Genomic DNA, 72089 nt, shown 5'->3' with positions numbered 1-72089 from the left:
CGAAGAAAACCCTTCTCTGTCTCTATAACTCTATATGGACCTCCGGCGAGATCCCCTCTGCCTGGAAAGAGGCCATAGTGATCCCTATCCTGAAGCAGGGCAAGGATCCATCGTCCGTATCGAGTTACCGGCCCATAGCTCTAACAAGCTGCCTCTGCAAAGCTTTCGAGAAAATGATAAACCGTCGTCTGATACATTTCCTAGAATCAATAAGCTGCTTGACCCATACCAGTGTGGTTTTCGCGAGGGTCGATCCACCATTGACCATTTGATACGTATTGAGGCACAGATACGTGAAGCTTTTGTTCACAAACAATTCTTTTTATCTGTATTCCTAGACATGGAAAAGGCCTACGACACCACATGGCGGTTTGGAATACTGAGAGACCTCTCCCACTTTGGTCTACGTGGTAATATGTTAAATGTCATTGAAAGTTATCTGCTGAATCGCACATTCCGTGTTCGAGTTGGCAATGCATTATCACGACCTTTTGTGCAGGAAACCGGAGTGCCACAGGGTGGGGTGCTCAGTTGCACTCTCTTCATTATAAAAATGAATTCCTTGCGTCTATACATTCCACGGAACATGTTTTATTCAACGTATGTCGATGATGTACAGATTGGATTTAAATCATGCAACCTTGCAATCTGTGAGCGGCAGGTTCAGCTTGGTCTGAACAGGGTGGCTAAATGGGCAGACGAGAATGGGTTCTGCCTAAATCCACAAAAGAGCACCTGCGTCCTTTTTTCTCGAAAGAGAGGACTGTACCCTGACCCCGACATTGACCTGCAAGGACAGAGTCTACCTGTAAAAACGGAACACAAATTCTTAGGCATAATTCTTGACACAAAGCTAACATTCATACCACACCTAAAACATCTAAAAAACAAATGCATGAAAACAATGAATATTTTAAAAGTGTTGTCACGCACTACATGGGGTAGTGACAAAAAGTGTCTGTTAAACTTGTATAAAAGCCTCATACGAACACGCCTAGACTACGGGGCCATAATTTATCAGTCAGCCACCCCAACCGCGTTGAAGATGCTGGACCCCGTCCACCATCTAGGTATTCGCTTGTCTACAGGTGCCTTTAGGACAAGCCCTGTAGAAAGCCTTTACGTGGAATCCAATGAGTGGTCACTCCACTTGCAGAGGACCTACACAGCTTTTATGTATTTCCTTAGAGTGAATGCAAACAGTGAACATCCCTCATATTCTACCGTAAATGATTTGTCCAGCTCCCACCTCTTTCATAACCGACCTGCAGTAAGAGAACCCTTCTCGTTGCGTGTGAGAAGTCTGGCTGAGGAAATGGATGTCCCACTCTTTGAACATCGTCTAATGCCACCCACTATAGAGGTCTCACCGTGGCAGTGGCAGATTGTAGACTGTGATTTGTCTTTTTTACATGTTACGAAGCACGCCCCGGTTACACACATTCGAATGCACTTCCTTGAACTGCAGCATAAATACGCCTGTCCGGAATTCTACACCGATGCATCAAAGTCTCATGCTGGCGTCTCTTATGCAGCGGTTGGTCCATCATTTTCAGATGCCGACGCCCTGCACCCCCTAACGAGCATTTTCACAGCAGAGGCTTATGCAATACTGTCGGCTCTTAAATACATCAAAGAATCGAAAATACCAAAAGCAATCATCTACACAGACTCACTGAGCGTAGTAAAAGCCTTAAAATCTCTTAAGAGGCACAAAAATCCTGTAATAGTATCGCTTTATTCATTCATATGTAGTATTTATGCGTCTGGCCAGCATGTTGTGGTGTGCTGGGTGCCAGGACACCGAGACATCGAGGGAAATGTACTGGCAGACCAGCTTGCCACATCCATCAAGGCAAAAGCTGGCAACACATCTATGCTCGTCCCTGTTCTCGATATGAAGCCATATCTACGCAAGAGACTTCAAGCCCACTGGCAACGTTTGTGGGACGCCCAGAGTCTAAACAAACTTCATTTAATTAAGCCTCGCTTAGGGAACTGGCCATCCACCACGAAATCTAGAAGAAATGATGTCCTATTCTGTAGGCTCAGAATAGGACACACTTACGGCACGCACAATTACTTGTTGTCTGGAGGCGAACCCCCGACCTGTACTAGATGTGGGGAGGTACTTACTGTACTTCACATCCTAGTGCAGTGTCCTCTAATAGAACCTGAAAGAAAGAAACACTTTGTTCAAGCCTATAGAGAGAACATACCCCTTCACCCAGCGATGTTTTTAGCTAATGACCCGGTATTTCAGCACGACTCAGTTTTAGCCTTTTTAAACGACATCGACATTTTGCAAGTTCTTCGCCCGAGAGATTCGTAGCAGGGTCCTCTTTCAGAGGACGCTGCTGCGACAGCATTTTGAAATGCACTCTCCTCCAGGCTCTTGCTTCTAAGGGTCTCTGTGAGGCAGTAGTGCCTTGTATCCCTCACAGCTTTTTTTATACCATATTCATTGCGCCCTATCACATCATTGTCATGATCTTATTAATTTTGTATTTTACGCACCTTTAGTGCGCAGAATTTTAGGCCCCTTTACAGCCACCCTACACCTACCACTGTCATTGATCATACCATTGCTCACTCAGTACACCACGTCTTGGCGCTCTTTGGCCATAGCTGGCCCTTGCGCCAGAAAACAACATATATCATCATCATCATTTATTTCTTTCTTAGAAAGAATTCTCAGTTTTGTGTCTAAACGACGTGAATCTTTCCGTTGGTGGTGATTTCAACGTTTATCTTTTACAAAGCACTTCGCAATCCCAATAACTGCAAATCAACTGCAACTGCAACTCTTTTTACTGTTGGAATGTTATTACAGAACCTACGCGTGTAAGACATACATATGAAACGCTACTTGATCTATTCATCGCAAACTGTTCTGAAGATACCACCAAATCGGGAGTGATTGTGGCTGACATGAGCGATCATTTGCCGGTATACATGTTCTGAAGGTTTCATCAGGCTTAAAAACCAGTGCGTCAGTGTCAGTCATTTGTTTTCCAGGAAATTAATTACAAAACACTAAACACTGTGCTGCAAAAATAATATTGATTGCAGTTCGGTGCTTCTATGTCAGGACGCTGATGTGGCATATGATAAACTCATGCGCTCCCTTAAGGAAGCATATGACAACTCCTTTAAATATACAAGAGTAAAGAAGTCAACTAGAATACGGAAACCCCCGCAGGGGCGTCTGCGTTAGCAGGCGTTTGGTGAGTTGCGCCACCACGTAGCCGAGCACACGAGGGTTGGAGCCTCCCACGTTTAACCGTGCGTGGCTTACCCGTGTCCGGGAAAAAGAGGGTCCTGGGGGTTGAGCCGATGCCGAAGGTTTGGACCTTTATGGCCCCTCAGCAGAGGCAACACACCTCTTTGGCCTCTGCTAAAGTAGATGGCACCCCGGACTGACCCACCCGGGGGAAACCGGTATTCGTCTTTTCCTATCCTCTCTACCCTCATCTTGGTCTTTCTCTTCCACTTTTTATCTTCCCTGTCCTCTCATATTTTTCATTCAATTCGACTTTTCTTGGCGGTAAGGGTCAACCTGGTGTTGCTGTCCTACCTTGGGTATACCATATTGGGTTATAGTAACGGCATACTGCTGGCGCTGTGCAGACTTGTTATGTTCAGCCACGTCCCCTTGTTGGGCTCCGTCGTGGGTGGCAGACGCCGTTGCCGAACAAATCACTTCTTTCCATGGCTTCCTCGAACCCTTTTTCAACCTATCGTGCCTCGAAAAGGGTACGCACCGACATAACTTCGCTATTCTGGCCCAAAAGTAAGGAAACTTTCCCGAAATTCTATGTTCTTCAATGTGAGCAGTCATCTACAAAAGCTAGAGCAATTTCACCATTTCTTGTGGCCAAGTGCCTAAAAGAGAGCATTGGAACGGGTTATAAGGAAACAAAGATGGCAAGTGGGGATTTGTTCCTTAACTAAAAGACACGGAACAATACGACAGACTCGCACACCTCGTAGCCTTTGGTAACATCCCTGTTTCGGTAAGCGCACATCGAACTATGAACACAGTCAAAGGCGTAGTATCAGATGAAGACTTAATGATATTGAATGAAGAACTCCTGGATGGATGGAAGAACCAAGGCGTAATTCATGTGCAGCGCATCACAATCAGACTGAATGACAACGAAATCCCAACAAAGCATTTAATACTCACTTTGAGTTCAACTACTTTACCCGAGACTCTTGAAACCGGCTACGTAAAACTTAATGTTCGACATTATATTCCGAATCCGCGACGTTGTTTTAAATGTCAGAGATTTGGTCACGCATCCCAGAGCTGCCGAGGACAGCTTATGTGCGCAAAGTGTGGCACAATCGGTCACTCTTCTGACGATTGCAATAATGACGAGGTACATTGTGCGAACGGCGACGGCAGTCACCCTGCATACTCCCGAGCTTACCCGCCGTGGTTGCTCAGTTAGCTAAGGCGTTGCGCTGCTGAGCACGAGGTTGCGGGATCGAATCCCGGCCGCGGCGGCCGCATTTCGATGGAGGCGGAATACAAAAACGCTCGTGTGCTTGCGTTGTAGTGCACGTTAAAGAACCCCAGGCGGTCAAAATTAATCCGGAGCCCTCCACTACGGCGTGCCTCATAATCAGAACTGGTTTTGGCACGTAAAACCCCAGAAAGAAGAAGATACTCCAGAGCTTGTCTATCCTGGAAGAAAGAAAAGGAAATAATTACTGTAAAAGTTAAGGAGAATATAACATTTCGTGAAGCAAGACAACGGATCCCCTCGTTATTTTTACTGAAAACATCTTTCGCCGAAGTGGTGCAACGGGCGGCGGCACCACAACGGCCTCTGGCGGCAGCCCGGACCGCGTCTAGCGTGCTGAGGCTAACGCCACCCGCCCCTACGGTGAGAGCAGCCACCGCTGCCCTGCCATCTCTCAAAGTGTCCACACCAGTGGCCTCTACAAGCTCCGGCAGCAGCCAGGGCACTGCAGAGACCACAGGGGTCCTGTCGACCTCCAGCCCGGTGGGGCCGAAGACTTCGTCGCGCGAGATGAAGTCTGCGAGACGCACACATCGCTCTCTGGAGCGAGTGTCCAGTGCCTGGCAAGAGGCTATGGACACCAGTCCAGGCCAAGCGGCGCAGGTAGCGTCGAAGGAGCGGCGAGGTTCTCTTGACCGCTTCCAAAAAGACAAAACACCAATTACAGGGCCTAACAAAGGCTCTGTAAAATAAGTTGCTCTCCTCCCTTTTGAGACACACAGCACAAGTTTTTATTGCAATAGCAATTATATGGACACTCAAAAGCAAATTTCTGCCGTCGTCGTCGCCGTCGCCGTGAGGTTCCGTATGACGTCAATGGAGATGAAATTGTCGCCGCGCGCCGAATGCTGTATGTGCGAGTGAAAGGGCGCGATGGGCGCGCGCTTTCACGGGGAGTGAACGCGCGGCGCAGAACAAACGCGCGTTCTGCGCCGTGCTCCCTTAAGGGCTGCAGAAGTAGGCGTCTCTTTCATCCTTTACAATCACCATATATGTAGAGTACAGTGTACTAGAATAGGAACTCTTCTAGTACACTGTAATGTAGAGAAAACGTGTCTTCTTCCGACGCACGAAAGGCCGTGGGGGGGGGGGAGGGCGAGGGAAGGGAGGTGACGTTTAGCTGCGGCACCAAGTGCCTATTTATATCAGAGGCTCCGACAACAGTCACCAACGCCGCACGCATTTTGAGCGAACGCGGGCAAAACGCCGACGGCGTCGACAACAGTTCTGCGTGTTGCCGGTGCTGCTGCATGTCCAAGTTTATACAGCTGATAAAGCTAATATCATTACTCCGTATAGCTCTCTACCAATTTGCTATCGCAATTGATGCTTTGCCTTTGAGGTGAAACTGCGACAACTTTTTTTCTTTTCAACATGGACAACATCATACAGTGGAATACTAGAGGACTATTAAAAAACCTAGATGACGACCAAGCAATTCTCTGAAAGTTTAATCCTAAAGTGTTGTGTGTGCAAGAAGCACATCTAACTTCCAAGCACACCAACTTCCTCCGGCAATACATGACTTTCCGGAAAGACCGCGAGGATGCTGCCGTATCATCTGGTGGTATAGCTAGCCATCATTGCTCATAGAAGTGTAGCGTGTCAGCATTTGAAGGTCGAAACGGCCCTTGAGGCAGTAGCCGTTCGAGCCGTACTTTTAAATAAACTCATTACCATGTGCTCCTTGTATATACCACCATATTATCAGCTTCACAGACGCGACTTAGAGTCATTAATAGATGAGCTACCAGAGCCCTATCTGATTCTTGGTGATTTTAATGCACACAGTAGTTTGTGGGGCGATTCACGCTGTGATTCGTGAGGCCGCGTTATTGAAAAGCTGCTTTTTTTCCCTCTGGAGCATGTCTCTGAATACGAAGGAGCCCACCTATTTTAACCTGGCTTACAAGTCATACTCTGCTATAGATCTTAGCGTTTTATCGCCGACGCTTTTACCCTATTTTAAATGGAATGTGCTTAATAGCCCGTATGGGAGTGACCACTTCCCAATAATCCTAAGTACGCCGAAACAAGATCAACTTCCCCCGCAGGTCCCTCGGTGGAAGGTTGACTCAGCCGATTGGGAACGGTGCCGAACTCTTACTCACATGACGTGGACTAAGATGTCCGCTAAAACCATAGATGATGCTGTTGCATATTTTACAGCTTTTATACTTGATGCCTCCTGTAAACGTATTACTCAAGCGAGCGGCATGGGTCCCAAGCGGCGTGTTCCCTGGTGAAACGATGCATGTAGACAAGCACGGAGAAACCAGAACAAAGCGTTGGCGCTGCTTCGCGATTCTTCAACAGCAGAAAACCTGGAAAATTTTAAGCATGTCAAATCCCAGGCAAGGAGAACGCGCCGACAAGCAAGACAAGAGAGTTGGGCAAAGTTTATATGAAGCATCAACTCGCGCACAGATGAGAAAGAACGTCTGGAATAGAGTGAAGAAGGTTAACGGGAAACAAACGTATTCCCTGCCTCTAGTAAATAGCCACGGAGAAAGCCTGGAAGGTCAAGCAAACTTTCTTGGTGCACATTTGGAACACATATCGAGCTCCTCACACTATTCCGAAACCTTCTTAAAGTACAAAACGCGAATAGAACAGCAAAAGTTAGAAAGAAAATGTGCGAAAAGTGAGGCGTACAACGCACCATTCTGCATAGCAGAACTGCAGACAGCACTGAACTGTTGTAATGCATGCGCCCCAGGTTCAGACCGCGTAATATATATGCTGAAACAACTGCCCGCCGAAACACAAAAAACCCCTCCCTTCCCTTTACAACCTTATATGGTCTTCCGGCGAGATCTCCTCTGTTTGGAAGGAAGCTATTGTAATTCCAATTCTGAAGCACGGAAAGAATCCTTCCTCTGTATCTAGTTACAGACCCATCGCATTAACAAGTTTCCTCTGCAAAGTAATATAAAAATTATTAAGTGTCGTTTACTATACTTTTTCGAATCAAACAAATTGCTCGGCCTATACCAGTGCCGGTTTCGGGAGGATCGATCAACCACTGACCCTCTCATACGTATCGAGGCACGTATCAGTGAAGCTTTTGTTCATAAGCAGTTTTTCTTACATGTATTCCTTGATATGGAGAAAGCCTATGATACTACGTGACGGTTTGGGATATTGAGAAACCTCTCACACTTAGGTATACGCGGTAATGTGTTCAATGTTATCTAAAGTTATCTGTGTAATAGCGCATTCCGTGTTCGAGTGGGCAATGTTTTGTCACGGAAATTTGTACAGTAAACTGGAGTACCGCAGGGCGGGGTGCTCAGCTGCACGCTCTTTATAGTGAAAATGAATTCTCTTCGTCTACACATACCACGTTACATCTTCTATTCAACATTTGTCGACGATGTGCAGATAGGTTTTCAATCAAGTTCTCTCGCAATGTGTAAGCGACCGTTCCTGCTTGGGCTTAACAAGGTCTCCAAATGGGCTGATGAGAACGGGTTCAGACTGAACCCACAAAAAAGTACCTGTGTCGTTTTCTCTAGAAAAAGAGGCCAGCACTCTGATCCTGAAATTGTGTTACACAGGGAGCGTCTGCCTGTAAACAGGGAACATAAATTTGTATGCATAATTTTAGAAGCGAAATTAACCTTTGTACAGCACATAAAGTATCTTAAAAACAAATGTACGAAAGTAATCAATATCTTAAAGGTGCTGTCACGCATAACCTGGGGTAGTGATAGCAAATGTCTTATGAATTTATATCAAAGCCTCATACGCACACGACTAGACTATGGACTAGACTCCAACTGCTCTGAAGATGCTGGACCCTGTCCACCACTTAGGCATTCGCCTCTCCACAGGCGCCTTTAGAACAAACCCAGTGGAGAGCCTTTACGTTGATTCGGATGAGTGGTCACTTCATCTGCAGACAAAATACTCGTCTTTCATGCATTTTCTGAACGCAAACAGTGAGCAGCCCGCGAATTCCTATCCAAAGGAATTAAAAGTTGATTGATTGATTGATTCCACCACAAACGATTTGTCCAGTTCTCAACTTTATCGCAACCGGCCCACAGTGGCACAGCCTTTTCGCAGCGTGTTAGAGACATAGCTGAAGAAACAAGGGTTCAACTGCTTGAATACCACCTTATGCCTCCTGCTGTACGGCCCCCGCCATGGCAGTGGCAACTTATACACTGTGACACATCTTTCCTAGCTGTTACAAAGCGCGTGCCTGTCGCGCATATCCGAATGTACTTCCTCGAACTACAACACAAATACTCCTCTCCTGAATTTTTCACAGGTGCATCGAAGTGTAATTCCGGCGTGTCTTACGCAGTGGTCGGTCCATCCTTTTCGGATGCCGGCGTTCTGCACCCTAACACAAGTATTTTCACAGCAGAGGCCCACGCGATATCGGCCGCCGTTAAACACATTAAAGAATCCAATATCCCAAAGGCAGTTATATACGCAGACTCTTTGAGCGTCGTAAACGCTTTAAAAACTGTCAAAAAATATAAAAACCCTGTAATTCTATCCCTTTACTCAGTACTATGCACCACCTATGCGTCCAAGCAACATATCGTGGTAATCTGGGTGCCGGGGCACCGAGAGATAGAAGGTAACGTGTTGGTTGACCAGCTAGCCACATCCGTCCACGCGAACGTTTCCAACTGTTCCACGACTGTCCCTGTAATGGACCTCAAGCCCTACCTAAGGAAAAAGCTCAGGACTTACTGGTGGCAGTTGTTGTGGGATAAAGAAACAGAAAATAAACTACATGTTATCAACCCGTATCTTGGCAACTAGCCGCCGGTATCAAAGAACCGCCGTACAGAAGTAACACTTTGCAGACTTAGGATAGGACACACACACAGTACACACGCATAACTTTTGTCCAGTGGTGACCCACCCACGTGTGATAAATGTGGTGAGCCACTTACCATGCTTCACATCCTGCTGCAATGCACTGAATTAGACGCTAATAGGAAAAACATTTTCCATTACCACTCCGGCAGCAAATTTCACTTCATCCTCTAATGATCATAGGTATAGAACCTCTCTTTAAATATCAATCCTTGTTCAAAATTTTAAAAGATGTACACAGTTTTCATGTTATAGCCACAGGAAATCTGTAGTACGGCCTTTTAACAGAGGTTTCTGCTGCGGTAGCTACATTAAAAGCACGCACATGCCTCCGAGCCTTTGGGCTCAAAGGCCTTAAGGAGGCATACATGCTGTTTCCATATTCTTACATTTTAGCCCCATGATCACTTGTCATTCGTACTATACCCATAGATCACTCCACGTATCACTGTCATAATTTTATACTATATATCGTTTTTACGCTTCTTCGATAGCGATTCATTTTAGGCCACTTTACAGGCATGTTACATCCCATCATCGCAACTCACCAATCAGCGCTGAACACAACATTATCACTCATGGCGCTCTTTGGCCATACCTGGCCCTTGTGCCACAAAAAAAACACATATCATCATCATCACCAAAGAAACCAACTTGTTGCAATTTCATCAGGAGACTCACGTCTCCAGGAAATTACACAGGGCGTTCTCCAGGGAAGTATACCAGGGCCAGTATTGTTAAATATATATGTTAACGACATTGTCAACATTTCTAATGACGCGAACTTCATCATTTATGCGGACGACACCAGCCTCTTCTTTCAGTCTCGTAATATCGGCGATCTCTCGGTGCTGGCAAATGGCACACTGAAACAGTTGGCCTAATGGAGGAAGTTCAACGCTCTCAAATTAAATACAACAAAAACAAAAGCTGTTATTTTTGCACCTACACAAAAGCATCTGAGTGAAGACATACTGTTGCAGGTTGGCTCTGAAGTAATTGAACTTTTTCCAATGTCAAAACGTTGGGTGCTATATTAATTCAAAAATTAATGTGGAATGAATATGTGGAACTTATTGCATCTCGTTTAGCCAAAGCTTGCGGCGTGCTTTGTAGACTCCGTGAGACGATGCCGTCTAAAGTTAACCTGATCCTTTATAATGCATTATTCTCATCTTATTTAATGTATTACCACCTTGTGTGGGGTACCACGTCTAAGCAAAATATCACTAAATTATTACTGCTACAAAAAACTGTTAGTCATACCACAAACGCCCCACTCGACGCACATACATCTGAACTATTTTCGAAGTTTAAATCATTTGTCTACCAAATTTATATGAAGTTAACCTTGCCCTTAAATACCAGAGGCATTTCAAGTACAACAATGAAGCGTTCTTGTGGTTGTGTAACCTAACAGAATCAAGAGATATATCCTACAATATTAGGGAGAGAAAGAGATGGCTGTTAGCACTCTCCCATACAAATTATAGATCAAATCGTTTAACCAATCGCGTCCCATCCTTATTAAATAAATTACATGGAAACGGTGTCGAGATAACTGACATTACTAGGAAAACAATACGAGACTTCCTAATTCAAATTGAGTAATTATTTTTCTAACGTTCCTTTGGCTATGGAATGTCACTACATACCGCCTTTATTAAGTGGTTTTACGTTTTAATAACATACAAGAATACTAGTGCTTGTACACAGTTATACATCTGTACCTCAACACGAATTTTCCCCCTTTTTTACCATGTGTAACATTTTCTCATATAGGACGTAACCTGCAAGACCTTTATAAACACCTTTATATTGCTGTCTGTATTCTCGTATGTTAATGGAATGTAATATGATAAGTTTTATTCCTTCAGCAATTGAAAATAATTATGTATATCTGTTATATACTGTATAGTCATATATGTCATTTGTACTGACTAAACACACTTCTTTGTAACACTGTACATTTCATCTTACACATTTTCCCTTGTGCTCTGTCATTGATTGTACATTGCACACCACCGCAGGGGCGTCTGCGCAAGCAGGCGTTTGGTGTGTTGCGACACCACGGACCCGAGCACACGAGGGTTGGACCCTCCCACGTTTAACCGTGCGTGGCTTAGCCGTGTCCGGGGAAAAGGGAATCCTGGGGGTTGAGCCGATGCTGAGTGCTTGGACCTTTATGGCCCCTCGGCGGAGGCAACACACCCCTTTGGCCTCGGCTTCACGTAGACGGCACCCCCGGGCTGACCCACTCGGGGGAAATCGGTAGTTGCCTTTTCCTATCCTCCTCTCTGATCTTCGTCTTTCTCTCTCACTTGTAATCTTTCCTGTATCCTCCTCTCTTCCTCTTATTTCCTACTTCGCAGGCAGCAAGGGTTAACGTGGTGTATTTTATCCAATCTAGGATACTTATATTAGGTTATAGTAGCTATGTACAGCGGGCGTCTGCGTCTCCTTCTGGTCTCGTAGAGTCCCCTTGTTGGGCTCGGTGGTGGGCGGCTGGCGTAGCTGCCGAAATCAAAATAATTTTATGGCTAAAACGTCATCCCCCCCCCCTTCTTGATCGTCCTCTTTTTAAAAGAGGGCGCACCGATGAAAGATTGAAATTATTTGTCCAGCAGAAAGAAACTTTCCCTCGTTTTCATGTCGTGCACTGTCCAAATCCCGAAAAAACTGTGAGAACACTATCTCCTTTCATTGTTGCTAAATGTCTTACTGACACAATAGGGCCTCGATACAGAGTAACTAAGATGGTTAGTGGCGACCTCCTACTCGAGGTTCGTGACATCCAACAACATGGCAAATTGTCGAACCTTGTGGCATTCGGTGATGTCCCAGTCACGGTGACTCCACATTGCTCCATGAATACAGTCCAAGGAGTCGTATCAGATGATGATCTCCTAAATTTGACCGAAGAACTTCTCGAGGGATGGAAGGACCAGAACGTTATCAAAGTCCAAAGAATAAAGATCAAGCGTGAAAACAAAGAAATCCCTACCAAGCACCTCATTCTAACCTTTGCATCGAGTACATTGCCAGATTCCCTCGAAACAGGGTACACCAAGACACGGATCCAAGCTTACATACCTAACCCGCGCAGATGTTTCAAGTGCCAAAGATTCGGCCATGGCTCGCAAAGCTATCGAGGCCGACTGACCTGTGCAAAATGCGGTGAATACGAACATAACTCTGACAACTGTAGTGCCACGCTCCACTGTTCAAACTGCGATGGTGGACACGCAGCCTACTCTCGTTCGTGCCCCATGTGGAAAAAAAGGATATCCTCACACTTAAAGTAAAAGAAAACATCTCTTTTCAAGAAGCGCGGAAACGTGTTTCCTTCCTGCATAACGCAGGGTATGCTGGTGAAGCGCGAAAGGGGGCAACGCTGCAACAGACTTCGGCATCGGCCCGGCCCACAAAAACTGTGGCCACGGCTGTGCCCTCAGCCCCCAGGCGACAGCAGCCAGCGCTGCTGCGCCATCTCTGAAGGAGGGCCCATCAACCTCTGGGTTGGTGGCGTCCAAGGCCCTGCTTTTCGAGGCAAGGCCTACCCTGAAACTACCCCGCTCGAGTGAGCGGAAGTCCAGCGGCTCCCAGGAGTCGATGGACACAACTCCAAGCCAGACGGCGCAGCCAGCGCCTCGGGAGCGGCGCGATTCTCGCGAACGCTCCAAGACAAACAAACCACGGATTACGGGGCCTGGAAAGGCTTCGTAAGCGAACGTGAATCCTCTTGACACACAGTATATTAACATAAACAATATGGATACACAAATATTACACTGGAATGTGAGAGGTCTTTTGCACAACCTTGATGACATCAAAGAACTTCTACACAAATACAATCCAAAGGTACTGTGTGTTCAAGAGACACACCTAAAATCAACACAAAGTAACTTCCTCAGGAAATACGCCATTTTACGAAAAGATCGAGATGACGCACTCGCCTCATCGGGTGGCGTCGCCATTATAGTGAACAAAGATGTTGCTTGTCAGCAGTTACCTCTCTGAACTCCTCTTGAGGCAGTCGCAGTTCGAGTGGTACTCTTTCAGAAGTTGGTCACTATAAGTTCCCTTTACATCCCTCCGAATTATCAACATTCCAGATCAGAGTTTTTAAGCTTCATCGCTGAACTTCCCCAACCATATATCGTTGTTGGAGATCTAAATGTCCATAGCAACCTGTGGCGTGACTCTCGTTGTGACGCGAGAGGGCGCTTAATTGAAAAAAGAGCCCACATTTTACAGCGTGGCGCACAATACATACTCATCTATAGATTTAAGCATAGCATCAAGTACACTCATCCCATATCTGGAGTGGAACGTCATCAAAAACCCCTATGGGAGTGACCACTTCCCGATCTTTTTAACATCAACAAAAAGGGAGCAAAACTATCCTCATGTTCCCCAGTGGAAGATTGACTCTGCCGACTGGAAGCAATACAAAGAGCTCACCTGCCTAGCACGGGATGACGTCCGTACATTTTAACATTGACGACGCCGTGGAATATTTGACAGCATTTATTGTAAATATAGCGTCCATGTGCATCCCAGAAACACAAGGAAAGCATTCCAAACGATGTGTTCCCTGGTGGAACCATGACTGTAGGGAAGCACGAAGAAAAAATAAGGCTTGGGGCCGCCTTCGTGACTCTCCAACTGCAGAAAATCTTATAAACTTCAAGAAAACAAAGAGTGAGGGTAGAAGAACGCGCCGCCGTGCCAAAAGGGAAAGCTGGCAAAAATACATATCAGGCATAAACTCTTACACAGACGGAAAAAAAGCCTGGAACCGAGTCAACAAATTAAACGGCCGGCAAACTCATCCTCTGCCATTATTAAACAGCCAGGGAAACACTCTCGAAGACCAGGCTGATTTTCTAGGTGCCCACTTCGAGTACATTTCTAGCTCGGCCCATTACACAGATACATTTCTACGATACAAGCGGCAAGCAGAGCGATTGCACCTGGATCGGAAAATAACAAATAATGAACCTTACAACCGCCCATTTACCATGGCGGAATTTCAGGCGTCACTGAGTTGCTGTAATAAGACAGCGCCAGGAAGAGACAAAATAGCTTATGACATGATCAAACACTTACATCCTGAAACTCACAAAACACTTCTGTCGCTTTTTAACTCCATATTCTGTGGTGGGTATATCCCGGCTGCCTGGAAAGAGGCAATAATTATCCCTATTCTCAAAGACGGCAAGGACCCGACTTCGGCTAGCAGTTACAGGCCTATAGCCCTAACAAGTTGCCTGTGCAAACTCTTTGAGAAAATGACTAACCGCCGCCTGATCCATTTTCTTGAAAGTAACAAAATACTAGTCCCTTACAGTGCGGTTTCAGCGAAGGTAGATCCACAACAGACCACCTTGTCCGCATCGAGACAAATATCCGGGCTGCCTTCGTGCATAAACAGTTTTTCTTGTCGGTTTTCTTAGACATGCAGAAAGCATATGACACCACATGGCGTTTTGGTATTCTTCGTGATTTTGCAGGAATGGGCGTCCGAGGCAACTTGCTGAACGTGATTCAAAGTTATCTCTCGAACCGCACATTCCGTGTTCGAGTTGGTAACGTCTTATCTCGTCAATTTACCCAAGAGACTGGTGTACCACAAGGAGGTGTGCTGAGTTGCACTGTATTTGTTGTAAAAATGAATTCTCTCCACAGTGTCATACCACGCACAATGTTTTATTCTGTGTACGTGGATGATGTGCAAATCGGTTACAAATCTTGTAATCTTGCTATCTGCGAGCGACAGGTGCAGCTTGGCCTCAACAAGATTTTCAAGTGGGCGGACGAGAATGAATTTAGACTAAACCCACAAAAAAGCACGTGCGTTCTCTTCTCGAACAAAAGAGGTATGCAACCAGACCGCGTTATTGACCTTAATGGAGAACGGCTATCTGTGAGTCATGAATATAAATTCTTAGGCCTCATCTTAGATTCTAAGTTAACTTTTGTCCCGCACCTGAAGTACCTGAAAACAAAGTGCCTGAAGGCTATGAATCTGCTGTAGCTCTTGTCATGCACATCATGGGGAAGTGACAGGAGATGCCTCCTTAGCCTATACAAAAGCCTTGTACGCTCACGCCTTGACTACGGAGCCATAGTTTATAACTCTGCAACACCTAGTGCTTTAAGGATGTTAGACCCCGTTCACCATCTGGATATTCGGCTTGCTACAGGCGCCTTCAGGACTAGCCCTGTGGAAAGTCTGTATGCGGAGTCGGATGAATGGTCCCTGCATCTCCGAAGAGCGTATTTAAGTCTAACTTACTACCTGAAGGTAAAGGCAGATGTAGAACACCCATGTCATTGCACTATAAGCGACATATCGGCTGCCAGGCTGTATCAAAACCGCCGTCTCTGAGGACTCCTTTGTCCCTGCGCCTAGAAGCGTCGGCTGAGGAAACAGGCATATTACTTCAAGAGAATGTCCTAACGGCTCCCAGTCGGCTTCCGCCCCCTTGGGAGTGGCAGACTATTGAGTGCGGTGTCTCCTTCATAGAGATCTCCAAGCACGCACCTGAGACTCATATTCGTTCACACTTCCTCGAGCTTCAGGCGAAGTATTCATGGGTAGAATTTTACACAGACGCTTCCAAATCTCCTGCTGGTGTTGCTTACGCAGCTCTGGGACCATCTTTCTCAACATCTGGTGCACTAAATCCACATACAAGTATTTTTACAGCGGAAGCATGCGCAATCCTCTTGGCAGTGAAATGCATAAAGCTAATGAATGTTACCAAAGCAATTGTGTTCACGGACTCATTGAGCGTCGTTAGAGCTCTAATGAGTGTACGAAAACACAAGAATTCAGTTTTTAACGAACTCTACAGCTGGTTATGCTTAGCTTACATGGACAACCAAGTGGTCGTAGTGAGCTGGGTACCTGGCCATAGAGGCATAAAAGGCAATGTAGCTGCAGACGAAAGTGCCACGTCAGTAGTTTTTAAACATACAGATACAAACATAGATATCCCTCCCACAGACCTAAAGCCTTTCTTGTGCCATCAGTTGCGGAGATTTTGGCAAAGGCAGTGGGACAGCGAAGTGTCAAACAAGCTACATATGATCAAACCAAGAATAGAGAAATGGATGTCCGAGAAAACGGCAAGACACAAGGAAGTGCTTCTCTGCAGGTTAAGAATAGGGCACACACTCTTACCTCCTTTCTTGAAGTGATCCTCCAAACTGTGATAGGTGTGGCGGCATTCTTACAGTCCTCCATGTTCTTGTCCAGTGCCCTGAAATAGAAGCCCAGCGTAAAAAGTACTTTTATCCCGCATATCGTCAGCACATCCCTCTTCATCCAGCATTCTTTCTTAGCCATGAACCGCTTTTTGATTTTAATACAGTCTTAAAGTTTTTAGCAGACGTAAACACTTTACAAATCATCTGGCCAGGGTATCTGTAGCGCAGCCTCGTCTTGCAGGTTGCAGCTGCAGTAGAAAAAGTGTTTACAGCACGTGCCTCTCAGCCCTTGATTTCAAGGAACCTCTTGAGGCACTAGTGCTATTGTATACGTTTTAGTACATCATTAATTCCTAACGGAATTTTTTATACTCATAACTCTAATCATTAGTCATTGTCATTATTTTAATATCAATATAGTTTACGCAATTTACAGCGTCTTTCTTTTAGGCCCTTTTACAGCCACGCTACATCAACCATTTAACTCATAGACCACTCTATTCATAGTACACAGATAAACCATGACCATTTGTCATGGCGCTCTTTGGCCATACCTGGCCCTTGCGCCAATAAAAACCACATATTATTATGTACATTGCACACACTAAAGTGTACAAACTTTATTTTATTATGTCCCCGTTGTCATGAATAGGGGCAAGAACCTTGTCAAGCTGCAAACAAGCCGCTTTTAGTTCTCGTCCCAGTGTTCATTTTTTTGTAAATGAATGAATGCGAAATAATGATTCATTGATTGATTGGTTATTCTTTTCAACTCCTGCCTATTTTCTTCCTGTTCCTGCCTAATTGCTTCATGTTCTTGTATTCTGCTTAGAATTCTGTTACCAAGATGTTTGGTGAGTTTCACATCATTGTCATTTTGGAGAATGGTTTTGTAAATTTCGGCTTCCGTTAAGTCCTCCTGTACGTCTACCACGAGCTCTTCACACAACCACAACAAGCTAGCTCTCGTCAAACTCCATAGGACCATGGCCGCTACTTCAACTTTTGGCTCTGCTGTCATACAATACTTATTGCGATACGCACGCCAATCAGACTACAAGTAAAAGATCCCCAGCGTTTCAAATCTGTTAACCCAGCGAAACTGAAGCCTGGTAAATCTTATAGCCAATACCAAACGCTTACCCACACAGCAGCAGAAGCATGTCACCAGTCCTTCTCTGCCGTATCCAGTCAGCTGCAAGAGGTGGTCATTCCCAACTCGCCTCCAACTTGATTGGAATACTGGTCGGTCACCACGTACCAAAATCCATGAGGTCAATCTCCCCGCTGCCCACCACCAGTTGGAGGATTCGGGAGGTCGTGGTCTCGGAGTCCGGCGTCAAACTGAGGGGCGCTCTCTAGCCTACTCTACCGTTGCGTCTAGAAACGGGTAGCTGGCCTACGCTACCGGGGCGTCGCATGGAGGCTAAGCGGGCCCACGCCGTCGTCCGAGCAGAGTTGACGAGGGTTACTTCGTTCGTGAGGAGTACGAGGGCGAGAGGTAGGAGAAACTGGACAGGGGATTTATGTACATGGAAGAGGCAAATTTATTTAGAGGACAAGGGGATACTCGTACTGGCCGGGGAGTGCGCCCTCCGTAGGCACGCCTAAACCATCTTCTCTGTCTGCATAGCGCTGGCGTTGCACATGGCGGTTTATTTATTGCATTCACACGAAGTGTTGAAAGTGGTCGAACAAACCAGCGCTTTGACATTGGGACTTATCTTCGTCGAGACAACTGCCACAGCAGCTGGTGCTACGAACAGCCAGCGGGTACAGCGACCTTCAACCCTGCCCTGCTTTCCTGCGACGAATCGCCTCGTGGCGTTGAAAATACGTCCCACGGTAACGACCAGTGCCGACACCATGGCGAGACACGTTTCGACGAATACGTGGTTGCTGGATGCCACTTCGCCGCCGACTTTGACGCTGGGACCGATAAACTCTTGGAAAGTGCGTTCTACGCCGTTTCGTTATGGCCGCTGCTAGCCGCCAGGGGCGGATCCAGGTTTTTTCTGAGGGGGGGGGGGGGGGGGGGGGTCAGCTTCTGTCACTGATGATGATAATGATGATGATAGTAGCCTTTCTTATTTACCGAAATTCACCGTTTCCGCTCACGACAAACCCGCGTTTTATACGGCTAGAGCAACACCTGTAGCCCGCCGTGGTGGCTCAGTCAGTTCAGGCGTGGCGCTGCTGAGCACGAGATCGCGGGATCGAATCCCGGCCGCGGCGGCCGCATTTCGATGGAGGCGAAATGCAAAAACGCCCGTGTGCTTGCGTTGTAGTGCACGTTAAAGAAACCCAGGTGGTCAAAATTAATCCGGAGCCTTCCACTATGGCGTGCCTCGTAATCAGAACTGGTTTTGGCACGTGAAACCCCATAAAGAGGAAGAAGGCCTGTAGAGAAGCCAGGTATCGGTTTCTGCGAGCTTATAGGAAAAGGACGTTACCCAATACAGCCATGTGCATGGCGGCTGTGCCTGATAATACAGGGTGTTCAAAACTAAGCTTTATGGTTTCTTAAAATTAGGCACTGGGAGGCACGCGAAGACCACCGGTACAAATAAGTTATGTAGCCAGGGGGCAACAAAGTGAGACGATAATTATCGCTGTCAGCAGCCGAATTAACTAAAATTGAATAATTATTTTTGTCGACTGCAGTACGTGGGTATGTTTGTATTGAAAACTTCGAGGCAGTGGTGTCACACAGTATCAGTCGGAAGAATTATTCTAGCGTGTCCGTGCTCCGAGATATCCGACTCCAAATTTCAATTGTCGTACTGCGCAGAGTTATCGAGTCGACGCGAGAGCGGTTTATGCTTTGTGTTGCTGTGGAAGGGAGGCATTTTGAACATTTTTAGGGCATTCACATCTTGATGGGTGAAGTGTTGTCATGAGATTTGTGCATGACAACACCAAACTTAAAGCACCAGTATGAAATATTCGTTAGCATAGCTAAAAAAGGTTTCTGCTGTTGATGGTGCCGTTGTTGCTCTTGATTTCAATAAAACTTACCATACTTGGAAATCAGCAGTCACTTTATTTGCGTAGCCCAGGCAAGGACCATGCCCGGTCGTCTAGTCACCATTACGCGCACGCACTGCCCTCCGGCTTCTCCGCTCGCGCCATTATCTCGGCATGGCAGCTGCCGCCATCTTTACAGGCTGCGCGGTCGCGTGTTACGAAGGCGGTCAGGGGTTCTTCAATTTTTTTTCATTTCGCCAGCCGTGAGGGGAAGGGGGACATTTGTTATTGTGGGGTTTAGAAAAAGAAAATAAAATATTTACCCCCGCCTGCACCACAAATATAACAGGCTTGGGGAATGGGGACAGTTATTATCTTTGCCAATGCCTCCACCCCGTTGTCAGACTAAACGCCTCACGCAACAGCCGCGCCACATCAGGGAGGAGCTTTGCGCCGATCCTCACTCTCTTGCATGCGTAATCGTGCGAACGACAATTAAAATGTGGAGTTGGATATCTCGGAGCCCAGACATGCTAGAAGAATTCTTCCAAGTGAAACTGTGTAGAGACACGACTGCCTCTAACTTTTGAATACAAACATACACACTTACTGCAGTCAATAAAAAGTTAATTATTCAATTTTAGTTAATTCGGCTGCTAACAGCAATAATTATCATCTCACTTTGTGCCCCCTGGCCACATAACTTATTTGCGCAGATGGTCTCCACGTGCCTCCCAGTGCCTAATTTTAAGAAAACCATAAAGCTTAATTTTGAACACCCGGTATATCTACAGCCTGTATTGTTTCTTAAAATTGGGATGATCTGTTGCAGGTTCGTTATAAATGCGTAAGCACGCGTCCTTTTTTGGAGTTCTCTTGGGACACCTTGATTTCCTTAAGAAGATTCTTGTGTCTGGCTGAGACACCTTCGTTTGCTTTGGAGGACTAACTCCCCTATTCTCAAACAGCCCTCGACTCGAAGCTCTTCCTCCACTCCACATTGTTGAGCACAGCGCCGCCTCTCGACTGATAAAGACGCGACAATTCTAAAGAATTCCCGTGAATGATCATGAAGCTCAATGACCACTTCTTTGAAGGGATGGCGGTGCTATCTTTCCTCTTAAGTCGAGGTGTTGTGTTGACTAGAGGAACGTTCTTGAATACGGGCGTAAAGCCCCGCTCCAACGCGGCAACCACTACGCTGGGTGTTTACGATATGCGAATCACCGCGTATGAAGACTCACGACGCTACCTACAAGAAGAACGATGTGGCGTATTAGCCGAAAGCGCGAGCCAGCGTCTTCATGTTTTGTTTCCCGCTCGACGTCATCCTTTTACACAAGGCGCGCATCTGCTCCCGTTTCTCTAACCGCACGACGCCATCCCAGGCCCGCGTGCTGGCGTTGGCCGCTGACGTCACGCTCCCGCGAGAACGCTTCGCCCCGCTCCGCGAGAACGCCCACTCAGATAAAAGGATCCGGCGGGTTTGAGCCTCCTATGCTTAATGTACGACAATAAAACTGCGGAGTTACAATGAAAAACTTGTAGCATACCAACGGTACTGTGCTCCTGCTGGATATTGTCAACGTGTAACTGTGATCACAGTTAAAGAAAGTTGCCTATGCGCAGTTCTTAGTTTAATTGTTAGTGGTTATTATTTATATATAAACACTTCAGCGAGAGATCTCTTTCATTAAGCAGGTTGGTCGCGGAACCGATGACATCCAATGAGGCAACCGATGACACCCCGAGGGGGAACTAAGTTAATCAGGCGCGAAGGCGCTCGCGCGCACATCGGCGTGCTTGGCAAAAGGGACGTCCCCTCGTTCATTCGACGCCACCGACGGGGCGAGTAAAGCACGGCCGGCGCCAGGAGGTCCAAGGTGTTCATGAGAAAAAATAACTATGGCAACTTCGCGACACCACACCCCTACGAAATATAACTAAGCTCGTGAGCGAGCTAGCTTTATTTCTACATGGCTGCTACCACTGGTACTCGCGAAAAAATACTTTTGAAGAATGCTGGTGGCCATATTTTTTTGCGACAGGGCCATCCCCCTGTGAGCGAGGGGGCGATGCACAAATCTGAGGGGGGGGGGGGGGGTCAGGACATCCGGACATCCCCCCTGGATCCGCGCCTGCTAGCCGCCATAGCTGTTCGACAGACGAAGCATCCCAGGAGCCAAGACGCGCCAGATTGGGTCAAGGGTGACACCTCCCGTCTACGAGCGTCCCCTCCGTTCTCTGTGGCAGCGAGCCGTGCGCACCCGGGACTACTTTTCCCAGTGTGTTCGGGGAACAAAGGCACCGGAATGTTCATGCGCACCCTCATCCTCAAGGCGGAGCCTTCGGCGACTTTGAACGCTCCGGTTGGAGGAAGGTGTGCCCGCAGGTTTCCCTTGCCTAGGGATCTAGGCAGGACAGGAGGCATTTAAGCGGACGTTTGCAGCTCATCTGGTGTGCTCTCCCTTCTGCTCTAAGATGTAGCTTGGTGTTCTCCCAGAGAGATATAGCTAGTGCTCGCCCAGAACGATGTACTAGTCTGTTGAGATTCAGTAGTGCTGACATGCTACGATGTACTGCGCTCACAAGAACTCCCGTCTTGTAGTTGGCCTTGCTTCACTAGGAAATAAGTTACAAAGTAACGCCATTCTTTCATCTAGCCGCCATCCACACCCTCGCTCTCTTTCTCCATTGTCTGTGCCTGATTGGCTTAACGTGGCCACGTGGCATTGCGGCTGGTCAGCGGTAGTGCTTATGGTAAAATAGTAATGTATAACGACGAAGCGAACAGAAAGAAAGGGTGTTGAGTCTCTGAAATAAGCAAAGAAGTAAAGGTTAAGGCAGAACTATCAAAGCGCAATGGCGTAATTTCAATACAGAAATTACCTGAGCAAAGAACGTCGGAAATTCTTTCGGTTCACAATTTCGCTCACGCTTTTTTGTAGTTTTCAATGTTGTTTTGATTCAAAAGCAAAACCTACTTGACACGTGTCTGAACGTTTAATCACGCGCCTTCTTTAATTTTGTTCTCATTTCCAATTATTTCTCTTTTTCAACGCTCAAACTGATTATGCATTTCGCCAGCGACACCATGCATTCTTGCCCAATCTCCTTTGGTGGGTATGCGCCACCACATTAGCGGTCATCATCATCATCATCTTCATTGTCTTCGTCCCGCAACGCCTGTGAGCCATGTCGACGGAACTGCTGCACCCGAGTCTTCCCCAGCGTGGCGCAGGCGGAGATCGCGGGGACAGCGACCGTAACACGGGATGCCCACGAGTGATCGCATTCGGTCCACCCGCGCAGCGGCAACGTGGAGAAAGCGACACGCCGGGTTTCGCAGGGGTGAGCTTCTTTTGCCTGGCGACATCACTTCTTATTCCAAGTTAAAATATCCATTATGTTCTGCCTTTTCGTCGCAAAATAACGCCAATATACTGCGTTTTTCTTTTTCACTTTTTGGGAGAGGAGGCCGGTGTCGCATCGTTCAGTAGACCGCAGCAGTCGGTCGGTGTCGTATCAGGTGTAGCGATAAGTTGACCGCAGTATGGGCACCCTGTTCAGAGGGCGCTACCACGTTTTCATTTTCCACCCCGGCGTCACCGACACCGGCCGCTAGAGAGGTGATGAAAATGATACGCCATTCCAAACGATAGCGGTCGTTTCGTCGCTGTCGTCGGTCGTTTCGTGCCCTGCGCATGCGCTATTTCGACGTTTTCACAACTCGCACACTCTTGCCCCGTGATAAGCGATCGGAAGTGTCACGGGAACGTATGCAGCGTCCCTCCAGTTTTGCTTCCACCAATCGTTCGGCTGCGTGTTCTGGCGCTGCTGTCTACTCCGCAAAGCTTTCGCGCAGGGTGCCTATAGGCCTCACGGCCTGGAGTCCCAGCAGTGACGCTACACGGCGAGAAGATGTAGAGGTTGCCGACGAGGGTATACCCATGCATGCGTGCGTGATCCGGTGCCTTTCGTAGTGTGCGCATGACGTCTTTGCCAGAGGCGGCGAGAGACAAAAGCCCTTTCGGAGAATAAAGATGCTTGCTACTTTACCCATTTGAATAACGACAGGACGATGTTTGGAGCAATCATCATTCGATGCTTATCACAGTTTTACATGCAGAACATGCACCTGCAAAGCATGAATAACGTAAAGCGCTCGATAAATTGCATGCGACATGATTTATTTAGCTATGACATCTCGTGATATATGTAACCAGTCCATAGCATGCGCAACTAGCTTACATAATGTGAACGGTTAACGTCATGAATCCCACTAAGGGGAAGCTTAGGGTAAATGCCAAACTACACGTACGCGTGCGGGCGCGCGAAAGCTCGTGCCCACGCACCTCACGCATGCCCAGATGGTGCAGGACAGATCGTACGCGACGAAGCGCGGCGCGAGCGCCGACAGCTCATGTTTACACGCGCTAAGAAATAGCGTTGTCCAACATCGCAGCAGCCATGACTCCCGCTTCAGCGTGAATTCTCGTGATGGCTGTGTTCTCACTCGCGTTGATCGCCAGCAACTATTGAAATGAGCTTTCGCTTTCTCTAAACTCGCCTGAAACGTTCGTTATGAGCACGTAGCGCGTCCAATTTCTGAAATCGTTCGGCGATTACGGCGCCGTAGGCCTAACCAGACGCGTTAGCATAACAACAGTATTATGGTGGCTAGAGGAGTGGGTGTGCCGGCCGACCCATCGAGAGCGTATAGTTCGCCACTTCTCCTCATCATGACGCAAAAGTAGCGATTATCTTCAAGATCAACTTACATTTTACGTAAGATGACGTGTTCAATAATTTTAAATAATTACCTGGACTTTACATGGCAAAACTACAATCTGATTGATGGAGGCATGCCGTTGTTTGGGGAAAGCATTCATGGCGTAATGGTTACAGAATCGGGATTGTGCGCTAGAGGTATTTTGTTCGAATCCGGCCGTTGGACAGTTTTATTTATTACAGCGAAGCTGTATATGCCTAGGCGAATCGTCCGTCCGTGCCCGGCCAGGAGGGCCCTCCGCAGAAACCAGTGCGCATGCGCGAAAAAAAATCGAGTTGGAGAGGAGTTAGGAGCAAGAGGAGAGGGAATGTCTGGGTCTTTCACCTCGGAGGGGCACGTGTTGGTGACGTACATACACCCTCGCATCGTCGGCGTGAAGTGCACACGCGCCAAGTGTGAGGGCGCAAGGGGAGAGGGAACGTCTGCCACGCAATTGGCTGCGCGGTTGGTGACGTCGTCCCTCCCTCGCAGCGGTCTCTCCGACATCGCAATGGTACAGTCAAGTGTCGTGCGTTCTCTCGAGGAGCAGCTGCCGTACGAAGAACGGCGCCGCGAACAGCGCCCGGAGTCCGCCCGCCGCCGCCGCCGTGCCGCCAACGCGAAACGTGTCCGTGTCTTCACTGCTCGGCTTAACGGGGCGTGTAAAGTGACACATAATTGCAAAACATTGTTCAGAAACACCTTAATATACCCGCGTGATAAACCTTAAGATAAACACCATAGCCGCCCCTTTTCAGCTTCGCTTATGGCGCGTCGATGCCAGCGCCGCTTTTCAGGGTGGGGACAGCCTTTGAACCGCCCGGCGCCACCGCTCTGGCTTTTCGGCGCCATGTTGGTTTTTTGGCGTCGAGCTGAACGGACGCGCGCTCCATTTGCTTTCTTTGGGGCGTTGTGGTGGGAGAGAGCTCGTATTTTGTGTAGTCCCTTGTGATGTTCGTGCTTGTTAACAAAACATCACGGGCTGCTTTGTCGCTCTGTGCACTGGATCGACCGCAAAAAAGCCGCGCGTATTTTGTTACCCCCGCGACGTTGAACGAAGGAAGAAATGAGCATCGCAAGCAAAACGTGACAACTGGGTACCGACGGACACAACGAAGATATGCGAGTAAGGATCATAATTTTGTGAAGAGTAATGTCCCTTTCTAATCCTTTTCATATTCACAGGGAAGTTGCTTCTATATGTTGGCGTGCCTTTTGTGGTGATTATAAGGCTCCAGTATGGTGTGATCGCCGTGTTTGACTTGTTGCAACGGCGTATGTTTATTCTAGACGTTTGTGAATTGACTCTTTTTTTTTTGTAGCTAGAAGTATTGGGGCACTTGTAAACTCGCTTCCTGGATACGCTATCGATGACAGTACCTACCTGGTCGATCACGCAGTCGGAAGAGAGTGATGAGAGGAGTGACTTCATTCTCGACTTCGAGGAAGTTTCTTCTCTTGAGGAAGATGTGCTCGCCCACTTGGCAGGCTTTTTGTTACAGCCGATTATCTGCACTGTGGAACACTGCCCTGTGTGCATGTGCATGCTAGCGGCTGAAGAGCCTGGACAGGAACATCGCCTTACTTAACTAAATGTTCAAGACGGAAAATTTTAATTTCTGCGAACAGCCAAATTCTGAACTTCGTTTTTTAATGTGAGAGTGCTCTCAAGTATTTTGCTGATCTGAGCTGTCTGACAACACCATTGAAAGCACTGAAGGAAATTATTGAAAAGAAATTAACCTTACCAGAAAACCCATGTTATCAGCACAAAGATGTGATTGGAAAACTTCTCGAGTGATGTGTGTCTATCTGCGATGGTTTAACACTCCTGAAAAGGCAGCTGAGTGTTATGCTAGCAAGACTGTAGTAGGTACGAGCGTGCAGTAGGGCAACCACATTTTAACCAGATAACCTCGCTGAGAGCTTATAAAGTGAATTAATTAGTGCTTACTTTTGTAAAGAAATTGTGTTTGCGTGTTGAAAACTGTTCTCAGTGCATTTTTCTTCTTCAGTAGGCACCTGAACTGCTGCAGGCCTACTCACGCGACGTCTCCTAGTTTTTCTCCTAGTTTCCTTAATATGGCGGGAAAACAATAAGAAGCAAGATTACTATTAAGAGAGCTTTACACATAAAATTTCATCCAAGTGTACAATTCCAGTAATATTTGTGGGACGTTTACAAGTGAAATGAGTAAATAAAATGGGTAACCTCGCAAACAAATCGTGCCACCTTCAGGTTGCGATACACGCGAAAAGTGTCGGACAACCTCTTTTGAAACGAGCCCTCTGTGCAAGTAAACTGTTTATCAGATGGTAAAGCAGAAACTCTGTATTTAAATCGTATCGGTATCGCCCTTAGCACGCCCGCCGCCATTTCTGCCCGATGGTTAATCTGCAGCCGCCACACGCCCAGCGCCTCCGCATTGGAAAGAACCAAGATGGCGGAAGAGCGCGGGTGTCCCCACCCTGAAAGCGGCGCTGGGCATCGAGGCACCCTAGCTTCGCTGGTCGACCATCTCTACAGGGCGTAAGGGCCGAACATTTCATTTATTTGTTATGAAAATTAGTTTCACCAAAAGGGGGAAGCAATGAATGCGATAGCAACACGCTAGAGTATTACACGATGTAAGGCTCATGCGTAGCTTCAGTGGCAGTATGAATTGCACTAAACATAAGCTAAGTAAACACGCGTGGTTAGGCGTGCGCAGACACACATGAACAGAGCGAACTCGACGTCTGCGAGCAGCATCGGTTAGGACTGCAGGGTCTTGTCGACATTGTCGCCTTGCGTCGACCTCGCGTTTCCGTACTGCGGCATGCTCACAGTGGGCACGACGTGCGTTTGCTGCGCGCTTTTTGAACTGCGAGGTTTTGTCGACGTTGTCGCTTAGCCTCGGCCGGATAGATGGATGGATGCTATGAGCGACCCCTCTGAAACGGGGTAGTGGGTTGCGCCACCAAGCTCTTGTTCATATTTTGCCTAATGTCCTGCCTAATAATAATAATAATAATAATAATAATAATAATACTTTATTAACTAAGAGTTTCATCAGCACCAATACATGAGGCCTGCCAAAGCCGCATAAGGTTTGAATGGCAGAGCCTACAGGCAGCGTTTACAAAACTGCTATATCGCGGACACCGCAGAATGTGCAGGAGTGTTTTTTAGCAGAAACACGCAAGAAGACCAAAACCCTAATGGCAATGAGGAGAGAAATAAAAGAAAGAGCAAACCACGTAACTTACGCGGAAATGTAGTGTAAGGTAGCACTCACAATACAACGCAACTAAATAGTGATCATGCAGTTATCTAATATTTAAAAAACCGTAGATTTTTGTGCTCAGAAGCAGCGATAACATCTGAAGATAAAGAAAATGAACACGGGATAGGAAAGTACATATATCAGCAGGGTACAGGATATGAAAATAAAACCAAAACAAAAAATTACTTTCTTCGCGGTCTATTCTTACATGTCAGCACCTGTATAACGAAGGGACAATAACAAACAAAGAATTGGGAGCACGCTTAAGCTTCGCTTTTAAGAGTGGAACGCGATAGCATTAAAAGATCCCTCTGCTACTCATGGTTCCCGATGACTGCAGCTTATACAACCATAATGGTTAATGGCAAACACTGGCGGCCATAGAGTTCAACTTTATGCTGGCGGCGAACGCTATGCACGTAGGCGAACTTTCTGGTGGAAACGCGGCCTCTTGCGTGGGCCGATCCCGGAGATAGTGCACAACCGCGCCAAAGAAATTACATCATTTTCAGGTTTCCGTATTTGTTTCGCACTTTTATTATTTCAGTCTGAGAAGATTTAACATAAAAGGCATGCGCTGTGGGTGTTTTGTTTCATGGCGTTTCTTTGTGGATTGTCATTCTCAAAATTCCGAGGAATAGCTTTGCCAAGAATGCAAGATAAGGTATGAGCAACATTAATGCTAGAATGATGTGGCATACCTAAACGTGGCTGGGAATGATTTTCTCGGACGCCAATGCCAACGCCGGATTTTCTGCGACACGGGGCCCTAAACGCTATCGCGTTAAAAAGTCGTCCTCTTGAGGCCCTCATACCAGACAGTTATCAATAATTGAAATGGACCTGGAAGGAAGGCCGAGGGCTAGAATATTAAAGAATAATGCGACGCGAAAGGCGCTTGCTGGTAATTGGTTGCGACAGGAGGGTATGAAGTAATTAACGAGTGCGCTGACTGTAACTGGTAGAGCAGCGAATCACCCGAAAATATTTCCCCCTGCTAACTTTTTGAATGAAAAAAAAAAATTCCCAGCATCAAACATTCTGAACTACTACTGGGAAATTTGTTTTTGTATGCCTCCGTTTTTTTTTTTTTTTTTGCGGTCTCCCTACTTTTCTGCCACCAAAGGTCCAATCGCCTCTTACTAATCTCTGTTGAAGACATGTTTACTTTCCCCCTGCCATCCGTGAACACAAGGAGGCCAGAGGAGCCTAAACCGACGACTGGGTGTGATATCGTCACATTCTAATATAACATGTTCCATCGTTTCTCTAGTTTTACCGCAGCAAGCACATGCTTCTTCTTCCTTGGTGTACGGGGTACCTCGCTTTCTAACTACGCGTTCTAAGGCATCTTGATCTCGCTTCGAAAATTAAGGAGCAGGAACTTCCCCTTGAGTTATTATAAATTGTTCTTTTTTTCCTGATTTCGTTTTTTTTTTCTCTTTGGTATTAACTCATAGCAGGTTTCTTTTTCATTGCGCCATTCATGTTATTGTCTCAGCCTGACTTTGCACTTGACGTTCTTTGTTGCCATGTTGCTCACCATATCGGTCACGTGCACAACCGCACAAAGGGGATTTGCGGCCAATTCGTGTTCTTAAACAACGTCTGCGTTTTTGTGGGGCTCTTGGACGAGTCGTGACGTACCGGCGCACACGCGCATCTGGTCCTTCACAAGACGGATCACTCGTGGCTGTCGTCGATTGCGATAGCCAGCAGCAGTGTAGCGCGTCATCACGTCCGACATCGGCCACAAGAGGGAGCACCAGCTCCCGGCGTCAGCCCAGCTACAAAAAGGCCCTGCTGATTGTACTCAACGGGATTTGCGGCCAATTCGTGTTCTTAAACAACGTCTGCGTTTTTGTAGGGCTCTTGGACGAGTCATGACGTACCGGCGCACACGCGCATCTGGTCCTTCACAAGACGGATCACTCGTGGCTGTCGTCGATTGCGATAGCCAGCGGCAGTGTAGTGCGTCATCACGTCCGACATCGGCCACAAGAGGGAGCACCAGCTCCCGGCGTCAGCCCAGCTACAAAAAGGCCCTGCTGATTGTACTCAACGGGATTTGCGGCCAATTCGTGTTCTTAAACAACGTCTGCGTTTTTGTAGGGCTCTTGGACGAGTCGTGACGTACCGGCGCACACGCGCATCTGGTCCTTCACAAGACGGATCACTTGTGGCTGTCGTCGATTGCGATAGCCAGCAGCAGTGTAGCGCGTCATCACGTCCGACATCGGCCACAAGAGGGAGCACCAGCTCCCGGCTTTAGCCCAGCTACAAAATGGCCCTGCTGATTGTACTCAACGGGATTTGCGGCCAATTCGTGTTCTTGAACAACGTCTGCGTTTTTTTAGGGCTCTTGGACGAGTCATGACGTACCGGCGCACACGCGCATCTGGTCCTTCACAAGACGGATCACTCGTGGCTGTCGTCGATTTCGATAGCCAGCAGCAGTGTAGCGCGTCATCACGTCCGACATCGGCCACAAGAGGGAGCACCAGTTCCCGGCGTCAGCCCAGCTACAAAAAGGCCCTGCTGATTGTACTCAACGGGATTTGCGGCCAATTCGTGTTCTTAAACAACGTCTGCGTTTTTGTAGGGCTCTTGGACGAGTCGTGACGTACCGGCGCACACGCGCATCTGGTCCTTCACAAGACGGATCACTTGTGGCTGTCGTCGATTTCGATAGCCAGCAGCAGTGTAGCGCGTCATCACGTCCGACATCGGCCACAAGAGGGAGCACCAGCTCCCGGCGTCAGCCCAGCTACAAAAAGGCCCTGCTGATTGTACTGAACGGGATTTGCGGCCAATTCGTGTTCTTAAACAACGTCTGCGTTTTTGTAGGGCTCTTGGACGAGTCATGACGTACCGGCGCACACGCGCATCTGGTCCTTCACAAGACGGATCACTCGTGGCTGTCGTCGATTGCGATAGCCAGCAGCAGTGTAGCGCGTCATCACGTCCGACATCGGCCACAAGAGGGAGCACCAGCTCCCGGCGTCAGCCCAGCTACAAAAAGGCCCTGCTGATTGTACTGAACGGGATTTGCGGCCAATTCGTGTTCTTAAACAACGTCTGCGTTTTTGTAGGGCTCTTGGACGAGTCATGACGTACCGGCGCACACGCGCATCTGGTCCTTCACAAGACGGATCACTCGTGGCTGTCGTCGATTGCGATAGCCAGCAGCAGTGTAGCGCGTCATCACGTCCGACATCGGCCACAAGAGGGAGCACCAGCTCCCGGCGTCAGCCCAGCTACAAAAAGGCCCTGCTGATTGTACTCAACGGGATTTGCGGCCAATTCGTGTTCTTAAACAACGTCTGCGTTTTTTTAGGTGAGTGGGAAAGCAGTAGCTTTTCACACTATAGTTCTGGGTGTCATTTTTGCCGCAAATCCCACTGATGTGTTTTTTTTTCTTCTTAGTGTGAAATTCTGATAGAATGGGTGTCGATATTGCCGTGTACCGATGCCGCATAGGCTCTTTCAGCCAAAAGGTGCTCCATCGGGGAAAAGCGCACTCACGATTTCGCAGTGCTGCGACTTTACTCTTGAAGTGCTGTACTCGCGGTAGAATTGTTGTTGCGCTGTTTTGTCTCGCTAAACTTGTAGTGTGTGCTGGTGACGTGGAAACGAACCCAGGACCCGATAAGGTGGACCAGGTCCTTGACGCCTTGAAGGAGGCTAACTTATCTCGAGATAAATTCCAGAAAGAAATGTCTGCCAAGATTAAAGACATCCACACGGGTATCACTGACATCAAGAAAAGGCTTACGAAGGTGGAAACAGCGCTTGGGGAATTTGGAAGTAACACGACTGCTATACCTGATGTCACAGAATCTGTCAGAATCATTAAAAATGAACTTTCGACTTTTTGAAGTAAAAATGGTACTCAAGCAAATTTGGTCCAACTTGTTGATGACATGAATAGGATGCGTCGCAAGAACTTGATATTCAAAGGCCTGCCTGAGAAAGAAAAGGAAAGTTACGAGGTATCGGAGTCATTAATTGTTGATTTTTGTAAGAACCATCTGGGCGTCGAAATCAGTGACATAGAGCGGGCTCATCGTGTTGGCCACCGTCGAGAAGGGTACAACCGTCCTCTCATTGTTAAATTCCTTAGTTATAAAACAAAAAGTCAAGTCCTTGACAATGCATTCAGACTAAAAAAACTTAAATTCAAGCTTAGTCTGGATTGAAGAAGACTTTTCGCCGCGCGTTCAGTTAGCCCGAAAGAAGCTTCATGTCACGTGGCCCTTCACGTGGCCCAAACGAGAAAAAGAAGATGAATTTCGATACGCTTGTTCTAGGCAACAGGCGTTACCGATATGATGATGTCACTGACAGTGTCTTCACGATACCTCCAGAAAAGCGAAAACCCTGACAACTTAATCGTTCGGAAATAGCTACGCAGGCGCCCAATTGCTCGATAATCTATGCCAATTTCTGCAGTATCATACACAAACAAGACCATCTGGATGATTTTGTTCATACGTGTTCTGCTGATATCATTATCGGCACAGAAACGTGGCTAACTCCAGACATTGATACCGGTGAACTTATATCTAACAGGTTTTCCGTGTTTCGCAAAGATAGACTCTACGGGAAGGGAGGTGGCGTACTGATCGCTGTAAAAAAACACATTCGATCTAAGCCTGTTTTTATTAATAGCCCTCTTGAAACTTCATGGGTCGTGTGCTATCTACAGCATGTAACGCTTGTAATAGGTGCTTGTTACAGGCCCCCTAATTATCATGAAAACTTTGTTGAAGAGCTCACCGATGTCATTGCTTATGCTCAAAGCAAATTTAATGCGCAGGTTATATTGGCTGGAGATTTTAACTACCCTGGTATCAATTGGTTATCTCTACCGCCAAGTAATACTGGTAAAACTCGGGAGTGCACCGATTTCATTGACATGTTATCATTCTTTGAAATGACGCAATTGATCTATACGCCAACACGTGGTGACGTGATCCTTGATTTATTGATCACTACGCATCCCGATCAAGCTACTGCAAACGTCCTGGAACAGATAAGTGACCACAAAGTTATTCACTGTCTGATTAAAACAAAAATCAATAAACAACAGTCCCATACTAAGGAAATACACGACTTTTCTAAAGCTGATCTTGATAAGGTAGAAAACGAAATGGAGAAGTTTTATTCAGAGTTTTTGTTGACATATGAAGATCATTCAGTTCATGAAAATTGGGCATTGTTTCAAAATCATGTGAAAAGGCTGCAGGAAATATACGTTCCAAAAAGGGTGATCACCGAGACTAAAGAAAAACAGTGGTTTACCAGAGATGTCAAACGCTGCCTGAATAAGAAAAAACGTCTGTACGCAAAAGCAAACCGCACCAAAGCAGAAAACGATTGGATTGGATACTTTAACATGGCGAATACTTGCAAGCAGAAAATTAAGGATGCCAAAGACAAGTTCCTTGATACGGAGATGCCAAACTTCCTGAAAAACAACCCAAAAAAATTTTGGAAGGTGATATCCCCCGAGCCTTCGAAGGAATTACCTCAGCTATGTTCATCGGATGGTTCTCCCTTGAGTGCAACTGATTTGTCGCATGCCTTTAATTCATATTTTTGCAGCGTTTTTGTGAAAGAAAAGCCCCTTAATATTGACGGGATGAGTAATAATAGTGCACCTGATTGTGATGCGTCTCCAATGCCTCGTATAACTATAACATCGAATGGAGTTGAAAAAGCTATAGAACGTTTGCCATCATACTCGAGTCCTGGTCCCGATGGTATTAGCACAAAATTACTAAAACTTACTAAGCATTACTCGGCACTTACACTTGCGCTTATTTTCCAACAATCGTTAGATACGACTCAAATCCCTGATGAATGGAAACTTGCTCACGCGGTGCCGATATTTAAAACGGGTGATAAGAATGAAATGACAAATTATCGTCCGATATCCCTGACATCTATCACTTGCAAGCTGTTAGAACATATTCTGTCATCTCAAATTATGGAATATATGGTCGACAACAAAATTCTATTTTCAAACCAACATGGTTTTCAACGGGGACGCTCTTGTGAGACGCAACTTTTCGAACTAACTACTGAAATTCACACCAACCTTTGAAAAAGCCTTCGACAGGGTAGGCCATAAACGTCTGATATATAAAATGAGTCTTCTTCAAATAGAAAATAAAGTCATTGACTGGGTTCAAGAGTATCTATGTGATAGGCACCAAGTGGTAGTGATTGAAAACGTTGTGTCAGACTTCGAGCCTGTCACGTCTGGTGTACCCCAGGGCTCAGTATTGGGGCCAACGTTGTTCTTAATTTTTATCAACGATATTCACATTGGTATTAATTCAAAAATTCGTGTATTTGCTGACGATTGCGTTATTTATCATGTTGTTACTGACTATAGCAATTGTGAAGAATTAGATAATGACTTGCGGAAATTAAGTGAGTGGTGCCGTGATTGGCAGATGAATATTAATGCCAAGAAAACAAAACTAATGCGGTTTACTACTTGTAATAACTTTGTGTCGCACACTTATACAATAAATAATGAGGCAATTGAACCAGTTGAGTCATTTAAGTATTTAGGTGTTCATTTAACTTTTAATCTGACCTGGAACACACATATTGACTGGGTAATTAGAAAATCAAATCGGACTCTTGGCTTTCTACGACGCACGCTGCGCCAAGCTAATAAGGACACAAGACTTCTTGCCTACAAATCAATAGTTCGATCCAAACTTGAGTATTGTTCAGTTATTTGGAACCCTCATCAAGCATACCTCACGAAGAGGCTAGAATCATTACAAAACAAACCTGCTAGATTCATCGTGTCGGATTACTCTTCCTATTCAAGTGTATCTAAAATCAAAGACAGCCTTGACCTTGCAACACTAGAAAGAAGACGGAAGGCGTCTCGTTTAATATTCTTTCATAATGTATATCACAACCCTACACCTTACACTGCCACAATAATAGCAACGCCAGTTGCAATGTTTCCACGCTTCGACCACTCTTTTAAAGTTCGTCAACCATTTGCCCGCACCGACCTACTTCGTTTTTCCTTTCTGCATTTGGCAATCCAGGAGTGGAATCAGTTGCCGAGATCAGTAGCTGAAGGAGAAAATGCCGATAAATTCTCAGAAGCACTAAATCAATTCTTATCGCTTACCAAAAGCCATTGACATAACCACAAAGATGTTCGGTAGTTTTGACACGTGCGAATGGCATGTCTTCTAACTTTCATTACGGTGTTTTTCAGTTATTTTGTCATGATGTATCAAATAAATCATCGCACGCTTCAGTATCTGCATGTTGAAATTGCTGTATTGCTTTCTGTAAATATTGCCGTTTTTCGTTTGCATATTCCCACCTTAGTGGACGAATTCTATGTATACTTTATTATGCAAGAGCGTTTATGCAAGTGTTATTAGCACCGCTATATTCTTTGTTGTGTGCATGTAACTTTTAGTGTTCATTGTACTAAAAATGTCTCCCCCCCTATGTAATGCCCGATGGGTCTTTAGGGTAAATAAAAATGAAAAAAAAAACGTACTTGCTGGCAAGCTTCCTCGTTATTCTCCTCCACTGTGAATCAAGGTTTTTCCTATCTGAACACTCTCCCAGCCCATTTACTTTCTTCTATAGACGGTTTCAGTGTTTACAAACAAACCTCGCTTGCCGCTGATTGGTTGCCCCATCGGAACTTCCGGCAGGAGAGCTAGAAGCACTTCCGGCTATGTTGTTTGAAGGCATGCGCGACGTGAGGCCGGCGTCTCGATGTTTGCACTGCTTGGTGGAATCTGTGGTGAGCTGATTCTACATCGTGAATATTGTCGAGATGAAGAGCGACTACTTTAAGGCGCTTAGCACCGAAGCAAACGATCGGTATCGCCAAAAGCTGATGTTTAGAGGCAGAGAGCTGCCCAATCCGCTGGACGATGATGTCGTGCGATTTTCGTTTTCGTCGGGCTCCAAATACCTTCCCTCAGTTACAACACCGGAGCAACAAGCGGAGCATATTAGTGAGGACATGGAATGAACGCAGACTGTTGTCTTCAAGGCACGTAATGGGACTGCCGAAAACCAGAAAAACTTTAACGGTACTTTCTTCTTTCTGGGGTTTTACGTGCCAAAACCAGTTCTGATTATGAGGCTGGCCGTAGTGGAGGGTTCCGGATTAATTTTGACCACCTGGGGTTCTTTAACGTGCCCTAGAACACAAGCACACGGGCGTTTTTGCATTTCGCAATGGCACTTTTATTGCTGCAAGATGGAAGATGAAGTGGTAAGCTGTGCATGTGTACATGCACATGTTTTCTGCGTCATATGCCTTGTTTCTGCTTTTCAATATGCATTCACAAATAACTGCGCATTCTCAAAAGTCGTTTAGTGCAAGAAGCCTAGGTCGACAGAAATGGGACTAACTTAAGGGCTCACGAATTTATCACATTTATAACAAAATGAAACTTGTAGTGTTGGGCACGAGATTGCAATCCATAATTGGCCTCCGTTAATTCGTAAATGCTTTTAGAATGTGGCCGAAACTTCCTACATGCGTGCATGGAAATCGTAAACTTTTCTGCGATTCTGCTCTGCGATACCGATACGAATGCTCACATGCCGCCGCGGTGGCTCAGCGGTTACGGTGCCCGGTTGCTGACCCGAAAGACGCTGTTTGGGCCCCGGCTGTTGCATTTAGATCGAGGCGAAATGCTAGAGGTCCGCATACTGTGCGACGTCAGTGCACGTTAAAGAACCACAGGTGGTCGAAGTTATCCGGAGCCCTCCACTGCGGCGTCCGTCATAGCCTGAGTCGCTTTGGGACGTTCAACATGATAAACCAGTGTGCACATGTACCTAGGTAGTAAAGCTGCAGAAGGGCACTTGTGCCCCAGATGCGAAAAACATTAAAATAAAACGGCCGCAGCATGGCACCCGCTAAACAATAATTTTAACTCATGTTCGTAACATGGCGATCCACGCCGAGGCAAGAATCTGGACGAGCGGGCAAACTCGGGGCGAGAGTCGAGCTGCTCTCGCGGGAGTTACACGGCATACGGCCAGAACAATCGTGCAGTAGCGCTTTTATTATTCAGCATTATAGCAGTCTGGCCACTCCACGTAGTAACGTACCTTGGATGAAGTGAGTAGAGCAAATCTGGGAGCTCTTGGTAGGCTCCCAGATTTGAAAAACACCGTTGAGGTGTAAACGTAATGAAAACAGTCGATGCTCCAAGAGCTACTCGCCGTCACACAACACACTGAAGGCCACAAGTCGCACTTATATCGATATACCCGAAAAATAACACAGAATATGCGCAGGACGAGCGCGCGAGCGAACAAATACCAGCAAAAACGAGCAAAAGGAACGGCTACCGGAAGTTTCCTAGGGGCGCCGGATGCCGGCGCACAGCGTTGCCAGAGCGCGGTGGCGTTGGATGAAACCGTCTATATTCCTCAGTCGTTCTTCAAAATCAATCTTACTCTGAGCTTCCCTCACTTCAAAACTTGCCCAGCCCATATCACCCAGCACAGCTTCATTTGTAGTCTTCCCGTGAGCACCCAATGCGAGGTGTACCACCGACCTTTGGTTGCCATCCAGTCCTGATAGTACCCCTGACTTCAAGCAAACAACCTAACGTCCTAATGTAAGTACTGGAGCCATTACAGCTTGTTGCACCGGAGCTTTCCACTAAAGTTCGTTGGTGGAAAGCTGGCATTGTACTGAAACCAGACGCCGAGTTGATCGGTGGAGCGCAAGCTCGTCTCGCTGTCCAGCGGCTGGCGGCAACTCGACCTGCAAGCCCGGGCATGCCCGGGCCCGGCGCAGACGGCGCTGATCAGTCACCCTCCCGGCGGAGTGTCGGATGCAACCGTCGCCAAGCCCTCTCGTCCATTCGTGCAATCCAAACGGCGACCAACGGCGCTTCCTGATTAGAGGGTTCGAACTGCTGGCTGCTTCAGCGGATCCAGGGGCTTTAAAAACCGAGCCGTGTGAAGCGGGAAAACAGACGGAGACGGCGAGTGAAGAGACGTCCTCCCGGGTCATCGCCGAGCGCCTTAGCGCGAGCCCGTTATGATCTCGGCCCCTTTGCCGACTATGTAACGCCTTCGTATATACTGTACATGAATGTACCGTTCACTCACCGTCGCCTCGACCGCTTCACCGATTGCGCAGCAATGGCAGCAGGCTAATATGCACGAAACCCAACAGCATTTCCACATACTCGGAGCACCTCGTACCTATTTTATACCCATAGCGCTCTTGGTGTTTCATTATGGCCGCATTTCTCTTCCCCTTTGCTATTATTGTTTTTTTCTGTGTTTCCATAAATCTATTGCCTTAGTTTATCCATACGCCAAGGTATTTGTATTCTTTTACCCGAGGTATTTCCTGGCCCTGTACTGACACTGTCTGCTCACGGTTTTCATTGAATACCATAACACCCGATGATTTCTTAACGCTAAATTTCAGACCTAAATTCTCGCCTTTCTGTCCACAGATATTAGCCAGACGTTGCATATCACTTTGTTAGCTAGCAACACAATGTCGTCCGCATAAAACAAAGCTGGAAGCTGCTGCTCTACTATTGTAACCGCCTGTTTGTATGAGAGATTAAACCCGATATTGATTCCTTCTAGCGCCCTTTCTATCCTTACCATGTACATCATAAACAGCAGCGGGGATAGAGCTATAGGGCAAATCTTGTTTCAGTCCCTTGTTGATGTGAACTTGCTCCTTGCTCATCATCCCTTACGATTCAACGCAAACTGTATTTTGTAGGCAAATCTATCTGAAAAGTCGTTGCCTATACCTTCCCCTTCCAGAATATCCCGCAATATGTTGCGGTTTCTTAACATATACTCCGATAATGTCTAAAAAAGCCAGATGTAGTGGTCTCCTTTCTTTCTGGATATCTCAATACATTGAGTAAGAAAAAAGCCGTTAGATTCCACGTCCTGTGGGAATTGATGTTATGCGAAGCAATGTGCGGGGAGCCTACCAAGTTAACGAAACGACCATGGGAGCACCGAGGCGTAAGCGGCTATTTCATGATCTACATGACACGCATGTCATGACATTCATGTCAGGACCTATCATTGATGTCCGAACCCCTTTCATTGATTTTTTAGTGTTAATCTTTTTTTCGCTGAGCCATTGTCATTTTTGCTGAGTCACGCTTATGACTGTGACTTCCACCATCATCCTTTAATGTTTCCTTCACTTAGTGCCCACATCTGAACCCTTCCCAGGGGTTTTTTAGTGTTAATCATTTTTTGCTGAGTCATTGTCACTTTTTGCTGAGTCATGCTCGTTCCTATGACTTCTACCATCATCCTTTAGTGTTTTCTTCACTTAGTGTCCTCATCCGATCCCATTCCAGTGGTTTTTTTAGTGTTCATCATTTTCACTGAGTCATCTCATGACTATGACTCCTTCCTTCATCCTTTAGTGTTTCCTTCACTTAGTACCTACGTCCGAACCCATTTCAGTGGTTTTTGAGTGTTAATCTTTTTTTCGCTGAGTGATTGTCATTTTTGCTGAGTCATGCTCATAACTATGACTTCTGCAATGATCTTTTAGTGTTTCCTTCACTTAGTGCCCACAGTTGAACCCATTCCAGGGCTTTCTGAGTGTTAATCATTTTTCGCTGAGTCATTGTCATTTCTGCTGAGTCATGCTCACGACTATGACTTCTCCCATCATCCTTTAGTGTTTACTTCACTTAGTGCCCATGTCCGAACCCTTTCTAGTTACATACCAAGTTAACTAAACGACCACCAGAGCATCAAGACGTAGGCGGCTGCTTCATGAGCTACATGACACACATATGTTATTTATGTCATGACCTATCATTTATGTTCGTCATACAGTGTTGTCATACTATGCCATTTTTGATACATACCAAATTAACTAAATCACCATGAGAGCACCAAGACATAGGCGGCTGTTTCCTGACCTACGTGACACATATGTTATTTATGTCATGACCTATAATTTATGTTCGTCATACGCTCTTGTCATACTATGCTAATTTTGGTACCTACCAAGTTAACGAAACGACCATGAGAGTACCAAGACGTAGGCGGCTAGATAGATACTGTCAAAGTGGCAAATGTTCGCCAAGAAATGCTTCGCATTTAAAATACGTTATTTAACGTTAAAATACGTTAAATACGTTATCAAAATACGTCTACCTATTGTGAAGCCATTCTGAAATTCTCCCAATAAGCCATTATTCTACAGCCCATGCTTCGAGCTATAATTTAATCGCCTGCATTGCTAACCTGTTTCCGCAGCGCCGCGTCTGAGCGCTGCTGGCGTTAAGCCGCGGCGTGCGCCGCACATGCAGCACCACGTTGTTCCTGCGTCTGGAACAACGGAGTGGTCTTGGCACGTACTATGCGGGCTTCACTGCGATGAGCGTCTCGCTGGAGCTCCTCGGCCGGCGTGAGGCATGTTTGCGCGATGTGAGGGACGCGGTGCTCCGCTGCCCAAATACCGCACAGGCAGGTACTACCATGGCCACTACATGTGGGAAAACAATGGCACGAGGCCGCAGGGTCTGCATAGGCAGGGTTGCAATTCGTTCCAGCAAGCAAAGCTGTCTAACCATATTCTTTCTTTTGTGCACCAGTCTGTGCGATTGCATGGAACACGACCAGGCCTAGCTATCTTGCGTCACCTGGAGTTCAAATTCAACCGCAACAGAATATCGTACAGTTAATGTAAGTAATGTTCTTCAGCAAACGTCATCATCATCATCAGCAGCCTATATTTTATGTCCACTGCAGGACGAAGGCCTCTCCCTGCGATCTCCAATTACCCCTGTCTTGCGCTAGCGTATTCCAACTTGCGCCTGCAAATTTCCTAACTTCATCATCCCATCTGGTTTTCTGCCGACCTCGACTGCGCTTCCCTTCTCTTGGTATCCATTCTGTAACCCTAATGTTCCACCGGTTATCCATCCTACGCATTACATGGCCTGCCCAGCTCCATTTCTTCCGCTTAATGTCAACTAGAATATCGGCTATCCCCGTTTGTTCTCTGATGCACACCGCTCTCTTCCCGCCCCTAAACCACCTCAGATATTTTTTGAACATTTCAAGTAAACACGCGCATCGAGTTCAGAATGCAATCACGATCAACGATGCCAAACGCTGCAGCGCTACGCGCCGCGGGCGCGCCACAAAACCAAAAAAACAATGCCGTCCTCCTCCCCTCGCCTTTCCGGAACCCCAGCGGTCGTCACGACGTCAGCAGGGGGAATCTGGTGATGTCAACGGTGGAAACGATGTCCATTGGTCGAACAAGAACCTACGACTTCCGGTTTGTCTGCTAGCAGGTATGCGCGCTCCCTGCTCGTCCTCGCCGTGTTGCTCGCTTGTGCGCGCTTGCGCATCGGTATTTACAGCCCGCAACGCAAGTGCCAAATCGCTCGTGTTCCAACACAGTCGTGCTTAGCGGTCTGATTAGCTGCGCGAACAGAGTGCGACAGTGTTGGCCTTTCCAGACGTGCGCGCAACACTGGGTCTATAGCGGCACGCTTCGCATAACACGCGCCGGCACCGCAGCAACATCGGGTAGCCGAGAAGCGCCGAGTCCACGTCCACGTTACCGGTAAGTGTGATTACCGCCCGGCGGCTCCTATGGCAACCACCGTCGCCGCTTGTGATGCATCCGCCAGGGGGCGCTCGCACTCGTTTATACGTTTAAAATCGCTTTCTTAAAATCGGATATATTGGCGGGTTTGGAAGTTAACCAAAGATCAGTAGGCCGGTTGGCTTTGGGAGCACACGGTAATACGATTAATGAGGCAGTGCATGGAGACATAGGTTGGGCCTCTTTTGAAGTCAGAGAAGCACAAAGCAAGATTAGTTTTGAAGAAAGGCTCAGGAACATGGATGAAAATAAATGGGCGGCTAAAGTGCACAAGTATCTCTACATGAAAAGCGTGGACACAGAATGGAGGAAGAGGTCAAGGAAGTTGGCAACCAAGTACAGGATAATCGAAACTGTAAATAGACAACCAGGGGTCATCAGAAAGAAAGTGAGAGAAATAGAGACCGTGAATTGGATGCAAAGAATGGAAACGAAAAGGACAATGGAGATTTACAAGAATGAGAAGAAAGAAATTAGAAGGGAAAATCTGTACGATAACACAAAGGGCAGTGCCTTGCTATTTGAGGCTCGAGCCGGTTGCCTAAGGACGAAAACATATCGGAACAAATATTCGGAACTAGATGAGACATGTGTATGCTGCAGTAAAGATCCAGAGACCACTCAGCACATCCTAATGGAATGCGACGGGATCCACCCAGCGAGAACCGTAGGTAACGTGCAACTCCCAGAAGCGCTTGGGTTTAAAGTGGAAGGAAACATAAACAGATCAGCCGTAGAGATCAGCAAGAGACGATTAGAGTACTGGTGGAAAAAAAGCAGGGAAAAGATGGATACGACCTGATCTCTTAAAATCATAGGCAGCGGTACAAGCTAAATTTTTGAAAAAGGTATACAAAACTGCTAGATAAAGAACATGTGTAGTATACCTGATTAAATCAAGCAGGCTAGGTGACTATTTGTCGCCGCCCCGTTTCAAAGGGGATGCCAATAAATCATCATCATCATCACGTCAAGCTGCGCGCCCAATACGAATTGGTCCGCGAGTTTCTCCCGCTTTCTGTTGGAAATTCTCGTGCGAAGTAATGTTTCGTGCGGCGCCGACAAGTGCTCAGGGATGAGCCGCCGTCAAAGCCGCCGAATGCGGACTCCTTTGACTCAAAGCTCCCTTCGAGAAGGCCTCCTTTGATGCGCTTGTGTGACAGCGCGCAATCTCCCTTGAAGTAAGGGATCTTTGGTTCAAAGGTCTTTGAAAGTGCCCCTGTGACTGGGGCATTAACCGTGCCGCTCGCTGAAGGGAGAAAGCACTGGCGAGTCCACGCAGACAACAGGGCCTCAGGACGTCGCGCGGGCCGTGGGGAAGGAGGTTAGAATGCACGCACAAACGCTGTCTTTTCGCCGTTGCGGCCTCCTAGGCGTTTTCAATGGTAGCAGGTGCCACGGCGTACTTGAAATGTCCGGGCTTTCGCCGTGGCTTTGACGGCGCCGCAGAAGTTGTTCACCACACAGGCCAGTCGTAACAGTGCACATTTAATGGGTGAGAACGACCACAAAATTGACAAGGATGAGAGAGCACTTCCGTCCAGGTGCTCCTTGGTCCTACCTCGTTTCTGTCAATTCGTTCTCTTTCTAATTCTCTATAGCAGTACCCAGTCGGTGAGCAAAAATTGTATTGTCACCTATTATTTTGCGTTTCGCTATTAATTTATTTAGGATTAACGAGTGCGCACAAATGCAAACTGTGAGCACAACGTTAAGTAAAGCATCATGCGCCTGCCTATCGAAAGCTACCAATGATTGGTTTTAAATATTAGTCCCGTGTAGGTAAGATCATTGTGGAGCTGATCTGGCTTTGTAATTTAACAATGTAAAATGCTGCAAGTGCATTACCGCTTCAGTTTCTTTGGGTTCTCCTACTATCTTTAAAAAAGAAAGTCGATCGCGTTTAGTTGACACGCAGACAGAGGTTGCACAAATCGAAATTTCCACTTTCAATCTTCTACTATAAACTGCGGCACTTCCCTTTTTCGCCAGGGAGTTGACAAATGATAGAATTAGTTTTTTTTTGTATTTTGTAACAAATTAGATTTATCCATCCCAAGACTTTGATTGGAATCAACTAAAAAATTAAGTGGTCTGCCTTAAAATAAGTCCCAGGAAGTTCGCGCAGCGTATCAGAAAGTTACGTGGATCCAACAAGCTGTGTGGGAATCGCTTTAAACGACGCTTTCTTAGGCGCTTGTGGTGAACGCTGACCTTGTTGAGCGACCATTTTCAAGTATGGAGCACTCGAAGAAATGGCGCACATTTTCACCGAGAAACGTATCTCTTGCATACGTAAACGTGTGGCACTCCAACACGGCGTACACGTCCGATATAAACCAGAGTCTAACGCATACATGCACTGAACCAAACATTAAATGATCCGTTCCACTGCTTTTTCATCATTGCGTGTTGAAGTTGCCTGGATGCAGTGCAGTTTCGAAGCAAGAAGCTTTTCCTTTTTTTTTTCTTTTTTTTTGTGAATCATGAAGGTGGCATATGGGCTAAGTGTATAATGCCACCGGTTGCTCCCCGCCACTTCTGTTTGTGCCATTTCCGGAGTCGCCTCATTGAGCCAGACAGCCGCCAGCACTTGCAGAAAGCGGGTGAAGAGGCAAAGAAAGCTTCGCTTCAAAACCTGAATAGCAACGTCACCTCATCTATCCATAGAACATTCACAATGCGACTGTGGCACAGTATACTCGAAACGCATCCCTCGCGCGCGCACTAGGCGCGCACTAGGCATTCCTTGTCGACCCTGCATGGCCAGCAACATCAATAGCGTGCGCTGAAGCTGCCATTAAATTGCGGATTATCCTGGCGGGCTGAATATATATGCGAGAAAAAGCAAACGGCATTTTTGTACCAATGGGTATTAAAAAAACTTGTGCAATATAATGTGGACATCGCCTCATTTGTCTGTGCCCTCGCTACTCTGCCAGTGAATGATCGACAGCTGAGCGCTCCTTCCCCACCATTCGGCCATGAGCTATGCCACATTCATTTCCTTGATTTAATACTGCAGCGGAAACTTCTCATTAGGGTCGAATGCTAATTTATGGCTACTTCACCGATCGTAATAGTTCCGGTCACGCTTTACCTTCCGCGCCTTTCCGAAAGCCTCACTACTTCCTCCTCCGTATACTTCTTTTAACCGTGTTAAAGTATCAAGTGGAGTATGTAGATAACTGCCACAGTGCAATCCTACATCTCGGTAAACAAGAAAGTTCCCGCCTAAATTGAATAAGCAAGAATCCAAGGTGGCATTTGTTCATGAAGTTGTCCAATCAGAATTGGTTCAAGAAAATGAGCCATAGGTACTGGTAGTACATGTATTAAGACTGTTAGAGGCTAAATACGCGTACTTTTTTTACAACACGCGTAAGTAGCGGACGAGCTGAGAGTATTTTTCCGCTAGTGCAATGCTCAATAATTTTGCTCCGTTATACTCAAATGCTATATAGCATTGGAGTATAAAAGGGTTAAATGATTCAGTTACTATATAGAAACTTTCCTATACGTGTATGATACATTTATGTTCCCAACCACTCCCATCAACTGTACTAGAGTGTTCGATCGTTAATACCGGCTATTGTTATTGCTGGGGTAATTAACACTTGATATGCACTATTATGTATCACGTATGTTGTTATATACTGCCTGTGTATTATGTATACCGTACAAATTGTGTGGGAAGTTCCATGTGACACCGCTCTTACCCACCATCGCTCACGGTACCCTATAAGGTATTTCAAATATAAAATAAACCGCAACCAACTAGCCCAGCCCAGATATATACCGTAAACGTAGAGTTTTCAAATACAATGAGCCGCTGTCTACTCTGAATCATTGTTTCAAAGTGTCTAAAGCTCATTTTCAAGAACTGTGTCATTATCTTTCACGTAGCGAGGCCACCGCCTGTGGGCCCAAGTACCGACACGTGCCCTTTACGTTCTGAAAGGCGTCCGCAAGGCAGGCATCTTCATCAGCATCCTACTGGGTGCCTCCATACTCATCAAGCTCCTGTCGTTGGCCGACGAGACCATCGCGTGGCGTCACAGCCACGCCTTCGTGCACAAAAGTCGACTGCTGTCTAAGTTCCGCGCACTCTGCGAAAGCCATGCCTGTCATCAATACGCCTGGGAGCTGCAGTCTTCGGTGGACGCAACCCGGAACCCGTGCCACAGCCTCTACGACTACGTGTGTGGCCGGTGGCGTCACGGCGGGAACGCCGTGCAGTCCGTTCGCAGTGTGGCCGAGGGCAGGCTGATGCAGCAGGCACAGCTCTCCGCGCTGTCTCTGAACGATTCTGCCGTCACGTCGGATGCCACATCGGAGAAGGTGGCCGGGCTAATACGTTCCTGCATCCAAGCGAGACGCGACCCTTCCGAACTGGCAGCGTTCCTTAGAGAGCGTGGTGTCCTGCCGTACCACTGGAATGGTCCGCAAGGCCTACTCGACACCCTGGTAAACTTGTCAGTGAAGTGGGACATCCACATCTGGTTTTATCTGCACGTCGTCTCAGCGTACAACTTCATACCAGTTGTAAGCATCCGCAGGAGCCAGCCGCTGGACGAATGGACGGGCAGGTTTAGAAAAACGGGGAAAACGAAGAAGTACAAGAGGCACATTGAACGTGTGTTGAGAACATTGGGCCTCGCGAATGAATCACTAGATGAAGCAGTCATGCGCGTTTCGTCCATGGATGCGCTGGTGAGCCAAATGCTGCAAAGCGCTGACGCAGAACCAGACAGCGGGGCACTGGTCGTGGACATTGAAACGATGGCAGAGACGTACACTCCAGCCGTTACTGCCCATATGTGGCTCGGTGCTCTGCAGGCTAATGAAATATTAGGACTGAATATCTCGCGGGAGTCCCTCGTTGAGGTGCAGAGTTCAAGGGTCCTCCGTCTGGTGAACACACTCTTTAACTTCGGAAACCACATGCAAGAATATATAGCAGAGCACATCGCCTACCGGGTCTTTATCGACATCGGATGGATGGTGGATGATAGCTACAGTGTCGTCCACGGCCGCTCTGTACAATTCACAACCGACAGAATCACGACCCGATGTCTTCGTCAGGTGGAGAAGATGACTGGCGTTGCCTGGTTCAGCCTTCTGACCACGTTCCACAAGGATGACCATCTGCTGAGCAGCGTGCTCAACCTGGCAGTGCCTCCGAACATCGCAGCAGCCATTACCGTGCCCTCGGAAGTGTCCTTCTCCGAGGACGTGCTGCCACCCCTGCAGTCCTCGTTCTTCGCCGACTGGCTCACCTACAAGAAAACGAGGCACGAGCTCGCGTCTGCTGGCCTGTACAACATCCTGCGGCTAAATGGCGTCGAGGCCGGGGCGTGGTACCGGGATATGAACCTGACGGTAGAACCTCTGGTTTTCTCTTACCCGTTCTTCCACTCGCAGCTGCATCCGGTCGTCAACTATGCCGGAGCCGGAAGGCTTTTGGCGCGTGCCTCTCTAGGTTTCGCCTCACCCAGCGCTACGACCTCCACGGCCGAGCACAGGGCCGTAGCCATTGCCCTGCATGCTTTGCGCAATACACCAGTGGGCCGCGGTTACCCGAGCAGCAACATCCAGGACGAGCTGTTCTTCATGGCATCGTGCTACGCGGTGTGCGATGCCGGACACGCAGCGCGACAGATGTGTGACGAGCCGGTCAAAAGGCTTCAATCTTTCAGAACAGCGTTTACCTGCACCCTGCCAACATAGAGCCCACTCGCCAGCAAAGATTAAGTGACTTCCGTCACTAAACTCTGCCGTCAACGCGGCATTGCTCTCGTGAAAGCGCCGCTTGTTTTTAAATTTAACGACATTGCAAACACGAAGTGACTACTGTTTGCTGGGTGGCTTTCCTCTTGAATACCCTATGGTGGTCGGTCTCGATTCACTGCCAGTGTTGCTAGCACCTTCAGCTATATTTAGGCGTACGAATATCAGTTAAATCTGTTTAGCCTGATAATACGGCCACGCATGCCAAACATCGCTACCCCGTGTTGTTTAGTTTCAAGTTTCAGGTTTGGTTAGTTTTATTTCAAGGGTGAGCGTTTGTCCGCGCATAATTTTTATAAAGTGGCGCGAACACCGTCGATATCTGCACTTAAAAGGACTATTTATACTTGTCGGAATGTGATTTCCATTTGCGGCGTCGTTATGGAAGCACCATCGCTGATGCCGATATCTTGCGAAGCTATTTACAAATTCCGTCCGCGTATTTCTTATAGCTTAGAAGGGCTTAGCAGAACTTTTTGAGGAATTATCAGGTAATGCCTGGGATATTATTGGCCTTCATGAGGTTAGAAGAACTGGCTACAGTGCTGACTAATGCAGAACCATACAGTGCTGACTAACGGCCACGTCCTCTGTTACAGAGGTCTTCCAGATAAGAGAGAATTCGGAGTAGGATTTCTAGTCCATAAGGACATAGCGGGCAATATTGATGAATTCTACAGTATTATAGATGGTATAAGTTGTCGTAATAAAGCTAAATAGGAGGTATATAATGAAGGTAGTATAAACCTACGCCCCAGCCTCCAGTCACGATGATGAAGAAATAGAACAGTTTTAAGAAGATGTTGAATTATAAATGAAAAAGGTGCAAACTAAGTATACTGTAGTCATGGGCGACTTCAATGCAAAAGTGGGGAAAAAGCAGACTGGAGAGCAAGCAACTGGCAAATACGGCATCGATTCTAGGAACAGTAGAGGAGAGATATTAGTAGAATTCGCGGAAAGGAATAGGCTCCGAATAATGAATACCTTCTTGAGGAAGCACAGCAACACGAAGTGGACCTGGAAAAGCCCTAATGGAGAAACAAGAAATGAAATACATTTCATACTCTTTGCCGATCCCACCATAGTGCAGGATGTAGCAGTGTTAGGTAGGGTAAAGTCGAGTGACCATAGGTTAGTGAGGTCTATGATTTCTCTCAATTTGAAGAGAGAAAGAATAAAATTAGTCATAATGAAACAGGCCAACCTAGACGCATTAAGCGTAAAAGCAGACCAATTCAGGCTGGTGCTCGCAAATATGCAGTTTAGAACAGGAAGATGAAGACAACATAGAGGTAATGAATGAAACCGTAACTAGCCGATCTCAGAAGCAGCAATTGAAGTGGAAGGTAAGGCCCCAACCAGTAGGGAAGCTCTCCCAAGAAACAAAGGACCTAATAAAGAAACGTCAAAACATGAAAGTGTCCAACTCAAGAGATCAGATAGAATTCGCTGAACTGTCAAAATTGGTCAACAAGAAGAAAGTAAGAGATATTCGAAATTATAACGTGGGGAAGATTGAGGAAGCCGTAAAATATGGACACAGCATGAAATCAGAAGAAAACTAGGCATAGGACAAGGCAAAATGTATGCGCTGAAAGATAAGCAGGGTAATATCATCAGCGATTTCGCTGACATAGTAAAAGCAGCGGAAGAATTCTATACTGACCTATACAGTTCCCAGAACAGCCAAACTACTTTGATTCTAAGTAGTGATGAACAGGTTCCTTCTATAAATAGCGATGAAGTTAGAAGAGCCTTGAAAGACATGACCAGAAGAAAAGCCACTGAAGGAGATGTAATACCAGTCAATTTAATTAAAGATGGAGGATATATTGCTACACGCGTGTGGTATTTGATTGTTTGACCGAGGCGCGCGGGTGCCATCACTCGAGAAAAGAAGAGGAAGAACGAGCTGGGCTCGCGCTGTGAACCTAACCGGTCAGCGCTGCAACCGCTGTTGTAAATACAACCTGTAAATAGTTGCGCGTCTTACTGACTCGTTCTTCGTGTAACATCGTGGTGGAGGTGGAACGTTCCCCGTCCTCGCCACGGAGCTCCGAAGCGGCCGCACCGTCGTCTTCTCAGCCATGGCTTCCGATGGAAAAGCTTGGAAAGCTTGCTTGAAAAGCTTGCGGCCCTTTATACACAATGCCAGAACGCTGGAAGAACGCCAACATTATACTAATTCATAAGAAGGGAGACGTTAAAGAATTGAAGAATTATAGACTCATTAGCTTGCTTTCTGTGTTGTATACAATATTCACCAAGATTATTTCCAATAGAATCAGGGCAACTACTTCAGTCAACCAAGAGAACAGGCTGGCTTCAGGAAGGAATATTCTACGATGGATCATATCCATGTCATAAATCAGGTAATCGAGAAATCTGCGGAGTACAATCAACCTCTCTACATGGCTTTCATAGATTATGAAAAGGCATTTGATTCAGTAGAGATACCAGCAGTCATAGAGGCATTGCGTAATCAAGGAGTACAGGAGGCATACGTGAATATCTTAGCGAACCTCTACAAGGATTCCACAGCTACCTTAGTTCTCCACAAGAAAAGTAGAAAGTTACCTATCAAGAAAGGGGTCAGGCAAGGAGACACAATCTCTCCAAAGCTATTCACTGCATGCTTAGAAGAAGTATTCAAGCTCTTAGACTGGGAAATCTTAGGAGTGAGGATCAACGGTGAATATCTCAACAACCTTTGGTTTGCAGATGACATTGTCCTATTCAGCAACAACGGAGACGAATTACAACAAATGATTGAGGACCTTAATCGAGAAAGTGTAAGAATAGAGTTGAAGATGAATATGCAGAAGACAAAGATAATGTTCAATAGCCTGGCAAGGGAACAAGAATTTAGGATCGCCACTCAGCCTCTAGAGTGCGTAAAGGAGTGCGTTTATCTAGGTCAATTACTCACAGGGGACCCTGATCACGAGAAAGCAATTTACAGAAGAATAAAATTGGGTTGGAGTGCATAGGACAGGCATTGCCAAATCCTGACTGGGAGCTTACCACTGTTGTTGAAAAGAAAAGTGTACAATCATTGCATTCTACCGGTGCTAACACATGAGGCAGAAACTTGGAGGTTAACAAAGAAGCTCGAAAACAAGTTAAGGACCGCACAAAGAGCGACGGAACAAAAAATGTTTGGTAGGCAGAAAAATGTTAAGAGACAGGTGGAGAGCGGTGTGGATCAGAGAGCAAACGGGGATAGCCGATATTCTAGTTGACATTCAGATGGGAAAATGGAGCTGGGCAGGCCATGTTGTGCGTGGGATGGATAACCGTGGACCATTAGAGTTACAGACTGGATACCAAGAGAAGGGAAGCGCAGTCCAGGACGGCAGAAAACTAGGCGGGGTGATAAAATTTTCAAATTTGCAGGCGCAAGTTGGAATCAGCTAGCGCAAGACAGGGGTAATTGGAGATCACAGGGAGAGACCTTCGTCCTGCAGTGGACATAAATATAGGCTGATGATGATGATTTCTTATAGCCAAGAGCTTAAAGCTAGAGCAATTTTACCATTTATTGTGGCCAAGTGCCTAAAAGAGACCGTTGGAACTGGTTATACGGTAACAAAGATGGCAAGTGGAGATTTGCTCCTCGAACTAAAAGACAAGGAACAGACTCGCACACCTCGTAGCCTTAGGTAACATCCCTGTTTCTGTGAGCGCACATCTAACTATGAACACAGTCAAACGCGTAGTATCAGATGAAGACTTAATGACATTGAATGAAGAAGGCCAAATCAGGTCAAATTTCTGACGCACTGAAACCATCCAAGGTAACTCATTCATTCATTCATTCCATTTTATTTTCCTTCGTCAAAAAGGAGGGGACCGGACTAAAAGTCGCAGCAGCGACTTGACAGAGGTCCGGACTCCCTATTACATGGCAGTACAGCTGTCGCAGAGAACGAACATCGTTCATAGATAAATACTTTGGACACTGATCACAGGCAATATGCATACAAGAACATGGTTTTACATTGCATAGACAAATAGAAAAAAAAAAAAACCTTCATTCAAATAATGCCGTAAGAAAACACAGCTATTCTAGGACAGTTTGTCCCGACAAAAACACTTAATGGCTGTAGTAGAGGCGCACAGAGGATCAAAATCCTCCTTGAATAGTTTATTTATTAGTACAGGCACCGTGTAACGCAATGATTGTGTATAACCGTATACTCTGGGGGTTGGCACAGCCCATGGATCTTTAAACCTAGTATTCCTCGTACACAGATTTTCTTTCAATTTCGCTAACGAGAGAGAACAGTTTTCGTTATAACGGCAATTTAGGAATTATGAATTGGATGATGAATTATGATGTATTTTAGGAATTACGCCCAAGAATTTTGGAGTCATTTAAAAAGGGGGCAATAAAAATCAGACAACAAATTATAGGCCAATATCTGTGGTACCAATTTTTTCTAAAGGCTTAGAAAAGATATTGTTTTCTCGACTGACTAACTTCTTTGACAAAATAAATATTCTTTCCGACGCGCAGTTTGGCTTTAGAAAAGGACGCTCTACTAAAACAGGTTTATTAACTCTTAAAGAAAGTGTGCTGCAAAACATCAAAAATAAACATATAACTCTTGGTCTTTTCGTTGATTACAATAAGGCAATTCGATGCACTTGACCATAACATACTTATACTAAAACTCTCGGACTACGGGGTTCGTGGTAAGCAGCTCGAACTATTCCGTGCGTACTTGGCCAACAGGACTCAGTGTGTGTACATTGGCAATTACCATTCATCTCCCCTCCATATAAAATGTGGTGTGCTCCAAGGCAGTATTTTAGGTCCTCTTTTGTTTAATGTATATAAACGATATTGTAGGTATTGACGCAAGCTCAAAATTTATCATATATGCCGATGATAGCACTATCCTACTCTTCGGAACTGATGAAGCCGATCTCGCTTCAAGATGTAATCACGTTCTTGAAAAACTCGTATTTTGGTCACATTCGAACTGCCTCAAAATTAACCAAGCTAAAACCAAGGTACTTTTCTTCCGTGCAAAAAATAAAGTAATTAATTTAGAACAGTGTGGGTTTCGCGATGGCCGATCCACCACTGACCATCTGATACGCAAAGAGGCGTATCGATTCGTGGGGCTTTTGTCCACAAGCAATTCTTCCTGTCTGTTTTCCTCGATAATGTAAAAAGCATACGACACCACGTGGCGGTTCGGAATACGTTGCAATATGCTGCATATCATTGAAAGTTACCTGTCCAATCGCAAATTCCATGTTCGTGCAGGTAATGCCCTATCAAGACCATATGTGCAGGAAACTGGAGTACCACAGAGTGATGTGCTCAGCTGCACCCTCTTTATCATAAAAATCAACTCTCTGCGTATGTACTTCCCACGCAACATGTCTTATTCAGTATATGTCGACGATGTACACATAGGGTTCACCTCATGTAACCTTCCAATCTGTGAGCGGCAGGTTCAGCTTGGTCTGAACAAGCTGTCTAAGTGGGCAGGTGAGAATGGGTCTAGGCTTAACTCACAAAAGTCCACATGCATCCTATTCTCCAGAAAGGGAGGTCTGCACCCTAAAAAAATTAAATTATGGGGTTTTACGTGCCAAAACCAGTTCTGATTATGAGGCACGCCGTAGTGGGGGACTCCGGAAATTTGGACCACCTGGGGTTCTTTAACGTGCACCTAAATCTAAGTACACGGGTGTTTTCGCATTTCGCCCCTATTGAAATGCGGCCGCCGTGGCCGGGATAGGTCTGCACTCTGATCCCAACATCTAGATGCAGGGTGATGGTCTCCCTGTAAAAATGGAGCACAAATTCTTGGGCGTAATTCTAGACGCGAAGCGTCTAGAATTACGCCCAAGAATTTGATGAATTTAGGAATTATGAATTGTATGATGAATTATGGTGTATTTTAGGAATTACGCCCAAGAATTTTGGATGAATTCTACACGCGAAGCGTCTAGAATTCATCCCACATCTAAAGTATCTAAGAAACAAGTGCATGAAAACAATGAACATCTTGAACAATGAACTACGTGGGGTAGTGACACAAGATGTCTATTGAATCTCTATAAGAGCCTCATGCGATCACGTATAGACTACGGTTCCATTATATATCATTCTGCGACGCCGAGCGCCTTGAATATGTTGGACCCTGTCCACCATCTGGGTATCCGCCTTTCTACGGGTGCGTTCAGAGCAAGCCCCGTAGAAAGCCTTCACGCTTAATCAAATGAAGGGTCGCTCCATCTGCAGAGAACGTACTTATCCTTTGTGTATTTCCTAAAACTGAACTCAAGCAATACACATCCTATCTACACAACTATAAATGATCTGTCCAGTGCCCAAATCATTCAGAACCGCCCTTCCGTGAGAAAGCCCTACGCACTGCGAGTAAGAAGTCTTGCCGAAGAAATGGATGTGTCGCTCCACTATCACGATGTCATGCCTCCTACTGTAGAGCTGCCGCCATGGCAGTGACAGCGGATTGACTGTGATATATCCTTCGTTCATGTTACAAAGCATGCGCTGGTCGTACATATCCGTATGCACTTCCTCGAATTGCAGCACAAATACTCTTGTCCGGAATATTTTACTGACGGTTCAAAGTAGCACGCTGGCGTGTCTTACGCAGCGGTCGGTCCATGCTATTCGGCTGCCGGAGTTCTAGACCCAAACACAATCATCTTTACAGCGGAGGTCTACGCCATCCTGGCAGTGGTTAAACACATCAAACACTTAGACATACTCAAGGCAGTCATCTATACTCAATTCAATTCAAGTTTATTACATACTTAAAAGGTTACATAGTTGTGCATATGCAGAAGGAGGTCCCAAGGTTTTAATCACCGTTGGCGGGAACTCCTGTGCAAGTATAACAAGCAAAACTGCAAAGTAAAAAAGCAAGCAAACGAGAGAGCACAAATATTACAAAGGAAAAATACATGCAAGTATCAATAACGTTCACTGGTAGATAGGGTTATTTATAGTTTAAAAACAGAAATTGTTTAAAGTTTTTCTTAAACATTTCCAAACAAGTTACAGATTTCATACGCATAGGTAAATTATTCCAAAGTGCTACTGAAGAAAAAAGCAAAGTGGATCTACCATAATTAGTACGGATACTAGGAAAGAGCAAGTTACGATGAGTAGCGAAGCGAGTATAATTGGGATTAGAGAGCACATGTTGTGCAAACATGTCTAAAGTGAGGTCATGGTTATAAATTTAAAGAATATAATGCCTATGTTATAAAAATAAAGGTTAAAGAAAGGCAAAATATTAAGATGAACAAAAATGGCAAAGGATGTGAACACCGTGAAGCAAAATTAATAATTCGAAGTGCTTCTTTTTGGAGTTTAATCAATGGGGAGAAGTGAACGGAGTAGGTGCGACCCCATGATGACATATAGTAGCTTATATGACTGTGTATAAAGGCGTAATATAGTGTTGTGAGGACATGGAGGCGGAAGAAGAATCTGGTTTTAAGGAGGGCACGTATGCCAAAAGATATTCTAATGCAGACAAAAAATATGTTTATGAAACCAAAAATGGGTGTCAACAATGACTCCGAGAAAAGTAACATGATCGAATGAAGTGAGCCTGGTTGCTGATGAAAAGACACGGAGACATAATTTTTTCTGTTTGGTGAATGAAAAAGCATAAAATAAGATTTAGAAGGGTTAATTGAAAGCCGGTTTGCTGCATACCACTGCGCAAGGGAATTTAAATCTGCTTGTCACTTGGCAGCAAGGGTTGCGGCAGCGAGCAAGCAACTAATTCCGTCCCCATACTTCGTACAGGTTGCAATTCACGCCTGCTGCTATCGACGGCCTGGTGGATTCAAACGGCATCTACTGGAGTGACGTCATCTACCGGTTCTTGTCACATTTAAAGCGCGCTGTTATCTACACTCTCGTGAAGTCAAGCGACATCTACCGGAGTGACCCTATCTACCGGATCGCCTACAAAAGGGGGTGTCCGTGCGCCAGCCTGTCACTTGGCAGCAAGGGTTGCGGCAGCGAGCAAGCAACTAATTCCGTCCCCATACTTCGTACAGGTTTGTCTCCTATAAACTTGTACATTTCCTAATCCATCTTTGCCGCTGCCTTGTTGCCACAAGTGTCTATTGTGTTTGTTTGAAGATGCCGTCGTGTGCTGAGCTAGCGAAAGAAATAGCAACACTACGTGCCGAAATGAAATCGATGCAAGAAAGTCTTAGCATGTTTAATGGACTGTATGAATCCGTGAAGGTACAGAATGAAACCATTTTGAAGGAAAATAAGTTGTTGAAGGATGAAAACGCAAAGCTGTCTCAACGTCTCATGTCTCTAGAACAGTATTCTCGCCTGAACAACGTTGAAGTAAAAGGCATTCCCGTCACGGAAGGTGAAAACTGCCTGGCTGTAATACAAACAATTGGTGAAAAGATTGGCTGTCCTGTCGTCCCCTCCGACATTGACATTGCTCATCGTGTCCCTGCAAAAAAAGACAAGAACATTATCGCGCGATTCTGTTCAAGGTCGAAGCGAGCTGATTTCATTAGTAAAGCTAAAAAGGCTAAGCTCACCACATCAGCCATTGGATTTTCGCGAAACAGTGATTCCCCGTTTTTCGTGAATGATCACCTCACGCCAGAGAACAAGCGACTTTTCGCGCAAGCTCTCGAATTCAAGAAGACTAAAGGATGGCGATTCCTCTGGACTGAAAACTGTGTGATCAAAGCCAGAGAGACTGAGAGCAGCCGCGTTTATCGCATTTCTGGCGTAGCCGATCTGGCTATCTTTACATAATCAGTGCACGTGCACTCCAGTTTTCCGAGGTAAATCCTCACAATGGATAGAGGCATGTTTTCATGTGATAAGATGAAAACGTTGCTACATGACAAATCACCCAAATTTTCATTCATTCACTGCAATATTCGAAGTCTGCGCAAGCATCATGATGACCTTTTGAACTTTCTTTCTTTACTTAACCATAATTTTTCTTTAATATGCTTGTCTGAAACATGGCTAACACCAGTAGATGGCAATCTATTTGGTCTGCCAGGATATATCGGTGAATATAGTTACCGTGGGGTTCAGCGAAGTGGCGGATCTGCCATTTTTGTGAATTCGTCGATTGTGTACACTCGTCGTCATGATCTTTCGTTCCACAATTTGTTGTGCGAGTCTGTCTGGCTGGAGTTCGACCGAAATGTCCTGTCACTCAATAACCGGAATACAATCCTGGCATCCATTTACCGCTCCCCATCATCGTCGTATTCTGACTTTTGTTCACAGCTAGAAGAAATACTCAGTGTCTTAACCAATGAAAACAAAAACATCATCATTTGTGGTGACATTAACATAAACATACTTAATCCCAACTGTCAGTCATGCGCTGATTATACCAACTGCTTATTCAGCTATGGTTTCTCATCCTTGATCGACGTTCCAACCAGGTGCGACACTTCTGGTTCTTGCACATTGATAGATCACATATTTTCCTCGTCATCTTCTGATTACACCACTGGAGTAATAGATTATTCCATTACTGACCACTATCCTCTGTTCTTCTTTCTGGGTGGCGCAAGGCGTACGCAGTCTCACCAATATTCCAAAAGTTCTTTCAATGAAGCTTTATTTATACGGAAGGTGCAAGGCACTTGTTGGAACAGCGTTTTCCAAGAAAGCTGTCCTGAGAGGGCGTATTCGGTATTTTTATCAACAATAACAAACTATATTAGTGAGTGTACAGATCATGTGTCCTTTAAGCATAGATTCTCGTCTCCCAGAAATCCATGGATTACAAATGCGTTACTACAATCTATAATAAAAAAGAATAATCTTCACAAAAAGGTGAAATTGCAGCCTTTCAACACAGCTTTGCGAACCAAATTTAAGAATTATAGCAATATCCTTTCTGGTATCCTTAAACGCGCGAAACGGGACTATTATGAAAGACGGATAATTCAGAACGGAACGAATACCAGGCGTAATTGGGAGCTCATTAAAGAATTTCTTAATATTACAGAGTCTAACACGGGCATAAAAAAAATAATTTATAACAATATGGAATGCACAAACGAGGCTGAGATATCAAATGCTTTTAGTGATCATTTTGCCGCTTGCCAGAATACGCTATCGCCTAGTGTTCTACGCCATCTCCCACGTAGCCCTCAGTCCTTTTTCCTCCGACCAGTTTCTTCCGAAGAAGTCCTAAAGGTAATTTCTTCTCTTAAAGTTACTGGACCTGGCCTAGATTCTATCCAGCCTTCTAGAATAAAACTGGTTGCGGCAGACATATCATTTGTTTTTGCAGATATCGTTAACAAAATCTTTAGAACAGGTATATTTCCTGATTTGCTAAAACGTGGTAAAGTAATCCCTGTGTTCAAAAAGGGTTCTCGTGAAAACATTAATAACTACCGCCCAATTTGCATTTTGCCGTTTTTTAGTAAGGCCATTGAAAAACTTATTTACACTCGTCTAATGCACTATCTAAATAAATTTAACCTTCTTTCTCCATTCCAATTTGGTTTTAGGCAGGGTTATTCGACGGAATTGGCATTAACTTCACGGATAACATTAAACGATTTATTGACGAAGGGTTTGTTGCAGGAGCCATATTCATCGATCTAACAAAGGCATTTGACACTCTAGATCATTCTATTCTTCTGTATAAACTCGAATCTTTCGGTATTACTGGTCCACCTTTAAATCTTATTAGTAGCTACTTGTCTAACAGGCCTCAAGTAGTGTGTCTTAATGGCCAGTTCTCTTCTACTAAATTAATTAACTGTGGCGTTCCCCAAGGCTCCATACTAGGCCCATTGTTGTTCTTATTATTTATAAACGATCTACCTAATGTACTTACTACTTGTAACTGTTTGTTATATGCTGATGACACGACCATTTACTCATCGCATAAATCGCTTACCGAGCTTCAAGAAACACTTAACACCGATCTTAACAATGTGTATTCATGGTGCATTGATAATCAACTTCAAATCAATCCTTTAAAAACAACGTTTGTACTATTTCATAACCCACAAACTATGATTTCTTCTTCCATGACTGTCTCGTTAAATACTTTTGTTATACCGACATCTGATACTGTTAAATTCCTGGGTGTTACTCTCGACAAACATCTTAAGTTCAATAGCCATGCCAACTCATTAATAAAAAAGGTTTCATTTGGCATCCGCATTATCATTAAAACGCGTTCATTCTTCCAACCTCATGTGATTTGCTCGTTGTATCATGCTTATATTAATAGTCATTTATCATACTGTTTATCTTCATGGGGTAATACATATGCCATTCATCTCAAACCACTTAGACGTCTTCAAAATCAGGCAATAAAATTAATGACTTTTAGCTCATTCCGTTGCCATTCTTTACCTATCTATCAACATCTTCGCATTTTACCCATTCAACAGCTGTTCTATCACAAGTTGTCAATCATTACATTTCGCCTCTTTCATCGTGAAATATCATTAGACAGCCTTCCTTTTGATAACCTCATGAACAAAAATAATACTAGGTTTTCAGAACACAATAATCTTCTCTTACCTAAAATCAGATCCAACTATGGAAAATTTACACTTCGCTTCTATGGTATTTCACTTTGGAATCGCATCCCTGCTAATATTAAGTCATCTCTTTCATTGCAATTTTTTAAACACAATATGAAAAGAATACTGTTAGCAGAACCATCTTTTCATTTGTTGTAAATACATTTTTCGTTACATTACTTCTGTTACTGTATCGTTAGGCTTCATATTTTTGTAAAAGAATTTGTATTTGGATTGTTCATTGATATGTAGAAGAGCGAAATTTTTAGTTACGCATTACTAGATATTCCTGCCTTTCATTATTGATTGTGATATTATTTTATAGCGCTGTTTTAATACCTATCTAATTGTTTTCTATTTATTATACCTTGTTCCCTATGAATTGTATTTTTGACGCGTTTTTTCCCTTTTTTCTTTTGTTTGTTCGCCCTCTTCTTGCTGTTCTAATACTCTTATGTATCCACTAATGATAGGAGGTCCCCCTGGCAGTTTCTTACTCTGGGACCTCCTGATACTGTATATAATATGTAAGCCCTTTTTTCTTTGTACATGCAATAACATGCAATAAACACAATAATTAAGGCATTAAGGTGAGGGCTGTGAGCAAACATGTTGGTGTCGTCTGCATATAAAATGCACTTAGACCTGTAAAGGCAATAAGGCAAGTCATTAATGTATGTTAAGAACAAAAAGGGTCCTAAAACATATCCTTGGGGAACACCTTTAACAATATATGAGGGATTAGAAAAACAATGATCAACAACAACAAGCTGCCGTCTATTAGATAAAAAGCTTCTTAGCAGTGATAGTGCTGGCCCAAGAATGCCATAACACTCAAGTTTCAAAAAAGAATGTTATGATCAATAGAATCAAAAGCCCTAGAAAAATCTATAAATACAGAGGCTGAAATGTCGCCATGATCAATGTACGATTTAATATTATCCGTGAAGCATGCGATGGCAGCGTCAGTAGACAACCCTGAGCGGAAACCAAACTGAGAAGAAGCTAATATGTTAAATTTCGTGTAGTGCTTGTGTAGTCTTGTTTCAATCAATTTTTCTTGAACCTTGTCAAGGAAGGGAAGAACAGAAATCGGGTGATAATTTTCACATGAAGATTTGACACGTTTTTTTTCCAGATAGGTATGACCTTCGCAATCTTGAACTGGTCAGGAAAAGCACCAGAACTGAAAATAAGGTTAAATATGTGGCTTAAAATGGGTGCGATTGTAGAACGAATTAATTTAATGTATTTTGCGGAGATGTTGTCCAGACCAGTGCCAGTTTATTTTAAACCTAAAATGATGGATTCAATTTCTTCAGTGTTAGTGGGTTGAAGAAAAAAAGATTGTGGTTGACGGGCGAAGGAAGGAAAAAATCAGGGCTGTCAGGGATGATAGTACTTGCCGAAAAGTAATGGCTGAATGCATTAGCTATCTCATTCGGTAATGTTATGATCGCACCATTTATAGATAGTGATGATATCAGGTCATGTGAATCAGAATTATTCAGGAATTCATTTACCAACTGCCATTTTCTTTTAGTATTATTACCGCATTGTTGAATTTGGTCTTCATAATAGCTGCGCTTTGCATTTTTAAGAAGTGTGGATAAAGTGTTAGAATAATGCTTATATCGAGCTTTAAGGCGCATGTTGAAAGGCTGGCGCTTGGTTTTTTTGTAGAGGTTGTCCTTTTTTCTCAAACAACGTAACAGAGAATTTGATAGCCAGGGGCAAAGGGGAGCATGATAACGTCGCTGAGAGGACAGGACGGTAGTGCATGATTTCACGGCAGTATTAATAATGTGGGTAAGTTTGGTTAACGCAACTTCAGCTTCTAGAGCTTCAAGAACCGGCAACCAGTCTGCATCTTTAATTATTATAGTTTATTTAATGTTCTCAAAGTAGGTTCTGAAGTGCATTTTATTTCCTTGGGAAATTGATTTGACAGTGGACAGAAATATAGGGTAATGGTCGGCAATATCAGTTTCAATACCACAAACTTGAGCAGTAACGGTGAAATTAGCTATAATTTGGTCAATTAAAGAGTGTGAACCACTGTTTGTATAGCGAGTAGGGTCAGTTATAAGGTAGTGGTAGCCATAACTACAGATGCAGGTGAGGTAGTCTCTTGTCACAGTGTGAGAATCTTCTAATAAGTTTATGTTGATATCACCAAGGATTAAAACGTTTTTATTTTCGCTAGACAGTTTATGTAGTATGACTGAAAGTTCAGTGAGAAAGCTGGAACAATCAGATGAAGGAGAACGATAGATGGAATCACAGATGACTTTGTGATGGCTGTTAGTTATTGCAAGTGTATCAAATTCTACCCAAGCGGACTCACATTTTGGGGATGTTTAATTTTAAGTCATTGCGTCGCGTGTATGATAAGCCATTTAACACGTAGATGGCAGAGCCTCGATATGGATCACCATCACGATGGCAATACTCGCATGAGTAACCTGATAGACCGTAAAGGTCTTTATCTTCAGCCGAAAGCCACGTTTCCGATAGACCAATAATTGAGAATAAACAGTCAAAAGAGCCAAGGAAGGCCGAAATCTCGGTATAATTTTTACGCAAACTACGGGCGTTCGCATGAATTGCAGAAAAACCTGCAGCATTGGATGTGATCATGTTAGCATCATTCCCTCATACTGAGTCTTTAAGCGTGATGAAATGTTTAAAAACTCTAAGTAGGCCAGAAACCCCGCAATTATAGCTCTTTATTCCATAACTTGCGCTGCGTATGTATCCAAGCAGCAAATTCCCCGCAGGGGCGTCTGCGTCAGCAGGCGTTTGGTGGGATGCGACACGACGGACCCGATCACATGGGGGTTGGACCCTCCCGCGTTTAACCGTGCGTGGCTTAGCCGTGTCCGGGGAAAAGGGGATCCTGGGGGTTGAGCCAATGCTGAGTGCTTGGACCTTTACGGCCCCTCGGCGGAGGCAACACGCCCCTTTGGCCTCGGCTTCACGTAGACGGCACCCCCGGACTGACCCACCCGGGGGAAATCGGTAGTTGCCTTTTCCTGTCTCTCTCTCCCTCCAACCTTCGTCTTTCTTTCTCACTTTCAATCTCTCCTGCATTTTCTTCACTTCGTTTTACTTCCAATCTTCCAGGCAGCAAGGGTTAACCTGGTGTAGTTTATTCAACCTTGGGTCTATTATATTAGGTTATAGTGGCTATGAACAGCTGGCGCTTGCGTCTCCTTTCGGTCTCGTAGACGAGGGAAGGACAATACATCCATGGATAATTAGTTAATTTCGGAAGCAATGCCAGCCACCCACCACCGAGCCCAACAAGGGCTCGGTGGTGGGTGGCTGGCATAGCTTCCGAAATTAACTAATTATCCATGGATGTAATGTCCTTCCCTCGTCTACCTGATCGCCCTCTTAGCAAAAGAGGGCGCACCGAAGAAACGCTGAACTTTTTGGCCAACAAAAAGACACCTTCCCATGATTTCACGTGATTCACAGTGAAAACCCCGAAAAGACCACCAGAATGATTTCTCCCTTCACTGCTGCCAATTGCATAACTGCTGCACTAGGTCCCGGCTACAAGGTAACGAAAATGGCCAGCGGCGACCTCCTCCTTGAGGTTCGCGACCAGCACCAGCACGGAAAACTCGCCAGTCTCATAACACTCGGTAATGTACAAATCACAGTGACTCCGCACCGATCAATGAACACATGCAAAGGAGTAGTTTCTGATGGAGACCTCATGAACTTGACCGAAGAAGAGCTCCTCGAGGGCTAGAAAGAACAAAATGTGACACAAGTACAGCGAATAAAAATTGCACGAGGCAACATTGAAATTCCCGCAAAGCATCTAATCCTTACATTTCGCTCCAGTACTCTCCCAGATTCTCCCAGAATAACAGTAGATTCAATCAAAGATGGAGGAGATATAATGCTTGAAAAGCTTGCGGCCCTTTATACGCAATGCCTTACAACTTCAAGTGTACCAGAGAGCTGGAAGAACGCCAACATTATACTAATCCATAAGAAGGGAGACGAAGAAGGGAATTGAAGAATTATAGATCGATTAGCTTGCTTTCAGTATTCTACAAAATATTCACCAAGATAATCTCCAATAGAATCAGGGCAACACTTCAGCCAACCAAGAGAACAGGCTCGCTTCAGGAAGAGATATTCTACGATGGATCATATCCATGTCATCAATCAGGTAATCGAGAAATCTGCGGAGTACAATCAACCTCTCTATATGGCTTTCATAGATTATGAAAAGGCATTTGATTCAGTAGAGATAATAGCAGTCATAGAGGCATTGTGGAATCATGGAGTGCTGGAGGCATACGTAAATATCTTAGCAAATATCTACAAGGATTCCACAGCTACCTTGGTTCTCCACAAGAAAAGTAGAAAGTTACCTATCAAGAAAGGGGTCAGGCAAGGCGACACAATCTCTCCAATGCTATTCACTGCATGCTTAGAAGAAGTATTCAAGCTCTTAAACTGGGAAGCCTTAGGAGTGAGGATCAACGGCGAATATCTCAGCAACCTTCGGTTTGCAGATGACATTGTCCTATTCAGCAAAAATGGAGACGAATTACAGCAAATGATTGAGGACCTTAATCGAGAAAGTGTAAGAATTGGGTTGAAGATGAATATGCAGAAGACAAAGACAATGTTCAACAGCCTGGCAAGGGAACAAGAATTCAGGATCGCCAGTCAGCCTCTAGAGTCTGTAAGGAAGTACGTTTATCTAGGTCAATTACTCACAGGGGACCCTGATCACGAGAAAGAAATCTACAGAAGAATAAAATTGGGTTAGAGGGCATACGGCAGGCATGGCCAAATCCTGACTGGGAGCTTACTACTGTAGTTGAAAAGAAAATTGTACAACGATTGCACTCTACCAGTGATAACATGTGGGGCTAACTTGGAGATAACTTGGAGGTTCGAGTTGGAGAAACTTGGAGTTCGAGAAGCTCGAGAACAAGTTAAGGACCACACAAAAAGCGATGGAACGAAAAATGTTAGGCCTAACATTAAAATACGGGAAGAGAGCGGTGTGGATCAGAGGACAAATGGGGGTAGACGATATTCTAGTTGACATTAAGCGTAAGAAATGGAGCTGGGCAGGCCATGTAATGCGAAGGGTGGATAACCGGTGGACCATTAGGGTTACAGAATGGATACCAAGAGAAGGAAAGCGCAGTCGAGGTCGGCAGAAAACCAGATGGGATGATGAAGTTAGGAAATTTGCAGGCGCAAGTTGGAAAACGCTAGCGCAAGACAGGGGTAAGTGGAGATCACAGGGAGATCTCCACTTATGCAACGCTATAATGCAACGCTATAATTGCCTACGGAGGCGTTGCATGTCGGAAACTGCAACTCCAAACTCCTCTTGAAGCAGTTGCTATCGAAGCAGTGCTATTCAATAAACTAGTCCCCATGGCGTCTATATAGATCCCCCAAGTTATCAACTCTCTAGAACAACATTTCAAAGCTTTATTGATGAACTCCATCACCCTTACATAGTCGTTGGTGATCTAAACGCACATAGTACACTATGGGGCGACTCTCGCTGTGATACCAGAGGACGACTAATAGAAAACTTTCTACTCTCTTCAAGTACCTGCCTGCTTAACAAAAAAGAACCAACATTCTACTGCCCTGCACACAAAACATTTTCTTCCATATACTTAAGCATAGCGTCCAGTACAATTGTGCCATATCTGAAGTGGGATGTGATTACTTTCCCATCGTACTAAACCTTACAAAACAATCTGAGTTCTCTACACACGTTCCTCGATGGAAAGTCGACTCAGCTGACTGGAGGCGGTTTCGTGAAGAAACACATTTGCCCTGGGACGATATCCGTTCACTTGATACTGAGGATGCAGTAGCATACTTTACAGCGTTTATTATTGATGCGGCATCAGTATGTATACCCCAAACAAATGGGACGCCTTCGAAACGACGTATTCCATGGTGGAATGAGGAGTGTAGGGAAGCCCGGAAAAAGCAAAACAAGGCCTGGAATCTCCTTCGTAACTCCCCGACCACAGAAAACCTAATTAACTTCAAGGCGATTAAGTCACAAGGTAGAAGAACACGCCGACGTGCTAAACGGGAAAGTTGGGGAAAATACATAAGCAACATCAATTCTTATACAGACGAACGCAAAGCCTGGAACAGGGTAAACAAAATAAAAGGCCGCGAAACTCATCCTCTACCTTTAGTAAACACACAAGGAGACACTCTTGAGGACCAGGCTAATTGTCTATAGGAGCACGTTTAGAGCATATTTCCAGTTCCTCCCATTACACAGATACATTTCTAAGATATCAGCGAAAATCAGAGCGACAGCCTCTGGGTCGGAAAGACACAGCCAATGCAGCATACAATCGTCCATTTAGCATGGCGGAGTTTCAGGCTTCACTGAATTGTAACGCGTCTGCTCCAGGAAGTGACAGAATACTATATGAAATTATAAAACATTTACACCTTGAAACCCACAAAACACTACTGTCACTCTTTAACACCATGTTCTCTGCCGGCTACATCCCGACTGCATGGAAAAAAGCAATCGTAATTCCTATTCTCAAAGATGGCAAGGACCCTTCTTCGGCCAGTAGCTATAGGCCTATAGCTATGACAAGTTGGATATGCAAGCTCTTTGAGACAATGATCAATCGCCGCGTCATCCATTTTCTTGAAAGTAACAAAATACTCGATTCCTTACAATGCGGTTTCATGGAAGGTAGATCCACAACAGATCACCTTGTCCGCATCGAGACAAATATCCGTTATGCCTTTGTGCACAAACAGTTTTTCTTGTCAGTATTTTTAGATATGGAGAAGGCATACGACACAACTTAGCGCTTTGGAATCCTTCGTGATCTGTCTGGAATAGGAGTTCGAGGCAACTTACAGATTGTGATTCAGAGTTACCTCTCCAATCGCACGTTCCGTGTGAGAGTTGGTAACGTCTTGTCTCGTCCATTTACGCAAGAGGCTGGGGTGGTTGGGTGGCTCAAGGTGGTGTGCTGAGCTGTACTTTATTTATTGTCAAAATGAACTCGCTATATACTGTCATGCCGCGTAGTATGTTTTATTCTGTATATGTGGATGACATCCAAATAGGTTACAAATCATGCAATCTAAATATCTGCGAGCGACAAGTACAGCTTGTCTTAAATAAATTGTCTAAGTGGGCGGACGAGAACGGTTTTAAATTAAACCCTCAAAAAAGTACGTCTGTCCTCTTCTCTAACAAGAGGGGTGTACTGCGGGACCCCGTAATAGATTTCAATGGATAACAACTATCTGTAAGCCGTGAACATAAATTTCTAGGCATCATTTTAGACTGCAAGTTAAATTTTGTCCCACACCTGAAGTATCTTAAAGCAAAGTGCCTCAAGACTATGAATCTGCTGAAGCACTTATCACGCACATCCTGGGGAAGTGACAAGAGATGCCTCATAAAGTTATACAAAAGTCTTATATTATCGCATCTTGACTACGGAGCAGTAGTCTATAATTCTGCGAGGCCTATAGTGCTTTGAAAATGCTGGATCCTATTCACCACCTAGGCATCTGCCTTGCTACAGGTGCCTTTAGGACTTGTCTTGTGCAAAGCCTGTACGTCGAATCAGACGTATGGTCTCTATTCTTCCAAAGGACTTATTTAAGCTTGTTCTATGCCTTGAAGGTAAAATCATCAGTAGACCACCCATGTCACTCAATTATTCACGACTTGTCCACGGTCAGGCTGTTCCGTAACCGCCCAGCCACTAGGCCACCTTTGTCCCTCCGATTGGAAGCACTGTCAGAAGAAACGGGCGTCCCTCTTCTAGAGAATCCTAATGACTCCTACTAGGCTTCCACCACCTTGGCAGTGGCAGACCATCCAGTACGATATCTCTTTCGTAGAAATATCAAAATGGGCACCTGAAGCACACATACATTCGCATTTTCTTGAACTTCTGGAGAAGTATTCTTGCAGTGAATTTTATACGGACGCCTTCAAATCGTTTACTGGTGTTGCTTACGCAGCTTTGGGACCGTCTTTTTCAGTGTCCGGGGCACTCAATCCGCATACAAGTATTTTTACAGCGGAAGCATACGCAATCCTTTCAGGAGTCAAACACATAAAATAAATTAATATTACAAAAGCAATTGTGTTCACAGACTCATTGAGCGTCGTTAGAGCTCTAATGAGTCTACGGAAACACAAGAATTCAATTTATAACGAACTGTACAGCTTGCTATGCTCAGCTTACAAGGACAACCAAGTAATCATAATATGCTGGGTACCTGGCCATAGAGGCATTAAAGTCAACGTAGCTGCAGACGAAAGTGCCACTTCAGTAGTTTTTGAACATACAAACACAAACATAGCCATCTCTACCACTGACCTAAAGCCTTTCTTGCGCCATGAATTACGGAAATATTGGCAAAGGCAGTAGGATAATCAAGTGTCAAATAAGCTACATGTAACCAAGCCAAGAATTGGGAAATGGATACCTCAGAGAACAACAAGACGCAAGGGAGTGCTTCTTTGCAGGTTAAGGATAGGACGTACCTATGGAACACACTAGTATCTCCTTACAGGAAATGATCCACCGACATGTGATAGGTCTGGCGACATACTTACAGTTCTCCATGTTCTTATCCAGTGCCCTGAAATAGAAGCTCAGCGTAAAAAGTACTTTTATCCCGCATATCGTGAGCACATCACTCTTCACCCAGCATTCTTTCTTAGCCATGAGCCGCTTTTTGATTTTAACGCCGTCTTAAAGTTTTTAGCAGATGTAGACACATTACAAATCATCTGGCCAGGGTATCTGTAGCGCAGCCTCGACTTGCAGGCTGCAGCTGCAGTGCAAAATCATTTTACAGCACGTGCCTCTCAGTCCTTGATTTCAAGGACCTCTTGAGGCAATAGTGCTATTGCATATACTTTATTATGTCACCGCCTTGTAACGAACTTTTCCGCTCGTAGCTCGCATGATTAGTCTTTGTCATTATTTTAACACTCATATATTTTACGCAATTTATAGCGACTTGTTTTAGGCCTCTTTACAGCCACCTTATATCTACCACTGGCCACTCCATCCATAATACATTCAGAACCCATCACCATAAGTCATGGCGCTCTTTGGCCATAGCTGGCCCTTGCGCCATTAAACACTACACATCATCCAAGTAGCAAATTGTGCTCTGCTGGGTGCCAGGGCACCGCGAGATCGAAGGGAATGAGTTTGCCGACAAGCTAAAATAAAGCAATATTAGTAAGACGTTGCACAGGTGTAAGCAAGGTGATTAGGTTTGATAATGGGCTGTCAGTAACTGCCTGAATTTTGAGCTATCACGCTCAATAACTATTGATTGTGACAGTTCGTTCCAGTGCTCTATTGTGATGGGCAGGAAAGATTTATGAAATGCAGTGGTAGTTCCATGAAGACGTTGTACACTTAAGCTGTTGAAAAGTCGACGAGAAGTGCGGTGAGGAGGTATTACGCAACTGAGGAATATAGTAGTAGAGTTTGTGAACAAAGACACAGTTGTGCAATTTTGCGGCGAGTTCACAAGGACTGGAGATTAAGAGAAGATTTAATGCTACTGATACTTGTGTTCCAATCGTATTGTGAAGCTATAAATCGCGCAGCCCGATTCTGTAGATTCTAATGCGTTAATCAAGTAAGTCTGATAAGGGCTCCAAATTGGTAACGCATATTCGAGTTTAGTGCGGATGAATGTTTATTAGGCAAGTTTTCGAATAGAAGCGGGTGACATTGATAGGGACCTTTTGATTAAGCCGAGCGATCTAGAACAATCAGCCGCTAGTTGTGAGATGTGGTCAGACCAGGTGAGTTTGTTCGATATTGTGACGCCTAGGTATACCGGTATGTATCTGTGGATGAGAGGACCAATGAATTGAGGGAATAGGGATAAATGCTGTTGTTTCGCTACCAAGAAATAGACATGAAATTACATTTTGAAGTGTTAAGTACCATAAGCCAGCGTGAGCACCATTTAGTTATTTTGTTGAGGTCATTTTGCAGCGATAAAGGATCAATTTCCGAGGTTATGCGCCGGTACAGGGCGCAGTCATCTGCAAACAAACGCACTGAGGATGCTATGTCGTTAGGGAGGTCGTTAATAAAAATTATAAACAAAAGGGGACCAAGTACCGAACCTTGAGGAACGCCGGACATCACGGTCTTGCTAGCCGAACTACGGTTGTCAATGACTCTGTACTGGGACCTATTAGTAAGAAAACAATGGATCCATGATAATATTAAAGGGTCAGGACCGAGGCAAAAAAGCTTCGTCAATAGTCGACGATGGGATACACGATCAAATGCTTTTGAAAAGTCGAGGTAGATAACGTCTGTTTGGAAGCCGGAATCCAGATTGAGGTGAATGTCTGTGATTCACTAGAAAATCTGTGTTTCACATGAAAGACTTCGCCGGGAACCATGCTGATTAGGAAAAAAGAGCGAGTGGTTATCCAGATGGGAGGCTACGTGGGAGTATATAACATGCTCTAAGAGTTTGCAAGCTATGCATGTCAGAGAGATGGGGCGATAATTAGATGGATCGGAACGGCTGCCAGATTTTTCTATGGGAATGACATGGCTGATCTTCCAGTCTTCGGTAATCGAGCGGGTGGAAATGGTGGTACACTCAGTGTACTTCATGTCCTCCTGCACTGCCGTGAACTGGAGCCTCAGAGGAAATGACATTTTCCATTACCATTACGGCAGAATCTTCCATTGCATCCTTGTATGTTTTTAGGCAATGAACCTCTTTTTAAATACCATTCACTTCTGGCGTTTTTAAATGATATACATATCCTTTATCAATCCAGGCGACTTGTAGCACGGCCTCTTTGCAGAGACCGCTGCTGCGGTATTTTATTAAAGAAAGCACGTGCCTCCTGGTCTTTGTCCACAAATGCCTTCAGTAGGCATCGTGCTACTTTTATACTCCTAATTTCAGCACCGTGACCATTTCTCATACATTCACGACTCACAAATCATTCCACACGTCACTGCCATAATTCTATTCGATATATGTATTTCGCTTCCATACCGCGATTTGTTCTTAGGCCCCTTTACAGCCGCATTGCATCCTATCATCGGAACTCACTCACCATGGTAAACATAGCATTCATTGTCTTGGCGCTCTTTGATCACATTTGGCCCTCGCGCCACAAAACACCAAATATCATCATCATCAGCGATAATATATGCTGCTGCGTTTCTTGCATTTCGTTCAAAGCAACGTAAAACAAGCATTTTCTTTAACGCCACTTTCCAAACCGTGAACAGAAAATTTTTACAAGAATCTTGAACATGATTTATACCGTGTTCAAACAGGAAAAAACGTATGTTACTGCGGGGTTTTACGTGCGAAAACCACCATATGATTATGAGGCGCACCGCAGTGAAGGGCTCGGGAAATTTCAACTACCTTGGGTTCTCTAACATGCACCGCCATCGCGCCTCTAACGCTTCCCCTCCACCGAAATGCAGCCGCCGCGGCCCGGGTCGACCCCGCGTCTTTTGGGCCAGTAGCCGAGCACCATAACACCACCGTCGGCGGCAACACATGCACGTATATATATATATATATATATATATATATATATATATATGAAAATCAGAAGCACAACTTCGCGGTTATCTTAGGTTTATTATTTTCCCAACAGTTTCGGTCGGTGGACCGACCTTTTTCAAGGGATACAGGAAAATCTTGCAACAGTCTTTTTATATCTTCAGGTAGAGAAAGAAGGCGCCAAAAAGGTGAGAAAGGAGAGATAGAGAGATATATGACAAAGTTGAACATACAAAAAAAAGAAGGATGGAGAGGTAAAAGAAAGACCCCAAGACCTGGTCGTGCCAGACGACAAAGCAGAGGGCAAGGTCGCTGTTAAGCTGTTCAGCGTCTTACACATGCACAATTGACGGACACGCCTGTCATGTTAAGTTGAACATGCAAAAAAAAGGGGGAGGGAGAGTTAAAAAAAAGACACCAAGACCTGGTCGTGCCAGACAAATCAAAGGGCAAGGTCGCTGTTAAGCTGTTCAGCGTCTTACACATGCACAATTGGCGGACACGCCTGTCATGTTAAGTTGAGCATGCAAAAAAAAAGAGGGAGAGTTAAAGGAAAGAGAGTTAAAGGAAAGACACCAAGACCTGGTCCTGCCAGACAAAGTAACGGGCGAAAGACGAGAAACACGAAAGAAGAAGAAATAACCTGCAAATGTAGTAACAGCGTGGCGAAATCAGCATGAAATTGAAAAGCAAGGGCAAAACACGAGAAACACGAAATAAGAAGAAGCAGCCTGCAAATATGACAGTAACAGCGTGGCGAAATCAGTATGAAGTTGAAATTGAAAAGCAAGGGCAAAACACGAGAAACACGAAACAAGAAGAAATAACCTGCAAATATAATAGTAACAGCGTGGCAAAATAAGCATGAAATTAAAAAGCAAGGCACAATAATGTGGGTGGTTCGGTCCGCTCCCCCACTGGGGTAGTGGGCATTCTTTCGACATCACACACGTGTTCGGCTTGCCTATGCGGCGATTAAGTTCTGATTTTAGCTAATTTAACTTATGGACAAAGAAACGAGAGGTTTCCCATGTGTTCATTTATGCCGTGCGTGATTGTTCTAAATTTGTGGATAAAATATTACTCTCTTTGTTCCCGTTCACGAGAAGAGCGGAAGCCTGACTGGAGAAGAGTGACACGTATTTTATCAAATGAATTCTCAGGCAGACTGATATGTTTTGAGAATGGGAGATGTGGTAGTGCGCGGGTGTGAGCTCTGTGGTTGTTTAGACGGAGTCTGAACGCGGTTCCAGTCTGGCCTATATACTGTTGGTCGCAGACTTCACAATGGAGCATGTAGATCACATTGCTGCTGTCACAATTTAGAGGTTCCTTAATTTTGAATGCGAAATCAGAGGAAGTAGCCTTAGCAAGACAGGTTGAAGTCATGTGCTTACAGACCTTGCATCCTTACAGACCTTGTATCCCTTGAAAAAGGTCGGTCCACCGACCGAAACTGTTGGGAAAATAATAAACCTAAGATAACCGCGAAGTTGTGCTTCTGATTTTCCTAAATACGCTTGGCCCATTGAAAAATCCAGTTACTATATATATATATATATATATATATATATATATATATATATATATTGCTACGAGACTGTGCGCAATGGGACAAAGATGACGTTGACCATTTGGGTGAAGAAGAGGACGATTGAAGAGATTGTCTTTCCGCCATCTTGGCAGTGCTACAGCTCGCTGTAGATATATTGTAAATATGTTTTCAGTTATACCGTTTCCAGTGACATTTTGGTGGAGGTGCTGGGTACTACTCAAGACGGAACTCCGTAGCGGACGTGTCCTGGCAAGTTCCACCATGTCAACACCGGCACCCCAGCCAGTGATCTTGATCCAACCCCGCGACCCAGGAT

The 72089-nt window shown here is 45.3% G+C and overlaps 1 protein-coding gene across 1 annotated transcript; it reads left to right on the top strand.

The window, feature by feature from the left end:
* The first annotated feature begins 22721 nt into the window (after positions 1–22721).
* LOC125941544 (uncharacterized) lies at positions 22722–47155 on the top strand. Its single transcript, XM_049659040.1, has 2 exons — positions 22722–22910; positions 45166–47155. The coding sequence occupies exons 1-2, from the start codon at positions 22755–22757 to the stop codon at positions 46987–46989; spliced, it is 1980 nt and encodes a 659-aa protein (XP_049514997.1). The 5' UTR covers positions 22722–22754; the 3' UTR covers positions 46990–47155.
* The last annotated feature ends 24934 nt before the right edge of the window (positions 47156–72089 follow it).

Source organism: Dermacentor silvarum, chromosome 11 (genome assembly GCF_013339745.2).
Source record: "Dermacentor silvarum isolate Dsil-2018 chromosome 11, BIME_Dsil_1.4, whole genome shotgun sequence".
Classification (NCBI taxonomy): Eukaryota; Metazoa; Arthropoda; class Arachnida; order Ixodida; family Ixodidae; genus Dermacentor; species Dermacentor silvarum.
Note: the sequence above shows the minus strand (reverse complement) of the source record. Positions and strands in the feature narration are given on the sequence as shown.

Bases quoted from the DNA above. Each gene is read 5' to 3' on its own strand.
- LOC125941544 (XM_049659040.1), top strand. From the start codon at position 22,755: ATGTCGACGGAACTGCTGCACCCGAGTCTTCCCCAGCGTGGCGCAGGC. The intron at 22,911-45,165 runs GTGAGCTTCTTT...TCTTTCACGTAG, and splicing joins ACACGCCGGGTTTCGCAGGG to CGAGGCCACCGCCTGTGGGC.